The 72,089-nt window shown below is 45.3% G+C and overlaps 1 protein-coding gene and 2 pseudogenes across 1 annotated transcript; all 3 read right to left on the bottom strand.

The window, feature by feature from the left end:
• Window positions 1-15,824: 15,824 nt before the first annotated feature.
• On the bottom strand, window positions 15,825-17,061 carry LOC100595137 (annotated as a pseudogene).
• Window positions 17,062-36,624: 19,563 nt separating this feature from the next.
• LOC101179009 lies at window positions 36,625-55,055 on the bottom strand (annotated as a pseudogene).
• Window positions 55,056-57,246: 2,191 nt separating this feature from the next.
• On the bottom strand, window positions 57,247-64,578 carry LOC100580386 (phospholipid phosphatase 2-like). Its single transcript, XM_030808810.1, has 5 exons — window positions 64,427-64,578; window positions 63,924-64,201; window positions 58,942-58,999; window positions 58,520-58,696; window positions 57,247-57,733 (listed from the first exon to the last, which is right to left on the bottom strand). Exons 1-5 carry the CDS (start codon window positions 64,460-64,462, stop codon window positions 57,584-57,586), a joined length of 699 nt encoding a protein of 232 aa, XP_030664670.1. The 5' UTR covers window positions 64,463-64,578; the 3' UTR covers window positions 57,247-57,583.
• Between the last annotated feature and the right edge of the window lie 7,511 nt (window positions 64,579-72,089).

Raw genomic sequence — 72,089 nt, 5'->3', positions numbered from 1 at the left:
AAATAAATAAATAAATAAATAAATAAAAATAAAAAATTATAGCCATCATAGTATGAGGAAAAAATGTAATAATCCTTTTTAATTCTTGCCATTTTGTTAACCAGAGTCCTTACGCCCTAACTTCATTGGTATCCCTTTGAGATTAAACAGAACACTTAATTTAAAATTCTGATAAATAAATAATTACACCATTTACTTGAGGTACTCTTTCACCTTTCAAGAAATATTTTGAGAATTCATTAGCTCAATATTGCTATAATGCAGGCTAGTAATAAATGGAAATAACGAGTTCATTGTAAAGTTTAAACTAATGATGGTATGATCTGGAATTTTTGTTAACCTAGAATACATAATTAGCTCTAGAGGTGAAATGAAAGACAAAATCACTTCACATATTAGTAAAAAACAAATAATGTAACTTTATAAGCTACTGCTGTTCTTTTGCTCTTGAGAACCAGTGACATCTCTAATTAGGAAACATTATGGAAAGGTTAAAGATGAGAATACATGCAGTCTGTCTACAGGAAACCTCAACTGCTCAGGTTAATGAAATGTCTGCAGAAGTCATATTAATTAGCAGGTCCACAGGAAACTAACATTTATTGTATAAATTCCATGGTAAAATGTATTAGGGCTCCAGGCACACAACTGTGCGCCATCTACATTACCACACAGTGCCTACTTCTTTCCATCTTTATTCATTTCTCTCCTAATGGTCTGTATGTTATTGTTACATAGTTCTAAAAATCTTCCATGAGGCAGAAATTTCATTTAATGATATAGCTTTGAAAATAAAGAAAAACAGTAGAAACTTTCTATTTTCTTATAAAGCAGAATTGTTGAATTTTCAAAGTTTCATTTATGTAATGTCACAAGGTGACAAACGTATTTCTTTAATTCCCTCTTGTTGTTATTTTTGTCTAACATCAACCAAAGCCGTTTCTTTCATTTGAAGGTGAAAACTGCTCATCAAAATCAAGTTTAAGCTGAGAAACAAAGAACTAAATTTGCATGAGAGATTATACACTACATAAGTATAAAACAGGACCAGAAACAATGGTGGATTAGCTATTTTAAAAAAGATGAACGCAGGTTATCATCAAATCAACTGTTACCAACACACCAATTCCACCTCTAGGCCAGAAAATTAGCCACTTCCCACAGGAAAACAATAATTGAAGACAAAGTTCACCAGTGAAAGTTGGTTATTTTTTTTTCCATCCTTGCATCAACTAAAATGATATCTATAGTTCCTCTTAACACTTTTCTTACTTTCAAATATGTGGGCATGCTTAATTAGCTAAGGCCATGTTTCATACGCACATCTGGCTACAAGGGAAACTGGGAATTTGAGCCCCAATCCTAATGTTTGTAGAGTATTTAGAAATTTGAGAATTCTCTCCAAATAAAGAGTTTTTTAAAACACTGTTAGACAAAAAGTTTGAATTACAAAATGTGGTAGCAGCTCATGTCTAACTCAAATGCAGGGAAAAAAAACTATAAACTCTAAAAAAAATAAATACACATTTGATGGTAATAAGAAACAGAAAATAGGCAGAAATAGTAGAATATTTGACCACTGATGAAGTTTTTAACCATTGAATAAAGAAAAATTGCAATGATTTAAATTTGCATCAATGCAGCTTCACACCTGATGACACTCCCTGGTCTGTGCAAAATTGGATGTCTACGAGTAAAGCAGTGAGTTTTACTAGCTTGAGGAATAAGAGCACAGAGTTCCAGGCTGACAGAAAAGAAGAACTGGGAAATTTGAGTGACATGGGAGGAAATCTCACACATGTGGAAGTCACAGAGGAGAATGTCACAGAGGAAAAATCTAAAATCAGCACTTAAACCTCATTCAGATATATGACGGCTGCTACATTTCACATTGATAAAAAGAGACTCCATAGAATCCAGCAGAAAACAACACCTAAATTGCTAGTACAGAGCAGATATTTCAACCATTGCATATAGCTCAGGAGTAAAAGTTTGGTGTTTGACTACACAAAGAAGACTAATATTAGAAAAGAGTCACTCTTCAAAGGAAAATAAAAGAACATATCTCTACAAAATATCATCCACATAATCTAACATATAATTTAACCTGTCTAGACATAGAACCAGGAAAATATGACGCATAAGAAAAAAAGTAAACAATGGATTAAGACATTGAAATGGCCCACACGCTGGGATTAGAAGATAAGAAATTTAAAATAAGCTATTGTAAGCATATTCAAGGATTTAAGGAATAGATGGTCATAAGAGTGAACATATGGAGAATCTCATCAGAGAAGTAAAAACGATAAAGAAATAATGGGACAAATTTTAGAACTGAGGGACAGAATATCTTATATAAAAATGACATCATATGCACATACCAGTAAATTAAAGATGGCAGAAAAAACTATCAGTGCACTTAAAAACAGATCAAGAACAATTTCCCAATACAGTTAAGAATACAGAGGAAGAAAAATAATAAAAATAGGGCCAGTCTAGAACTAATATAATTGGAGTCCTAGAAAGAGTAGAGAAGGAGAAAATGAGACAGAAAAAGCTATTTGAAAAAGTAAAGACCAAAAGTTTTCCTAATTGTCAGCATATATCAACCTACAGGTTTAAGAAACTCAAAGAACAGAATAAAAATAAAGAACCAAATGCAGACATACCATAGTCAAACCACTGGGCAAAAAAAGAGTAAATCTTGAAAGTAGCTAAAGGGAGGGAGAAAAATAATGTACATACATGGAAACAAATAGACAGATGACCTGTCATCAGAAATGACAGTTTAAAAAGCAATGAAACCACATCTTCAAAATAAAAAAAAACCTGTCAACTCTAAATTCTATAACTAGAAAAAGTAATTCTTGAGAAAATAAAGATTTATTCAGATAAAAGAAAGCTTCGAACATCTGTCATTAGCAGACCTAAATACAAGAAATGCAAACGGAAATTTTTCAGGCTAAAGAAAGATAACAACAGATGGAAATTCTGAACTACAGGAAGCAAGGAGAAGCTCTAGGAATGGCAAGTGCATCAACATGAAAAACTAAGGCTTTTTTCTTTTAGTTTTATAACAAACAACTGATGGTTTAAATAAAAAATTAAGTGTACTGTTGATAATATATGTAAACTATTCTAAATTAATAGCTCTGACAGGAGACTAAACGCAACAATTTTGCTGCAACATTTCTTTATGTTACATGAAAACGTTGACTGTTAACAGTAAGTGGACTGCGATAAGCCCAGGGTGCTGATTATAATCCCTAGAGAACCACCACATCATATGAAGACATTCTTCTAAAATGCCAATAAAGGAATTAAAATGGAACGCTGAATATTGTTCAGTTAATATAAAAAGGCATGAAAGAAAGAACAGAGGAGCAAAAAATGATGGAACAAATAGAACATAAGAGCAAAATAGGCCGGGCGCGGTGGCTCACGCCTGTAATCCCAGCCCTTTGGGAGGCCGAGGCGGGCAGATCACGAGGTCAGGAGATTGAGACCATCCTGGCTAACACGGTGAAACCCCGTCTCTACTAAAAATACAAAAAATTAGCCGGGCGTGGTGGCGGCACCTGTAGTCGCAGCTACTCGGGAGGCTGAGGCAGGAGAATGGCGTGAACCCGGGAGGCGGAGCTTGCAGTGAGCTGAGATCGCGCCCCTGCACTCCAGCCTGGGCGACAGAGCGAGACTCCGTCTAAAAAAAAAAAAAAAAAAAAAGAAAAAAAAGCAAAATAGTAGGCTTAAATCCAACCTTATCAATAATTATTTCAAATGTAATTTAAATACTCCAAATAAAACACAGATTGTCCATCGGTATATTCTGTTGTATGAATATACCACATTATCTTTATTCATCTGCCAATAGACATTAATAAAAGTACCTATAAGAGATGCATGCCAAATATTATGGTATAGATAAGCTGAGAGTAAAATAATTTCCAAGTATACCATGGAAACAACAAGCATAAGAAATCTTATGTGGCTATATTAATAGAAGAAAAAGTAGACCTCCAAACAAGCAATATTACAACAGAAAGCTATTTCATAATGATAAAATATCAAGTACTTATGAAGACATAATGCTGTATTGCTAACTGATAGAATAACTAAAGAAAGTTAAGATAAAATAATTTTGACAACAGCTTGACCTAATCAATATTGACCAAGAAGATAGAATATATGTTCCATTATGCTACACGTGAAACATTTATCAATAGACTATAGACCACAACATATCCCTCAAGAAGTTTCAAAACACTGTAATCATAGAAAGTATGCTTTCTGACCATAATGAAAATGAGTTGAAATGGGTAAAAACAAGCTACCCAGGAAAGTCTACACTACTGGAAGATTTAAATACACCTTAAAATGCCCTTTAGCTCAAGGAAGAAATCATGAGAAACACCTTAAAATACATTGAACTGAATACAAATAAAAATATACTATATCGAAATGTGTGGGATAAAGTTAAGCAGACCCAGAGTAAAGTTTTTGTATAAATACTTATTCTAAAAAAGAGAAGTTCAAAACAAGTGAACTAATTTTCTACCTTAAAAAGAAAATCTAAAACAAGAGAGCAAATTAAGTCCAAAACAAGTAGAAGAAAGGAAATAGAACAGAAATTAGAAATCAATGAGACAGAAAACAGACACAGGAGAAAATTAACATGGCCAAAAGTTAGTTCTGTGAGAAAGAAAGAAAACGCAAATTATAAATATCAGGGATTAATGAGATTGTACAGTTGTAGACACAAGAGACATTAACAGGATAATGGAATATTGTGAAACATTTTATACCAATTTTCATTACTTGGATGAAAGGGTGAATTCCTTGAAAAAAAACATAAAAAAATTCACAAGATTAAATGGAACATATGAATTGACATTTATTAAAGTAATTGTCAAATACTTGCACATAAAAACATAAAACTAAAGAAAATAAAAAAATAAGCAAACTCCAGATCCAAAGAGTTTTGCTGGTGAATTCTTTCAAACATTTAAAAAAAATAAAATGTTTAAATTATTTCAGAAATAAAGAAGGGGGAAATTCCAAACTTGTTTTATGAGTCAGAATTCTGATACCAAAACTACAAAACCCAGGAATGCAAAACTGATTTCAGCTTAAAGAGCTATCACCATTCTAATCTGTGATTCTAATGAATTTGGCTATCTTAGATACTTTATACAAGTGGAATCACACAGTTTGTCCTTCTGTGACTGATTTCCTTTACTTAGCATTAATGTCCTCTAGGTTCATCCATGTTGCATATTGCAGGGCTTTCTGTTTTTAAAGCTGAATAATACTCCGTTGCATGAATATACCACATTTTCTTTATCTATTGATCTGCCAATACACATTAACCTTATTCCCACATTTTGATTAGTGTAAATAATGCTGCAATGAGCCTGAGAATCAGAGAATCATCCCAATTTCAATCCTTTCAGATAAATAACCTGAAGTGAGATTGCCAGATCATATAGTAGTTCTACTTTCTTAATTTTTTTGAGGAGCCACCGTACTGCTTTCCATAGAGGCTGCACAGTTTTACATTCCCAGAAACACTGTACAAGTGTTCCAATTTCTCCCCATTGTTAATACTCATTATCTTTTTCTTTCAATAAGACCATTCTAACAGGCTTGAGGCAATATCTCTGTGGTTTTCATTTGCATTTCCCTGATGATTAGTGATGCTGAGCATTTTTTTCATGTACCTGTTGGTCATTTCGATATTTCATTTGGAGAAATATCTATTGCTGATTAAAAAAAGAAAAAAACTCTCAGCAAGCTAGAAAAAGAAATTTTCTCGAAGTGATGGAAAGCATCCACAACAAAACATATAAACAATATTATATTTAATGGTGAAAGCGTAAATGTTTAAACCACATAGATTAGGACAAGAAAAGGATGTGTGTGTTCGTCACCTCTATTCAACATTGTACTGGTGATTCCAGATTTTGAGTATAAATATTCAGGGGACAACTGTTGTCACTGAAGCCCAAATCTTGGTCATCCTCAGAAAAAAAAAAAAAAAAAGTTGATTAGGTTGTATATAATCTAATTCTACTTGCTTTGGGCTTAATTTTAGAGAAATTCAATTAAGTTGCTTAATTTAAGCAACTTTTGCTTAAATTAAGCAACTTAATTGAATTTCTCTAAAATTACAGATTGTATCAACTCTAGAACTTATTGGGCACCTCCTAGGACATAAACACTGGAATTTGGTGAGAGACATCAGGTAGGAAAGAGCCTGGCTCTGATATAATTTCAACACACAGAGGGGGACACATGTTATGAGACTGACCTGCCTTCTCCATTTCATAAAAGGGGTTCTTGTTGCTGGTAACACAGTTTAAACTATTTCAATTACATTCAAGATAAAAGGATTAGCAATTGTATGTAAGATGAAAAAATCACCCCTCAGGAAGACAAAAGTCTCACAAAAGGATATTTAAACTAGCCAACACTTTGAAATTTAGGCAGAGATCACGCTTTCTGGGTGAACTAAAGTAGCAAGAACAAAGTAGAGGCTCCAATTCCAGGAAAAAGGGGCCCTAATAAGGTTTACGATCCAGAAACTCAAGAAATCCAGACAGAAGGATGCAGTCTCCACATTCAAGGCAGTAGCAATACCTGGATTACTAAGCCAATCCCCAAAGCAGGAACTCATAAACACAAATTGGATTGAGGAAGAAGCTTGCCCACCAGAAGATTTAGGTTATTACAAGGTAGAATGTGATAGAGAAAACGAGCATGGGACTGGAAACAAAAGGAGGAAGCCCCATGATTACAACTAGAATATAACTGTCAGAGATGGTGCGGAAACAAGACTGAAGAGAGAACTCCTTAAACCCCACGTGCCTTACGTCAGGACTGATCCTGGACACAGGCTGGAAAGCATAGCCTGCAAGTGCTGAGGGAGGAGGCGTGGGCTCAGCTGTGAGAAGGAGAAGGACATACAGCTGAAAAGCAGATACGGGTCTTGAAATCACGCAGAGGGTTTGGGCCTTTGTTGCTCTCTGCCAGCAGCTGCCAGTAGTTCTCACACTTTGGCTGGCATCAAAATCACCTGGGGCAGTGGTGGGGAGGGGGAGAGTGTTGTAAAACCACAAGTGACCAGGCAGAAAACACCTGTATGTTTTCCAATTCAGTAAGTACAGAAATCTTAATTGGAACAAGGTGGAGGTCAGACATTGATAGTGCTGTGGACTGCTCCAGGGACATAAGCGTGATCTTTAGAGAAGTGGCTCTAACCAGTTGAGGGCAACCACTGGACAGAGAGAGGTCCAGACCAACCGTACACAGAGACATCATGCAATTACACTTTAGCAACCTCTCCAAATAACATGTCTCTTAGTGAAACTTGGGAGGTTGAAAATTAAAAACATAAAATCCAGTGGTATGTATCCTAGGCACTTACTTTTGTCTGGTTCTTCCACCTTGCCTTTGCTTGGTTAGAATTTTGGGTAGATAAGAGGTGGATTTACATGTGCTGGTGTGAGAACTTTGATACACTCATTTAGACATTGACCTACTATCTTGATGTTTGAAAGCTACAACCCAAAGAAATTTGTCTTTTTACATAAAACAAATTCAGCCCTTGCCTTCCTTATAGATTACATCTTCCACTAGCAGTAATAAAAAAGTAACAATATGCATAAGTCAAAGTATCTTCTTAGATCCTCTGTAGTGTTTTATTATTTAGTTGTGTGAATTAAAGTAACTCTCAAAATTTCAAGGATGCCTGAGAAGCAATTCATGTTCAAAGGCTGCCCTCTTGTGACAATGCGTTGTATGTTTTACTGTAAAAGTAATCTTATTTCACCTTATAACCTCTACAATCCAATTCATAACAGCATAAAAAGGAAATAAAACCTTACATAATTTTGAATTTTAGAAAGTACCTTGTTTATATGGCTCCTTTAGAGAATGAATAGTCAATTTAGTAAATATTCCAGTGAGTTGAAGGTTTGAATCCATCTCACTTAACTAGCTTGATGGATGTATTTCTAAACCTATACAACCCACTCCTCTGCTTTTAAAAAATTAAAGTTAGCTGTAGATTGAGATGTCAGTGACACAGTTTATAGAACATAACTTAGATTGTCATCTACATTACTGTAACTACAAATACCACCCTCAGATTGAAGAATCAGTTTTATCAGTAAACATCTCTAATTGAACTACAAATGGTGTATGTCTTCTGGCTTTTACAAGCTCTTGGTCTAACGCAGGGGATATATGATGTAAAAATTACAAAACAAGGCCACGCGCGGTGGCTCACGCCTGTAATCCCAGCACCTTGGGAGGCCGAGGCGGGTGGATCACAAGATCAGGAGATCGAGACCATCCTGGCTAACACGGTGAAACCCATCTCTACTAAAAATACAAAAATTAGCTGGGTGTGGTGGCGGCGCCTATAGTCCCAGCTACTCAGAAGGCTGAGGCAGGAGAATCGCTTGAACTCAAGACGCGGAGTTTGCAGTCAGCTGAGATTGCACCACTGCACTCCAGCCTGGTGGCAGAACAAGATTCCATCTCAAAAATAAATAAATAAATAAATAAATAAATAAATAAATAAAAAATAACAGTGACTATAATGTTTTGTGATGTTAAACTTTGAGAGCTTTTTTTTTCTTTCTTTTCCCAAGTCCCTTTCCCAGTTCCAGGAGCAGTTATTCTAAGCTCATTGACGTAAAGGAATAGAAAGAAAAGGTTTGGTGGAAAAAATAATAACCTGCTATCATTTCTGTCTTTTGTTTTTTAAAAGCTTGAGCATTTGGGAGAATTTGGAAAGATTGTGGAGTAAGTGCAAAGAAGGAATTCGCTAACAAAAATTATATAGGGTAAAATGAGTTTTTTCCAGGTTAGAAAATACTCACTCCCTACACTCCTACCTTCCTTTCCCATAGTTAAGAAGAGGAAAAAGCAAAGGCCTCTTGGTAGCAGTGGTGACTTAGGCAGTTTCTTAGAAATATTCTAGAAGGCATAGTCATCTTTAAAAAAAAAGCTACAAGGATATGTCTAAGCAGAAGGGAACATGGGCCAAATTACGAGTAGATTTTTGCATTCCAGATATGGTAAAGAAGAAGCAGGAAGCCAGTGGGCCTAAACAGGCCACACAGAAATGGACAAGGAATAGGCCAGCAGCAGCTTGTCGGGACAAGATGTCAAGCCCCAAATGTTAAACCCACCATCCATCCTCCAAATTCTGGCTCTGTTTAACAAGGCTGTGGTCTGGCACTAGGTGCCACCTCAGTGACTAAAGCATAATTCCCCGTCTCCTGGGAGTGTTGACAGCTGACTCCTGGCAACAACACTCACAGCACAGTAAAGTTCCTTCATCCAAGTTCATGTCCCTTCTCAAGGCATCCCACATCCGAGAACTGCTTGGTACACAAATATAATGGCCTGGCTTGCTTGCTCCAATTTGAGCTCATTAGGTAAACTCACCAAGATCCCTGCAGAGCGGGCTGCGGCCATGATAGTGATTGCATTCCAGCCAGCTTCCTGCTCTGCCCAATCCTATTGCTTTCACTCTTCGCAGGTGTTGGGAATATCCATTTCAACTTCCTTGCATGCAAATCTCCAACTCCGAGTCAGTTTCCTAGGACACCTGACTGGTGACATCTCTATCACTATCACAGTACTTAGAGGGGAGCATCTTAAAATGATTTAAGGCTAACTGCCCTAAGAGCACAGACAGATGGTGGCTTAAAATAGAATTTAAGTGGGTTTAAAGAAAACATGAAAAAAGTTGACATTGCACGCTCATATGAGCTTATGGATCAAACCATGCATATGATTTCTAAGATCCCTTGTGCAGTATATATTTGCACTGTTTATAAATGACATCCCCTTGAATTGTATTCAGTGCAATTCAAAACAGTAATTTGTGGGAATAATTAGGTATGCAGATAGCCTAGACTCTACAGAGGCTCACATCATTTGGAGAATAATAGTGAACTGGCTGGTCTATGAGGGAAGAAAACAGTGAATATAGACTACTAGTGAACAAGGATATTTTCCCATCTATATTCAAATTAAGGTGAATTTCTTTACAGAATTATGCCTCAGAAAAAGTATTTCCCTATATATGAATCCTCACAAGTTTTCCTATGATGAGTGCTTTTGTGATTATTTTGAATAACGAAGTAATATTTAAGGAAACTCTCTTGCCCTGAATGTACTTTATGTCAATTGATGTTGCATATAGAGATCATCAGAGTCAAGCTACAAGAAAAGGAGGAACATTACTTAGCAAAGACTTAGAGAATTAGTCCTAATAGTGTGAAATCAAAATTTCAAGTGAGGGAATAAATGCAGCTTTTATGATTACTTAAATGAAGTTTAACTGTAGCAGGATCTACAAGAAATTGGCAACCTTTGGCTCCGGTAACAGAAACTCAGGATATACGCCTTTCAGGGCTTTTGGATTCTGCATCATATTGAGAGAGACTCCTTTAAACAAGCAATAGGAAACTTCCTGTGACAACATAATAAATTCAAAAAGTTCTGTAACTCAGACAATGTAGATAGAAGTGAGGACTTTGGCCTAGACAGCCCTGTTCACTCTAAAGATGGATTAAACAATGAAAAAGATATTGATATCAAAAATTCAATCGGGAATTTGATTAAAGCATTTCATTAAATGTGATAATTTCTTAGTATATTATCTCACATATGCAATATTCATCTGTAACAAATTAAATACAAGTAAACATTTGACTATATTATCTGCAGCATAATTTACATATCAATTTACATATTCAGTTTTGCTCACGTGAAAACTTGGATCTTCTCAAGAAGAAAATTTGTGAAATCTTTAATTCCTCATCCCCAGAAATGTAAATAAGTCAATATCAATACTGTAAGTCAGTGATTTGTTCCTAGGAAGACAGTAAAAATTTTACAAAAATGCTTTAGAGCCCTTCTCATTGTAAACCTAGAAAACAGAGAAAGGCTCTCTGATGGAAAAAGACACACCTTAGGGAGGAGGACATTGCAATGGGAACATGCCTGACAAAAGAAACTATGTAGATTCAAATGGTGAAGGAAGACAAGGTCTTTAAAAGAAAAACGATCAACCTGGAAGCATGGGGGAGTAGAAACAAAGGAAAAATGAAGAGGCTTATGTAATTGTTTCGATATAGTTATCTTCAACTATACAGATCAACAACAAGGTCGATGTCAGTTGAAGGTTGGGCAGGTGGTTGCTGGATAGATGTCCTCACAGAAGTGTATTTTGTGTAAGGTTGCTATGGCCTTTGTGCAAGGTTGTGGTTTTTGTGGTATTTTGTGATAGTTTTTGTTATCAGGCCTAGAAGCATGAGAACCCTCTCTTCAAGGTCTTCTCTGAATCTATTTGTCCAGGTTTTTTCTTTTCCTTTTAAACATTAGTGACAGTTTTGATTCTGATAACTTTCATATCATGATCCCTAATTTCAAAAAAAAATTAAACATGTAATTTGTTAGTGATGTATTTGATAGGCTTGGATTTGTGAGTCACCTCTACTATCTATAGTGGTAGATATATCTGAGCCTGCTTACACCAGACTTCCATCAGATTTTCTCTTCAGTGGAATTGGAAGAGGGGGTTTTGGAGAAGGGGATGAAGGAATTGTGCTGCATCAGAGGTCTCCATCTAACACCACAGGGACTTTTCCTGTGCTCTTGCCAGGCCGTTGTATTAGGCTGATGCAAAAGCAATTTTGGTTTCGTCATCGAAAGTAATGAGACCATCTGACTTACAATGTCTGTGCCATGACCAGCTTCTAATAGCCTCCGAGGACCCCTCTGCCCTGACACATACTGTCCTGGAACCACGTCTGCCTTGTAACTCCTGAGGTAGCTGCCACCATGACCAATGCCTTCTCATCTTTACTCTACATGCAGGTAACAGTTACAATTACATCTCTGTGTATTCACAGAACAATTAGTACATCTAGGACTTCGACAAAATTTCCCTAGCTGATTTTGGTGTTCTGGTGTCCTGGCAGCTCTAGCCATGAAGGGATGATGCTTTATGAGCATTTCTGTTGAGTTTTTTGCTTTTCCTCAGAAACTGATTCCAATTTTCCCACATATGTTTGTCAATTTGTTTGAACTCATTTATTCTAAACCCATTATTTTTTGTCTATTATTTAATAGGGAGGGGGGCGAGGGATAAAAGATTACAAATAGGGTGCATACAGCAGGAGGTGTACAGCCACCCTGGGACATGATTCCGAACATCCAAGGAGAGGAGAGGCTGCTATTACTCCCAATATCGCAGGGGGTGTACATCCATTCTGTGACATTGTTCTTAATATTCCAAGGCAGAGAGGTTGATATTACTCCCAAAACCACAGAAAGTGTACAAACCCGTGTGATATTGTTCCTACTATCCAAAAGAAGACAAGATGATATTACCCCCCATATCGCAGGAGGTGGACACCCACTCTGTGATATTTTTCGTAATATGCGGGGCGGGAGAGGCAGGGGGGCGAGGCGCCCCCCGCGAGGCGGGGACTGAGAGCCAGCCCCTCTGCCCCCCTGGCTCTTAGGACCCGCGGTGGACTCACAGCCTGTTTACCATATTGTGAGTAATATCATCTCCCCCTCTGGAAATTATCAACTATTGCACAGACGGGTGTACACCGGCTTTGTACAGAGGACGTACACCCGTCTGTATTCGAGTAATGTCATCCTCTTCCTCCCTGAAGATTAAGAACAGTATCACAAGGGCGTTTCTACTGCCTGCGATATTGGGTGTCACGTCCTCCGCTCCCACGTTGCAATTAGAAGCGATTTCAGTGGGGGCGTGTCCACCTTCTGTGATATTTAAAGTTATATCAGGCCCTTCCGTCCAGGATCATGGGAACCATATCCCTGGGGGGTGTACACTTTCTGCGATACATGTAGTCATATCACCCCCTCCGCCTTGGAATATTATTAAGGACCATCTCACACGGGCTTGTACACTTCCTGCGATATTGGGGGTAATATCAACCTCTCGGCCTCTGAATATTAGGAGGAATATCACAGGGTGGATGTACACCTCCTGCCCTATTATGGGGAATAATATCTATCTATTATGGGGAGTAACATCATCCTCTCCCTTTCAGGATATTAATAACAATATCACAGAGTGGGTGAACACAGCCTGCAATGCTGGAATTATTATCATCCTCTCCCCCTCGGGATACTAGGAACAATATCACAGAAGGGGTGGACACTCCCTGCGATATTGGGAGTAAAGTCATATGCTTCTTCCGTGAATGTTAGGAGCAATATCACCGGGTGGCTGTACATTCATTGCTATGTTGCAGTCATGTCATACTCTACCCATTGGATATTAGGATCAGTGTCACAGGGTGAGTGTACACCTACTGCGATATTAAAACTAATATCATGCTCTCCATCCCTGGATATTAGGAACAATATCACAGGCAGGTGTACACCTCCTGCGGTATTAGGAGTCATAATATTGTGAATTATTAAACATCAGTCTCAATAATTATCAATGGTAATATTAATTCATAGTATATAACGTTATTAATCATTAATGATTATTTTAAAGAGGATTATGGGTGTTTAAAATCAATTACTGTTAATGTCATTTTTAATATTAGTTATTAATATTAATATTTATCATTGTTTTATTACCAACATCACTTATGATTGATTTCGGTAACATTCATTACTGATATCATTATTTTATAATTAATAGTGATATTGCTATTAATTAATAGTAATCATTAATATTTTTAATCCATATTAAGCTTTACTCTCTCTACTGTAATTATTAATATCGATGATTACTATTAATTGTTATTATATTTATTAATATTAGTAATTAATAAAACTGTTCCCGATATCCTTGGGGGAGAGGATATGACTCCCAGTATCGCAGACAGTGTACACCCCTCTATGATGTGACTCCTAGTAGCCAGGGGGTAGAGGGTGACATTATTGAAAATATCGCAGTGGGATATCCATCCCTACGGTCATCTTGTTTCTAATATCCTGGTTGGGAGCGGATGATAGGACTCCCAATATCGCAAGGGGCGGAGACCTCCCCCGTGATACTGTCCCTAACATCCAAAGGTGGAGAGGACGATATTTCATCCAATTTCGTCGGGGGTGCCCACCACCCCTGTGATATTGATCCTAATATCCAGGGGGCGAGGGGATGATATTAGTCTGAATATTGCAAGAGGTGTACATTCCCTAGGGATATTGTTCCTAATATCCAGGGACCGAGAGGATGCTATCACTCCCAGTATAGCAGGGGGTGTACACCCCTTCTGTGACATTGTTCCTAATAGGCAGCAGAGGAGAGGAAGATAATACCCCGAATATCGCAGGGGGTGTACACCCGCTTGTGACATTGTTCCTTCTATCCTGGGAGGGAGAGGAAGATAGTGGCGGCAATGTCGCAGGGGCTGTCCACACCCACTCTGATATTGTTCCCAATATCTCTAAGGGGAGAAAATGATGTTACTTCCAATATCACGGGGAGTGTACATCCTCCTGTGATATTGTTTCTTCTATTCAGGGGGAGAGGATGATATCACTCCCAAGATCGCAGGGGCTGTAGACACCTCCTGCGATACGGCGAGTAAGAGCCAGCCCCCTCCCTCCTGGCTGTTAGTACCGGGGGGCGACCTCGCCCCCCTGCGATGTGGCTCGTAATATCCAGGGGGGGAAAGGGGGGTGATATTTCTCCCCCCATCGCGGGCGTCGCCCTGTTAATCCTTTACTCCTGGGATGTTTTCTCTACTGCCACACTTGGTTGACACCCTGGGACATGATTTTCCGTATTCTGGGAAGATGCCACTACTAAAGTCACAGGGGGTACACACCCTGCTATATCCGTAATGTAGGGGAATGTTCATCTTCATGTCATAGGACGCTGCACGCTGTGATATTATTCACAATATCCTAGCGGGACAACAATAAGAATATCATAATGTGTGTACACCGTGGGGTGTTATTCTCAGTCTCCTAAGGGGAAGTTACTTTGATTGCCACACGGGCTATGTTCCCTTTAATATTATTCATCGTATGCTAGGGGGATGTCACTCCTTATGTCACAGGGTTTCTACACCTTGTGAAATTCCTCGTATTTTCCTTAGAAGATGTCACTCCTCATATCACAGAGGGTGTACACTCTGTGATATTATCGTCAAATTCTAGGGAAATATTACTTTTAATGTCACAGAGGGTGTACACCTTGTGAAATATTTCGTTATAGTTTTGTGGGAGGTTACTCCTAATGTCACACGGGGTGTACGCACGTGATACTACGTGTAATATTTTCTGGAAATGTTAGTCGTAAGACACAGTTCCTGTACACCCTTTAATATTCTTAATAATATTCTGGGAAAACGTCACTACTAATGTCACAGGGCGTGTAGACCCTGTCATAAAATTCGTAATATCCTTGCAGGAGTTCACTACTAATTTCACAATGTGTGTACACCGCCTGTGTCATTCTTCGTAATATCCTAGGGGGATGTTTCTTTCAATGTCACAAAGGGTGTACAAAATGTCACAGAAGGTGTTCACCTTGTGACGTTATCTGTAATACCCTAGGAGGATGTTACTCCTAATATGTCACAGGAGTGTGCACCCTTTGATATTATTTGTAATGTCATAGAGATATGACTTCAAATATCACAGTGGATGTACACACAGAGTGTATGCCCTGTGATACGATTCATAATATCCTAGGGAGATACAACTCCTGATATCACAGTGCGTGTACCCCATGTGTGTTAGTCGTAATACACAGGGTAAAAGATTACTCCTAAGATCACACAGTGTGCACACCCTGTGATATTTTTCTTCATATTATAGGGAGATATTGCTTCTAATATCACAGTGGGTGTACCCCTTGTGTGTATACTCTGTGACAGTGTTTTTTATATCCTAAGGAGGTATTACTCCTAATGTCACAGTGGGTGTTCACCCTGTGTTATCATTCTTATTTGACCTGACTGCCTTTTTTAACCCACACTACAAAAGGAATGGAACAGATAAAAAGATATGGAGATTGGACCGTGCTGCCGTGTGGCCGCTGCAGGACACCTTTAATATCCCTGTTTCTCAGGCTGTCGACGAAGGGGTTCAGCATGGGGGTGACCACCGTGTACATCACTGAGGCCACTGCAACCTTTCTGGGGGAAGAGGACACATCTGAACTGAGGTACCCTCCAACGCCTCTTCCATAAACTCAGCAAACAACTGACAGGTGAGACCCACAGGTGGAGAAGGCTTTATACTTCCCACCTGACGATGAAAGCCTCAGAATGGAGGAAACCATTTTATAGTAAGACGAAAGGGTCCCCGAGATGGGAAGGAACCCAAATACGGCAGCAGGAAAATACATGATTATGTTATTGGTGAAGGTGTCACAACATGGAAGATGGGGGAGTTGAGAAGGGTCACAGAAGAAATTAGGAATTTCTGCACCCTTGAAGCAGGTCGTTAGCAAGGCAATCAAGTTGTGCAGCTGGGAGTCTAAGAGAAGAAAAAAAAAAAAAAAGACAACCAAACTAGGAAGCCACAGAAACACGGGTTCATGATGGCCGAATGATACAGAGGGTGACAGAGGGCTACAAACCGGTCATAGGCCATCACACTCAGGAGCGTGTCTCTCTTCCATGCCTCGAAAAATGGCAAACAGAGACATCTGAGTCAGGCAGCCTGCCTAGGAGATGACTCTGCTGTGAGATTGGATGTCCACAATCATCTTGGGGACCGTGGTGGAGGTGAAACCCATGTCAGGCGAGGACAGGTTGGAGAGGAAGAAGTACATGGGGGTGTGGAGGTGGGAGTCAGCCTGATGGCCAGGATGATGAGCAGGTTCCCCAGGACCGTGACCAGGCACATGGACAGGAACAGCCCGGCGAGGATCGGCTGCAGTTCTGGATCCCTTGAGAGTTCTAGGAGGAGGAATCTAGAGACATTGGTTAGATTCTGTGGGTCTGCATGGTTTGGACACCTTTTGCCTAGAAAAGAGGGTTGAAAAATGGGAAACAAGTAAACCAACACCCGGCATTGTGTCTGCATTTTGGATAGAAGCAATTCACAAGTAATGTTTTCAGATTTCAGAGCAATCCACGCTCAGCAATATTTTGCAGTTCTGACAAACTCAGTTGTCTTCTAATGCTTTCATCATTGATTTCTGTGTTCCTCACTTCTTGCTGTACACGCCTGCCTTAGAGACACTAGATTCAAGAATGTTTCAAGAACCAGATCATCATATATAACAAATGCGTAACTCCTAGAAAATACAGCCTATCTTGTCCGAAGAAAAATACGTAACAAAACCGTTCTCTTCACTTGAAAAAAAAGGTTATCCTAATTAAAGGAAATTAAGAACTCAAATACTTTATTTTATTATACTAGATTGATACAAATTCCCTTGATTTAGAACATTTATAAACACTGTATAACAGCTGAGACCGGGCGGGGCACGGTGGCTCATGCCTGTAATCCCAGCACTTTGGGAGGCTCAGGCGGGCGGATCACCTGAGGTCAGGAGTTTAAGACCAGCCTCGGCATGGGGAAACCCCGTCTCTACTAAGAATACAAAATTAGCCGGGCGTAGTGGTGCATGCCTGTAATCTCAGCTACTCGGAAGGCTGAGGCAGGAGAATTGCTTGTACCTGGGAGGCGGAGGTTGCGGTGAGCCGAGATCGAGCCATTGCACTCCAGCCTGGGCAACAAGAGCTGAGACCATGTCAGCTGGAAACGAAATGAAAGTTGATAGTTCATGAGCAGAAAATAGTTCCACATGCCGGTTAGGTCCTAGTGATTTCATCGTTCCGTTTTCTGACTTTTCACCTTCAGCAGGAGAGTAATTGCTTCCTCAAATCGGTGGGTCTTCTTTGAAAATTCACGTCAGCTACAACTCCTGTCCTTAGCTTAGGTGGACTTAGAGTTTTCATCAGAAAGTTTGGCCAGATGCGGTGGCTCACGCCTGTAATCCCAGCACTTTGGGGGGCCGAGGAGGGCGGATCACGGGGTCAGGAGATCAAGACCATCCTGGCCAACATGGTGAAACCCCGCCTCTACTAAAAATACAAAAACTTCTCCCGGTATGGCGGCGGGCGCCTGTAGCCCCAACTACTCGGGAGGCTGAGGCAGGAGAATGGCTTGAACCTGGGAGGCAGAGGCTACGGTGAGCCGAGATCACAACACTGCACTCCAGCCTGGGCAACGGGAGCAAAACTCCATCTCAAAACACAAAAAACAAAAAGAATCAAGTAAGTCGAAGTCACACTGATGACAGCCAATTGTTGTGAACCAAGGAAGGGTCAATTCAAGAATTAACATAGATTTTGACTTTTGCTACCTCTTCTGTGCCAAGCAAGATACAGGCTCTGGGGAATCAGAAACAAAAGAGACTCACTTGTTCCTCTCACAATACTCAGTACTTACTGAGATAAGGACAAAAGAAAATGTCCTGTCTGGGCCGGGCACGGTGGCTCACGCTTGTAATCCCAGCACTTTGGGAGGTCAAGGCGGGAGGATCATGAGGTCAGGAGATCGAGACCATCCTGGCTAACACAGTGAAACCCCGTCTCTACTAAAAATACAAAAAATTAGCCGGGCATGGTGGCGGGCGCCTGTAGTCCCAGCTATTCGGAGAGGCTGAAGCAGGAGAATGGCGTGAACCAGGGAAGCGGAGCTTGCTGTGAGCCGAGATTGCGCCACTGCACTCCAGCCTGGGCGACAGAGCGAGACTCTGTCTCAAAAAAAAAAAAAAAAAAAAAATGTCCTGTCTGGAATGCAAGGAAACCGGAACTTCAGGTCAGGGGATATTTCCATTGAACTGTATGGAGTTGAAGCTTAAAATAGTAACGAATGTATGGAAGATTCACTTTGCCTTGACTTTCCGCATCCATCACAGAGAGATCATACAGCGGGCACCCACGATTGGTTTCATCATTGCTCGCTTCCATTAGATCACCTAGAAATCAGCTCAGATGAGAATGCTGAGTCTCAAGAGGATGGACATCTCACCGCCTGCCATACAGAGAAGTAGAAAGGGTGGTATTCCAAATTCATGGCCAGACTCTAAGTCCCGGGTACTCTACTTCATGGTCTTCCAACTCTCAAAAAGTTGTGGCTTGGGTTTTGTTTTTGTTTTTGCTTTTTTGAGATGGAGTCTCGTTCTGTGGCCCAGGCTGGAGTGCAGTGGAGTGATCTCGGCTCACTGCAACCTCCGCATCCCAGGTTCAAGCTATTCTCCTGCCTCAGCCTGCCGAGCAGCTGAGAGGACAGGCGCCCGCCACTATGCCCGGCTCCTTTTTTTCTATTTTTAGTAGAGACGGGGTTTCCCCGCATTGTCCAGGCTGGTCTCGAACACCTGACCTTGTGATTCGCCTGCCTCAGCCTCCCAAAGTGCTGGGATTACAGGCGTGAGCCACCGCGCCCAGCTTCCAAAAGTTGTAAGCAGAACTCAGAGGTCTTAACCACGGGCACGTCTGAGGAGCATTTTTTGAAATGCTTTCCAGCTTCCTCAGTAGGAATGGAAGCCAAACTCCGAATCGATGACTCCTTTGAGGCAGTCGGGAGCTGTAAGGAGAGCCAGGAACAGGGGCAAGGGAGGGATGCGTCCTGAATGATCCTGTGCCCATTCTTTCTGGAACCTTTGATGTGATCTCAGCTGCTCTTTCTCTACTTGAGACAGTGACTGTGGCACCCACTGGTCTAGCTGTGGTCTACAAGGAACCCCCAAAGGGAAGGGCACAGTGAGCAGGGGCATCGGCCTGAGTGACAAGGATTTGAGATGGCAGGTTGGATGCAGGGAGAGGATTGGCCAAATGCCATGTGTCCGGACTTAGACTGCCTGGTTCAAATTGGACTTCACCCTTTTTGACTTCATGATCTGGTACAAGTCCTATGAAAATGCGTTGCTCCTTCTCTAGTCCGTAAAATCATCATGAAATGTGCACTCATAACTGGGAAACTACGCAGATGAAATGAAACAAGCTGCATAGAGCACAGAGCTCAGAGCCTGGCCTTTAGGAAGCCCTCAGTAAGGGTTCATGATGCCCTGGTATCTGTCTTCATCCTCTTTATCCTCATCATCACCTTCATCATCTTTGTTGTTCTTAGGGAATAGTTTAGAGGGACTCATTCCCTGCTATCTTGGGTGAGGTGTCTATGAAAAGGACAACTAGTGGGGGAGGAAGGCAAAAGTTTGAATAAGATTTCTGAGACCCCCCCCCACCACAAGCAAGAACAGAAACTCCACAGTCTGCTGAGCTGACAGGTTGCACCTCGGTCTCCTCCCATCTGCCCACCACACTGTCCTGTTTGTCCTGAGGAGGAGGAAACAAAGCAAGGCTCCCGAACATCCCTCAGCTGAACTGCCCTTCCCCTCTGCCAGGCCATGACTGCGGAGAACAGGTCCACGGTCCTCCCTGCGTGGTGCAGGATGGAGGCTCAGACTCCGTCCTCAAGGCTGGCAAGAAGACAGGGTGAGACATGAGCGTCCTGATACAGGTGACGGGTGTGGATCCCCCAGGACTGGAACCTCAGACTGCAGGGCTGGAGGCACAGACTGAGTATTGACTATTCTATGGCCTGGGGGGCTCAAGGCACAGAGCTCCTCATTAGCCAAAGTCGCCCAAGCTCCCCAATCTCTAAAGATTTCCTCATAAGAATGCAGGAAGAAGAGAAAAGGGAGTGTCCATAGAAGCTTAGGGGCTCTTCCTGTAATCAGGAGGAAGCTTGTGTGTATTCTTTGCTTCTTTCTCTTCTTTCTAAAGATCCAACTGCTTTCATTTTCATCTTTTATTATGGGAAAATATACCACGTATCAATACTAAAAATTGTAAATATATATGATTTCATCTAGAATGGCCAGTATAAACATTGACAATTTCCACTATTTTTCAGTTGACAGTTGAATGACATTAAGTACCTTCACATTGTTTAGCAACCATCACCGCCGTCATCTCCAGAACAGTTTTATCTTTCAAAATGGAAATGGCACCCATTCACCAAACTCTCCATTCCTCTCTCTCGCCCACCCCGGGGGCCACCATTCTGATTTGCAACTCTATGAGTTTAACTACTCTAGGCACTTGATAGAAGGGTAATCATACCGTGTTGAATTTCTTTTTCTGTTGGTTTTTTTTTTTTTTTTTTTTTTTTGGAGACAGAGTCTTTCTCTGTCGCCCAGGCTGGAGTGCAGTGGCGTGATCTCGGCTCACTGCAACCTCCACATCGTGGGTTCAAGCGATTCTTGTGTCCCAGTCTCCCGAGTAGCTGGGATTACAAGCATGCGCACCCACGCCCAGCTAATTTTTGTATTTTTAACAGAGATGAGCTTTCAGCATATTGGCCAGGCTGCTCTCGAACACCTGACCTTAGGGGATCCTCCTGCCTCAGCCTCCCAAGGCGCTGGGGTTACAGGTGTGAGCCACTGAGCCTGGTCATGTTTATCCTTTTGGGATTTCTTTATTTCACTGACGATAATGTCTTCAAGGTTCATCCATGTTGCAGCCTGTGTCAGAAGTGCCTGTCTGGTTTTGTTTTTTGGTTTTGTTTCATTTTGTTTTGTTTTGTGTTTACATGGAGTCTCATTGTCGCACAGGCTGGAGTGCAGTGGCACAATCTGGGCTCACTGCAACCTCCGCTTCCCGGGTTCAAGCGATTCTTGTGCCTCAGCCTCCCGAGTAGCTGGGACTATAGGCACACGCCACCACGCTGGGCTAATTTTTTGCATTGTCTTTTTTTTTTTTTTTTGAGACGGAGTCTTGCTCTGTTGCCCAGGCTGGAGTGGAGTGGCACGATCTTGGCTCACTGCAAGCTCCGCCTCCCAGGTTCACACCGTTCTCCTGCCTCAGCCTGCCAAGTAGCTGGGACTACAGGCGCCCGCCACCACGCCCGGCTAATTTTTTGTATTTTTAGTAGAGACGGGGTTTCACTGTGTTAGCCAGGATGGTCTCGATCTCCTAACCTCGTGATCCGCCAGCCTCAGCCTCCAAAAGTGCTGGGATGACAGGCTTGAGCCACCGTGCCCGGCTAATTTTTTGCATTTTCAGTAGAGACAGGGTTTCACCAAGATGGCCAGGCTGGTCTTGAACTCCTGACCTCAGGTGATCCGCCCACCTCGGTCTTCCAAGATGCTGGGATTACAGGCGTGAGCCACCGCACCGGCCAGAAGTGCCTGCCTTTTGAAGGCTGAATAGTCTTCCATTGTATGAATGAACTGCAGTGTGCTTTTTCATTCATCTGTCCACGAACCCTTGGGGTGCTTCCACATTTTGGCTGTTGTGAATAATGCTGCTATGAATATGGGTGCACAAATCTCTCTTCCATTCCTTGCTTCTAATTCTTTTTGGTAGATACCCACAAATGCAACTGCGGGAACATCTGATCATTCTGTTTTTGATTTTTCCCATACACGCCATACTATTTTCCCTGTTCCTTCACGGTTTTACATTCCCTCCAATCATATTCAAGCATTCCTACTTCCCTCTAGTCTCACCAATGCTTGATTGTTTATCATATCCATCCTAATGTGTGGTGTCACATTCTTGATTTGATTTGCGCTTCCCTACGATTAGTGATTTTGAACATCATTTTAGATGCTTATTGGCCATTGCTGTATCTCCTTTAGGGACACGTCTACTCGAGTCTTCTGACCATTGTTAATGGGATGCTTTGGGTTTCTCATTGTTTAGTTCTAGCTGTTCTTGATATACGACGGATATCAGCCTCTTTTCAGAGATATGATTTGCAAATATTTTTCCTAATCCATGGGTTATCTTTTTACTCAGTTCACAGTGTTTTTTGCTGCACAAAAGTGTCTGTCATTTAGATGGAATCCAAGGAATGTAATTTTCTTTTGTTGCCTATGCTTTTGGTGTCATATCCCAGAAAGCGTTGCCCAATCTGACGTCATGAAAGTGTGGCCAATGTTTTCTTTTAGGCATATGATACTTTTAGCACTTGGGGTCAGGTCTTTGGTCCAGTTTGTGTTAAGTTTTGCACCTGGTGTGACATAGGGTCCACCTTCATTCTTCTGCATGTGGAAATCAAGTTTCTCCAACACCATTTCTTGAAAAGGCTGCCTTTCCACCAATGAGCTTTCTTAGCACTCATGTGAAAAATCATTTGAACATAGAGGTGAGAAGTTATTTCTGGGCTCAAAAACAAACAAACAAGCGACAACAGATAAGGATACAGCACGGGCCAGGCGCAGTCACTCGCGCCTGTAATCCCAGCACTTTGGGAGGCCGAGGCGGGTGGGTCACCTGAGGTCAGGAGTTCAAGACCAGCCTGACCGACAGGGAGAAACCCCCGTCTCTACAACAAATACAACATTAGCTGGGCATGCTGGTGCATGCCTGTAATCCCACCTACTCAGGAGGTGGAGGCAGGAGAATCACTTGAACCCAGGAGGCAGAGGTTGCAGTGAGCCAAGATTGCACCATTACGCTCCAGCCTGGGCAACAAGAGCGAAACTCCATCTCAAAACAAAAAACAAAAAACCAGCATGATTTCAGGAGCAGAAGGAGAAGAGCTTCAAAACCAGCATAATGAGAAAGTTAGGAAGCTTCTTACCAAAGCATCTGGAAATAGACAAGAAATTCTTGTGAACTCAAATTTTCATACTGTACTGTCAAACACTAGAACTCACCGATTCCATCTTTCTGTATTTTGGGACCCGATTATCCACTTCTCTTCATTTCCCATCCCACCCCTTTTCTTCCCAGCGTCTGCTAACCCCCTTTGTACTCTCCACCTTCCTGAGATTCCCTTTGTGTGTAGGTGTGTGATGGAGTCTCTTTCTGTTGCCCAGGTTGGAGTAAACAGGCACAATCCGGGCTCACTGCAACCTCCACCTCCCGAGTTCAGGCGCTTCTTGGGCCTCAGCCTTCCGAGTAGCTGAGAATACAGGCACGCGTCGCCACGCTGGGCTAAATGTTTGTGTTCTCAGTAGAGACGGGGTTTCACCATGCTGGCCAGGCGGGTCTCCAACTCCTGGCCTCAAGTGATCCGTGCGACTCGGCCTCCCAAAGTGCTGGGATTACAGACCGGAGCCACCACATCTGGCCAAGATTTTCTTTTTTGTTCCCACATCTAAGTGAGGACATGTAATATTTGTCATTCCGTGCCCACCGTACTTCACTTAACATACAGACCCTGCAGTCTCATCCATTTTTTCTGCAATGGAGAGGATTTTATGCCTTTTTAGGCTGGATAATACCACATAGTGTGTGTATACCACAGTTTCTTCATTGAAACAAAATTCTAAAAAGCAAATATTTTTAAAATGTCTCGGAATGTGAAACTTTAGGGATACTGTGCCCATTTTATTCTTTTCTATTTCCCATTGTATTTATATGTAAGTGTAGAATAAAGCAGCAATCAATGTGTGTAGAGATCTGTGACTTCAACAAATGTAAAATGAAAATGCTAAGTGGTGGATGGGCACCGTCGCTCACACCTGTAATCCCAGCACTTTAGGAGGCTGAAGCGGGCGGATCACCTGAGGTCGGGAGTTCAAGACCAGCCTGACCAGTATGGAGAAACAATGTCTCTACTAAAAATACAAAAAAAAAAAAAAAAAAAAAAAGAAAACTGAATGGGGCGTGGTAGCACATGCCTGTAATCCCACCTACTCGGAAGGCTGAGACAGGAGAATCACCTGAATACGGGAGGCAGAGGTTGCAGTGAGCCGAGATCGTGCCATCGCACTCCAGCCTGGGCAACAAGAGTGAAACTCTGTCTCAAAAAAAAGAAAAGAAAGAAAGAAAAAGAAAAAGAAAAGAAGAAAAAAAAGAAAATATTACTCCCATTATCGCAGGGGGTGTTCAGCCCTGATGATATTGTTTTCTAATATCCAGGGAAGGAGAGTATGATATTACTCCCAGTATGGCAGGAGGTGTACACCTTTTTGTGATATTGTGTCTAATATCCAAGGAAACAGAGGATGACATTACTCCCAATATCGCAGAGGGTGGACACCCCCCTGGGATATGGTTCCGAATATCCCAACGGGGAGAGGATGATATTACTCCCCATATCAACCCTGGAGGGTTATCTTCCGCCCCTACTCTTGGCCACCGCTTACCCGGAGCTGGTCTTCTCTCTTGGCCCGGCTCAGTGAAGTCTCCATTCCTCCTCTCGGGGGACCGTAAGGGTCATAATGACTCCCGTTCCGGGTAGCTTTAGCAGCAAAGAGCCGTGCTCTGTCAAAGAGACAGTGGCTCTCAGCTTGTTAAGCAAGTCCCTCCCCAAAAAGGGCAAGGGACAGTCAGGCATGGACAAAAACTGATGAGTCACTGTATGTCCTCCTACAGTGCAAGTCCCAGGCAAGCAGAAAGCTTGCTTTGCTGAAACCCCCGTGGCTCCGATGATGTCAACAGTCTTTCTGGAGAAGGGGGCAACCAGGGCGGTTACTAGCGAATGTTCAGCACTGGTATCTACGAGAAAATCAACGCCTCTACCCCCGACTGTCATTCTGACCATAGACTCTTTGGGGACACTTGAGCCCGCTCTCCCTCAGTCCAAGAACTCTTCTGCCAGGTTGAGCAGGGCCCCTTCCTCCTTGTCCGGGGCCTCCTGCTCTGAGTCACCTTGTTTTCTTTTAAGCTGAGGGCATTTCTTCTTCCAATGTCCTATTTCTTTACAATAAGCACACTGGTTACACTACCAACTCTGACAGCCAAGCTGAGTTTCTTTCCCAGGGCCCCCCTTCCCTTGCCTCTTTGGGGGGACCCCTCTGATTCCTGCAGCTAACAGGCAGGTCGGCGTATCGCCGGGCCTGATGTTCATTCTCTGTGCAGTGTTCCTTACGGCTTACTGCATCCCTGTTTACAAACACCAGCTTAGCTCTTTCTAATAATTGTGATGTATTCGTCCCTGCAAGACCAGCCTGTTTCTGCAGTTTTCTTCTCATGTCTTCTGCGCTTTGACGGACTCAAGCCATGTGAAGCATGTGCTGATTTTCAGGGCTATCGGGATCAAAGGGAGTATACATACGATAGGCCTCACAGAATCTCTCATAGAATTGTGCTGGACTTGGCCGGGCGCGGTGGCTCAAGCCTGTAATCCCAGCACTTTGGGAAGCCGAGGTGGGTGGATCAAAAGGTCAGGAGATCGAGACCATCCTGGCTAACATGGTGAAACCCCGTCTCTACTAAAAATACAAAAAAAAATTAGCCGGACGTGTTGGCGGGCACCTGTAGTCCCAGCTACTTGGCAGGCTGAGGCAGGAGAATGGTGTGAACCCGGGAGGTGGAGCTTGCAGTGAGCCAAGATCGCGCCACTGCACTCCAGCCTGGGGGACAGAGAAAGACTCCGTCTCAAAAAAAAAAAAAAAAAATTGTGCTGGACTTTCTTCTTTTCCCCGAATGACCTCAGAGACCTTGTTAACGTTTGTGGCCTTCTGAGCTCCCCTCTTGAATGCTTCCAAGAGAGATTCCCTGTCTCAGTTTAGCCTTTGCATATCCTCTCTTTCATTTGGGTCCCACTGGGGGCCGGTTCCTGGTAACTGGGTCCTTCCATACTCTTGGGGGTTTTGATAATCAGCTGGTGCATGTTCCTCTAGCCACTTAGTTGCTGCTAGGAGCACTCTCCGCCTTTCATCTCTGTGAAAGAGGAACATGAGCAACCGGCGGCAATCAGCCCAGGTGGGGTTGTGGGTCTGGATAATAGTTTGGAGCAAATCAATTCGAGCTTGTGGCTTTTCGGTATAGAACAGGGTATGGTTTTTCCAGTTGAGAAGGTGGGCACAGGTGAAGGGCTGGTAGAGAAAAACACGCCTCTCCACCACGTGACCATCCTCATCTATCCCAGTATACCGCTGCTCTGTCAGGGGCATTTGTATCCCCGTTTTGGGTCGTCAACAAGCTGCCAAGGGAGGGGTTTCTCCCGAGGCCTCACCTCCTCTCTTGTCTACTCTGGGTGGCCTAGGGATACGCTTGTCTTGTGGAGGCGCAAGCACTGTGGGCTCAAGAGTGGGGAGCCTCTTTCCCTGGTAAGGGGAGGGCACCACTGGGATCACTGGTGCCATCTCCTGCAATGGATCTTCTGACGTTGGGTCGAACAGAACTTGAGGAGTTGATTTCCCTGGGTGGGTGGAGCAGGATCCTTCCTTAGCTGTCTGTCCCTTTGCTACTAGTATTGCTGCTGCCTGCCCGCTTAGCCACTGTGGGGGGTCTAGCACCAGCTGTCACCAAGTGTCTATGTATGGGAAGCGGTCTAGGTATCCTTTCCCAGTTACCTTGTGCCACACTTGAGAAACAAGGGACCTGTCCAGGCTTACTTCTGACGGCCAACCCCCTTCTAATGTTGGGCAATCTATTTCCCACAAAGTTTGAAGTTCCCAGGTGGTCTGGTGGTTAGGAGTCGGCGCTCTCACCGCCGCGGCCCAGGTTCGATTCCCAGTCATGTGAACCAAAAAGTGGAGCAGGACGAGCCGCGGACACAAACCCCTCAGATGCCAGATTCAAGAAGGAAGAGGTTCCTTTTAATCGGCCAGGGGCGTCGGCAGACTCGCATCTTAAGAGCCGAGCACCCCGAAGGAAGACAGACTTCTTAGGCCTTTTCTCAGGGCTTACAACTCTAAGAGGTTCCACGTGAAAGGGTCCTGATGGATTCAGAGCACATGTGCTTAGAGTGGGGGAGGGGGGGGTTCATCTTTTCACCTCAGGCCGGCTCATCAGTGGCAGCGGCTGGTCTTGCCACTGACTTCAATCCTCTTGGTTTTCAACTTTTACTTCCTCCTCCTCTTCAGAGACAGGAGACAGAAAGAGAAATGCCTTCTCTCCTCAGGGCCACAGGATGATATGACTCCCAATAATACTGTGAGGAAGGTCGCAATATTACTTATCACAATTAATAATATCAATTATTAATATTAATAATTATCAATATTAATAACTGATCATATAATTTTTAAAATCAATACTGATAATAATGATAATTAATATTCAAGAATCATACTGAAGATAACAATAAATTATTAATATTAACTATTACTAACACCTGATATTAACAACTAGGACTGATCATATTAGGTAGAACACAGTAATATTAGCTCCTAATAATTAATATTAATAACCTGAAAACCTTTAATTAGCAATTATTTCTTAACATTAATATTGGTAATTCATATTAATGTGAATCGTAAATGAATAACAAGTAATACTAATATGACTCCTAATACCGCAGTGGGTGTACCCCCACCTGCAATAGTGTTCCTAATGTCCAGGGAAGGAGAGAGCATGGTATTACTTTCAATATCGCAATAGGTGTACACCCACCGGACGATATTGATCCGAATAGAATCTCCAGGGGGTGGAGGACCCCCATCGCAGGGGGGCGAGGCGCCCCCCGCGAGGCGGGGCATAAGAGGCAGCCCCTCTGCCCCCCGGGCTCTTAGGACCCCCATCGCAGGGGGGCGAGCTGCAAGAGCCAGCCCCTCTGCCCCCCTGGCTCTTAGGATCCCCATCACTGGGGGGCGAGGCGCCCCCCCGCGAGGTGGGTCCTAAGAGCCAGCCCCTCTGCCCCCCTGGCTCTTAGGAACCACGGTGGACTCACAGCCTGTTTACCATATTGTGAGTAATATCACCTCCCCCTCTGGAAATTGTCAACTATTGCACAGACGGGTGTACACCAGCTTTGTACAGAGGACGTACACCCGTCTGTATTCAAGTAATATCCTCTTCCTCCTTGAAGATTAAGAACAGTATCACAAGGGTATTTCCACTCTCTGCGATATTGGGTGTCACGTCCTCCTCTCCCACGTTGCAATTAGAACCCTAGCCCTAACCCTACCCTAAACCTAACCCTTAACCCCAAACCCAACCCCAACCCTTAACCCTAACCCTAACCCCTAACCCCAACCCCAACCCAAACCCCAACCCTACCCTAACCCTAACTCTAACCCTAACCCTAACCCTACCCTAACCCTAACCCCACCCACTAACCCTAACCCCTAACCCTAACCCTAACCCAACCCTAACCCGAACCATAACCCCTAAGCCCTAACCCCAACCCCAACCCCTAACCCTAACCCTAATCCCTAGCCCTAACCCTAAGTCCTAACCCCTAACCTTAACTCTAACGCTAACCCCTAACCCAACCCTAACCCTAACCCCTAACCCTAACCCCTAACCCTAACCCCAACCCCAACCCTAACCCCAACCCTAACCCTAACCTGGGCCCTGACGACAACTCTAATCCTAACCCTAGGTTCCTTACTAAGTTTGTATGTACTTTGTTAATGTGGATTATTACGATTACTGTGTGAGGACTGCACAGCGGCATGGGGATTGCCAATCTTAATTAATTTTTTTTATTGAGGCAGTGCATTAGCAATACAGGTGCTTGTGACATGAGTAATGTGGGTATCATATTTTTGGTGTCATGTCTACATTAGCAGTGCTGCATTTGTGTTTCGAAGCTGCAGTGTGGACCTGGCACTGTGGCCCCTTGCCTTCGCTTGGGAGAACTTTGGTGGGCAAGATTCAGAGGGGCTTTTGGTTTCCCATTTTGCACACTGAACCCTTCTAATTGGTCTCTGAACTTGATTATTCAGGGCTGCAAACAGGAAGGATTTTACTCACCGTCGATGCTGCCCCGAGTTGTCCCAAAGCGAGGCAGCGCCCCCAACGTCTGTGCTGAGGAGAATGGTGCTCCGCCTTTGCGGTGTCCCCCAGGTCTGTGCTGAGCAGAACGCCGCTCCGCCCTCGCGGTGCCCCTGGCCCGCACGCCCAGGTCTGTGCTGAGAACGCTGCTCCGCCTTCACAGTACCCCGGAGTCTGTGCAGAAGAGAATGCAGCTCCGCCATCGCGATGCCCTCTGGGTCTGTGCTGTGGCGAACGCAGCTCCGTCCTCGCAAAGGCACCGCGCCCGCGCAGGCGCGGAGAGGCGCACCGCGCCCGCGCAGGCGCGGAGAGGCGCGGCGGGCCGTCGCTCTGCGGCGCAGGCGCGGAGAGGCGCGGCGGGCCGTCGCGCTGCGGCGCAGGCGCGGAGAGGCGCGGCGGGCCGTCGCTCTGCGGCGCAGGCGCGGAGATGCGCGGCAGCGCGGCCCCCGTGGGGAGGCGCGGCGCAGGGCAGAGATGCACAGTGGCGCGTCGCCGGTGGGGCGGGTGCGGCGCAGGCGCCGACATGCACACCGCCAGGCCAGGGGTTGGGGGGGGCGTGGTGCAGGCGCACAGGTGCACAGTCGCACGCCGCCGGGCGGGGGGCGGGGGTGGACGCGGTGCAGGCAGAGAGACGCACGTCGCCGGGGGTGCGGCGCAGAGACGGGTGGAACCTCAGTAATCTGAAAAGCCGGGCACTACAGGACCTGCTTGCTCACGTTGCTGTGCCATTGCGCCTCCTGCTGGCGCCTAGGGCAACTGCAGCGCCCTCTTGCTTACACTGGTGGCCAGCGCCCCCTGCTGGCGCCGGGGCACGCAGGGCCCTTTTGCTCACAGTATAGTGGCAGCACGCCGCCTGCTGGCAGCTACAGACGTTGCAGGGCCCTCTTGCTCACAGTGTAGTGGAAACATGCTCGCCTGCTGGCAGCTGTGGACGCTGCTGGGCCCTCCTGCTCCAAGTGTAGTGGTGGCTGGCTCCCCTGCTGGCAGCTGGGGACACTGCTGGGCCCTCTTGCTTTTAGTGTAGTGGGGGCACGCCCTCTTCTGGCCCCTGCGGGCACTACAAGATCCTCTTGCTCCCAGTGTAGTGGCAGCACGCCCCCTGCTGGCAACCAGGGCACTGCAGGGTCCTCTTGCTCATGTTGTGGTGCCCGTGCGCCACCTGCTGGCAGCTAAGGACACTGCAGGGCCCTCTTGCTCACTGTGTAGTCGTCGTATACCCCTGCTGGCAGCTGGGGACTCTGCCAGGCCCTCTTGCTGGCAGTGTCGTGGCAGCACGCCACCTGCAGGCAGATGGGGCCTATGCAGGGCCCTCTTGCTCCCGGTGTGACGGCTGGGGTCCGCTACTGGCCACCTCCTGCACCACTTAAAGTCAGAGCGCCAGTTATTAAGCCCTATGTGTTCTGTAAATTCAAACTGAAATGGAGCTATTACTGGGGAGAGCTGATGTCCCAGTTCTTGTCTAACTTGGAAGAAAGATTTTCACCAAGAGGCAGTACAAAGATGGCAGATAACTTCATTCAAAAGAAATACAGTGTAAAGAGCTTATTATAGAAAAATAGGGAGGAGTGGACTGATCGTGCATGAAAACAGCCTAAGAGTCCTGCGCAGGGAATTTTATTTTAGACTTCTTCACATTCCTGCCTCTGTCTCAAGTCTCTGCCTGTTTTCTTTGTCTGGTTTTCCTGCTACTGCCTTAGGTCCCCAACTTGCCCCACTTAGGCATGTGGGACCTCCTCGCTGTTGGTTGAGGTACATGTGCGGTGATCAATCCGAATCCACTCTGGCACCAGCCTCTTTCCCGCCATCACAGGCCGGCTGACAGCGGTCACGTTTGTACCTACTGCACCTGCCCATCTCTTTTGAATGTCCTTCTCTGCCCTAATCTGTACTTATGGTGCCAGGTTTCTCTTAAGAATGTCCCCTTTGTTGTTCTTATCAGCATGTACCTAGCAATATTCTGACATTTTTATTGCAGAACGAATGATGGTTGGGGCATCTTAAGAGGAGTTCTAGGGTGTTTCTTTCTGCATAGGTACCTCTTCTCCCTCCTACCCACAATTGACAAGTGCCCATCCACTCCAGCACTAGAGATGCTACTAACGTGAATTTTTGGTGGTCCCTCCAGGAGAGCCTTCCCAGGCTTTCTCTTTTTCAGGAGCTCCCCCTCCTGTTCATGTCTAGCTATCTATTCTAACAGAGCCCACTATCCTGTGTCCTTCCCAAAAATAGTGAGGGAATGGTTAATTGGAAGCCATAAGAAACGATATCCGTGTAGATGAAAACTTTACAACTTACACAAATAATCACTCAAAATCATCCTTACACTAAAAATCTAAAACTATACCATTTCTAGAAGAAACTATAGAAGAAGAGCTATGTGCCTTTGGGTTTGGTAATGAATTTTAACAACTGACAGAAAAGGTTGATATACACAGAAGAAATGACAATGTGGATTTCTTAATATTCAAAGTTTATACTCTGGAAGAGACCTTGTTAAGAGAACTAAAAGAAAAGCCACATATTGAAGAAAATATTTGCAAAATACAGATCTCAGAATTTGTATTCAAAATATATAAAAATTGTTAAAACTAAACAATAAGTTAAACAGCCCAATTAAAAATGCACACAGATCTGAACAGACACCTCACCAAAGAAGATCTACAGATGCCAAGTAAACATACAAAAAGATACTCAACATAATAGAGAACTGAAAACCACAATGAGATAGCACAGCTGGTCTATATGTCTTAGAACTGCTAAACTCTTTAAAAAATGACAAATTGCTGGAGAAAAAACAAGAACTCTTTTCATTGCTGGTGGAACAGTGTGTAAGACCAAAATATGCCACCCCAAAATATAATGGTAGGAAACCAGAATATGCAACCCCAATATATGTCCCTTCGGCTTAAGAATTATTCCAAGCTGATTATTTTGAAAAAAAAAATTCTAACAAAGGAAGTTCGAAAACAAAGTAGAAGTTACACTCGTGTAAGGAAAATTTACATCTATCAAGGAAATCCCCATTTAAAAGCTACCTCTCTTGACACCAAGAAGAGAAGGATAACTAAATCACTAAAGAGTCTTATCAATGGAGAACGCATGGACTTAACTCTGTATAACAAACCTGACCCTTGTCTACTGTGCTTTTGCTGGTTAACTCCCCACTACTGCACCTCAAATCTTCTTTCTTTAAGTTAAAGATAGTATTTATGCTTGAATTGAAAGTCACCTGTGGGAGATTTACTCATTTTTCTGTGAGTATCTCCCATGTATCCATAAGGTATACATGTTTTTAAACTTTTCTGTTTTTCTCATTTTAATCTGTCAGTTTTTACAGAGGGTCCCATCTAAGAATTCCAAAAACATAGAAAATTTTTTTCCTCCCCATTACAAGTTGGGCAGTTTTTTCTAAAGCTAAACAAGTCTCACCTTACAATCCAAAAATCACATTCCTAAGTATTTTGACAACTACTTTGATGTTATTTCCAAACAAAAGCTACCACGCAATTACTTACAGAAGCCCTATTCATAATGACCAAAGGCAAAAAAAGGAATCAGAAAGTCTTACAATAGATGACTGTGTGGGAATCCACTCAGACATCAAAAGCTGTTATAAAGATTATGTAAATGAAAACATTTGAGATACCGAAGATAAAGGAAGAAATCTTACCAGAACTTACTTTATCCAATTAAAGCAGAGCTCCCAGAAAAATACAACTGCCATTAACCCCATCCAAGGAGTTTCTTGCAAATTCAGCTGCCATGGAGACAGCATACTCTTTCCCATTAGCACTGACAAATGAAAATGAAATCCTAAGCTCCCAACTGACTGAACAGACCCACTCTTGGCTGAGGGGACCCCAGAGTAACTTTCAAAACTGAGTTCTCAGCTTTGCTAGGATGGGATGATGGGGGTCAGTTACACATCATTATACCCCCTCCTTTGCTAACCATGATGAGGCTTTCTTCCCTAAGGATTTAACAGAAACCAGCCCTTTCAAAGGCTCCACCACTGATGTCAGCCTCTCCTTTCTTGCCTGATAAGAGACCACCCATGACAGAGAGGTTCTGGCCAGTGTACAGAGGATGCACAGAGCGAGTTTTCATGTCCTCTGCTTCACCTTTTAATGTCAGAGGGCTGAAAATTCCACCCTGGGATCATGCTAACACTGCCATTTTTTGTACATGGGACCCATGAAGAAGCAAGAAACTCAATTGCGCATGCATGCATTTCTCCTTCCATAAATATTCATGACTCCTCCTAGAGGTTATTAAATAAATGTATTTGGCCATTCCACTCAGCATAAATTACTATTTCCTTTACCTCCTCCTTGAAGCATCTGTTTCTGGCTTCTGGCTGGAGGCTATGCTTCCCAGCCTGTCAGAAGGACAACCTGCAGGCTGCAACCCTTTATAGGAAATACATCTCTCACTGGGTGCGGTGGCTCATGCCTGTAATCCCAGCACTTTGGGAGGCCAAGGCAGGTGGATCACCTGAGGTCAGGAGTTTCAGACCAGCCTGTCCAACATGATGAAACCCTGTCTCTACTAAAAATACAAAAAATATCTGTCTCAAAAAAAAAAAAAAACAAAAAATGAAGAAATGTTCCTTTCCAAATTTATGAACCTCATCATTCTTCTTGAGGCATTAAAAGGTTCAAAAAGACCTTTCCATACTCTCCCACAGAAGCCCTAGAATGTCTTTTGTTAATCATTTTGGATGCTGAGAACTTGTATCCAAGAGTAAAATGTTGGTACCCATTTGGCTGTCAACCTGCTAGTTCTCAGGAGTTTGTATAATCAAATTCTTGAAAGTGATTTTCATCCTTAGGACCTTGTTCTTTTTGTTGCCTTTGCCCACTGCTTGGCACAGGGGTTTCTTTCTCTGCTATTTTGGATATGGGGGCTCACTTCTGTGCACTTAGGGAAGCTTTTGCATGCATGGCTATCATTAAAAGCCTAGAGTTTCATAACATTTGAGTGAGTACTCTCTGAAGCTGGGTTGGAATCTCAGGCTTCTTTGGAAGGTAACTCTTGGGCTACAAGTTTCTTATCCTAGCTTTGGTTTTGAAGCCTCTCTGTTCTCTTGGGTTGGAAGTTATTCCTGGCTTTTTGTTTCAAAGTGTCTCTGTGATCTTAATCTTGCTCCTTTCATGGGAACTTCTCAGTTGACTAAATTCTCTGTACTCAAACCTCTGCTGACTATGTGTTCCACCAATATGGAACTAATCTACTTCCTTTCCTGTTTACATGACTTTACTAAGAATTATTTAGAACTTTAATGGCTCCTTTGAGAAAATTTTTATCTTCCAAATTGCCTCCTTTTAGACCTTTCCTTTCCCAATTGAGTCTCTCAACTCCCTGTAATCACTGAAACCTTAGGCACCCTGCTCCATGGCTTGGAGACTCTCAATGTGCTGAAGGATCTGCAAAAGCAAACACCTGGGACTGAAAAATAAAATAGAAAAAAATTTATTTCTCAGCCTCCATAAGATTGTATGTCAAAAAAAAAAAAAATCTTAAAAATCTCCAAAAATGTTGGTGAGAGAAAAGCTTTAGCCCTCATATGAAGAAGAAAAAAACTTGTTCCATTTTCCAGATACAGAGTTATAATACAAATATAAAATGGGGCAAAGACAAAAACCAATTCTTCTATATAAACTAGTGAATTTTGTATTATTGTAATCACATTAGTCAGGGTTCTCCAGAAAGGCAGAATCAATAGGATATATGTAGATAGACAGATGAGAGAGGATTCATTAGGGGAATTCGTTCACATAATTATGGAGGCTGAGAAGTTCCACAATAGCCTGTCTCCGAGTTGGAGAACCAGGAAAGCTGGTAGCATGGCTCACTCCAGACACAAAGGACTCAGAATCAGGGAAGCCAGTGGTGTAACTCTGATTCTGAGGCCAAAGGTCTGAGACCCTGAAGTTCTGATGTCAAGGGCAGGAGAAGAAAGATGTTTCCATTTCAGAAGGAGATAATTCACCTTTCCTTTTCCTTGTTGTTCTATCTGGGCTCTCAACCAATTGGATGGTGGCTGTATTCATCCATTTTTATACAGCTATGAAGAAATACCTGAGTCTGAGCAATCGATAAAGAACAAAGAGGTTTAATGGGCTGACAGTTCCACATGGCTGCAGGGGCCTCACAATCATGGCAGAAGGGAAGCAAAGCCGTCCTTCTTCACATGGCAGCAACAAGGAGAAGTGCTGAGCCAAAGGGGAAAAACCCCTTATGAAACCATCAGATCATGAGAACTCACTCACTGTCATGGGAACAGCATGGCAGTAACCACCACCGTGATTCAATCACCTCCCACTGGGTCCCTCCCACGACATGTAGGGATTATAGGAACTACAATTCAAGATGAGATCTGGGTGGGGACACAGCCAAACCATATCAGTGCCCATCCACATTGGGTCATGGTTATCTCAGTGTCTTCCAGAAACACCCTCACAGATATGCCCAGAAATTGTGTTTTACCAGCTATGTGTGTATCTTAATCCAATCAAGTAGATGTCTAAAATTAACCATCAGAATATTTATGCCAGATTCATGGCTGAAATTTCAGGATGAAAGCTATGAAATCTCTATTTGTGTTTGTATGTCTATTAATGTATGTTATGTATATCTGATATTTTCTTAACTCCGGATAGCATTGCAAAATTCATTTATAAAATCCTCTAAAAGTGCTCTATTCTAACTTGGCTTGGAAAAAAATAAGCATTTATAAATAAATATTCGGCCGGGCGCCGTGGCTCACGCCTGTAATCCCACCACTTTGGGAGGCCGAGGTGGGCGGATCACGAGGTCAGGAGATCGAGACCACCCTGGCTAACACGGTGAAACCCCGTCTCTACTAAAAATATAAAAAATTAGCCAGGCGCGGTGGCGGGTGCCTGTAGTCCCAGCTACTTGGGGGGCTGAGGCAGGAGAATGGCGTGAACCTGGGAGGTGGAGCTTGCAGTGAGCTGAGATCGCACCACTGCACTCTGGAATATTCACCAAACCCTAGAAATATAGGAAATGATCAAATGTGTTTTAAGTTAACACGATTTGGATAAAACTTAGTTAAATAAGATTAATATAATATTTTTGGTGTAATAAAACAACTATGTCTTCAAAGGTATCACTATTGAATATAAAACAAACATAAATTCCTATTCTGCTTGAGTTCTAGTCAAATAAGCTAATATTATACTTACTAGAAATGTAAAATCTTAAAGCTTATAGATTTGATTCTAATTAATTTGTCATTCTTATGAAAAACATTATTTCTATTTTTATGGTGAAAAGATACACATATATTTAGAGTTAGCCAGCTGGACTCAGTTTAGATGATCCCAATTTTGTTGCAACATCCAAAACATCATAATCAGGAGCCAGTCGAACATATGCCTTCTTCTCTTTATCAGGACAAATGAGGGTGGTGACCTTGGCCACATCACTGTCATAGCGCTTCTTCTTCACAGCCTGTTTGATCTGGCGCTTCTGGCTTTAACATCCACAATGAACACAAGCGTGTTGTTTTCTTCTATCTTCTTCTGGCTGACTCAGCGGTCAGCGGAAACTTGATGATAGCATAGTGGTCAAGCTTGTTTCTCCTGGGGGTGCTCTTCCGAGGATATCTGGGCTGCCTCTGGAGTCGCAGTGTCTTGGGCTTCCTGAAGGTGAGTGACATGCGGATCTTCTTTTTTGCGTGTGGCTGTGGACACCTTTCAACACTGCCTTCGTGGCCTTTAAAGCCTTCGCTTTGGCTTCGGCTTTAGGAGGGGCAGGAGCTTCCTTCGCTTTCGGTGCCATCTTGCGAAAAGCGAAAAGCATTATTTCAAAAATAATCTGTTTACAGTAAATCTGCCTAACAGTAGTTTCCAAAGTACTTTTGGTAATTTTTAACCTTAAAGTTAAGCTAAGTAAAAGATTTGCCTTAAATATCTAGACCATTTATAAATAAGATACAATACTAAAACGTTAATTACTGAACATAAATAATTCAAGTTTATATACTTTTGGCTTCCTATTTTTACAGAGAGACTAAAGATATTTTGGCCCATTAATAAACATCTTTTTTTCTGCCACACTGAGAAATTGTATTATGAGGAAACACATCCCTCTAGATGTTGGGAGATGGTATATTCCTACATTTTCTAACCTACTATAGAATGCTAATATAGACAGTTTATAACTGTCTACTTCCTAGTTTTCTCTGGAAAATAAGAGATTACTAAGTATTAAAATTATAATCAATATATGTAAATAAAACTACTAGAATAATAGAATAACTAGAAACAACTCTATGCAAATATGCAAGAAAAGTAGGGCATGTTTCACAGGTAAAGTAGGTGTATTTTTTATAAGGAAAATATACATAAGATACAAATAAAAAGAGATACCTAACCTCCCTGTGTTATATTTGTATGGGTAAAATGTTATGTTTTCAAAATTATATAAAATTCCTGGAAATGTGTCAATGTCCTCCTTATCCATGCTATGTGCCAGTATAGAGTAATGAGTCATAATTCCATTATTATTTTAAATTTTGTGCCAGGTGCAGTGGCTCATGCCTGTAATCCCAGCACTTTGGGAGGCTGAAGCGGGTGGATCACAAGGTCAGGAGATCCAGACCATCCTGGCTAACCCGGTGAATCCCCGTCTCTATTAAAAATACAAAAATTAGCCAGGCGTGGTGGCGGGCGCCTGTAGTCCCAGCTACTTGGGAGGCTGAGGCAGGAGAATGGCATGAACCCGGGAGACGAGCTTGCAGTGAGCCAAGATCGCGCCACTGCACTCCAGCCTGGGTGACAGAGCAAGACTCTGTCTCTAAATAAATAAATAAATGTTGTATGCCACAGAAAAAATCGAATATCCTTGTCAGTTGTGGTATAATGAACTCTCATCAGATCTTTCATCACAGCCATTTCATACTCTATGTTATTTAGATATTATTCCCCCTGATGCTTTTCTGAAAGCTCCTGCAATCAGCTACAGTCAGAATTTCATCTCCAACACAGGACTCCCTCTGAGACTCACGGAAAAGACATGACAGGTACTCTGGTTATAGGCTTCTGAAGATATGCTTAAATAACTTTAAGACCATACACTTGACTCAGTGAAGATCTCCAGAATCTGGTTGAGAAATTGATGGGTTCATGACACTGCTAACCCAAGATCCACAAGACTGGAATTGATTACATGGCACTGAATGAACTGATGAAAATTGATTATAATTTTATAGCTTTTTGGAGCATTGCTGGTTCTTTAATGTTCTAGTTTCTGGATTTAAGAAATCTCTTTCTCTTAATCTAACTGTAACTTACAACAGTTTAGTAGATTATACTTTTGTAAATAGAAATGAAGCATTTATCTTTTTCCCTGCCTGATTTTTCCAGAATTTTGAAATCTTACTGAATACTCTTATTTTCACGATGATATAGTTGTTAGCAAAAGTCCAGTAAGAATCTATTCGCCTTATAACAGGCATAATTGGAAATTTTGGTTATTTTACTGGAATATCATATTTAGGAAGTGTACCTAAGATCAGTTATGACCAGCAATTTTAAGGAAGTAAGGTTGACTTTTATGGAGACAATGCTTACAAAGCACTGTGAAAATGGGAAAGTTCTTCCTCAAAGATTATAAAGTCACAGCTATCCACTATTTTTTGTGTGTGTGTGTGTGTGTGTGGTGTGTGTGTGTGTGTTCCAAACCAGTTGTCCTAGCTTGCTCCAGCAGGCCTGGACAGAACTAGACAAGCCCCAGCCCATAGTGCAGCCATTCCTTATTTGGAGATGCTCCTTAACTATCCCTGGGCAACTTCCTTTTCTTTCTTTGTTCTATTCCCCTTACCTAATTAAGAAAGTTTTAAACTAATAGCCAATCGGTAAAGTGTAAAATGTGAGGTCCTATTCCAGCCAATGGAAACTGGACACAGCAGTAGGGTAGACACATCAGGTTATAAGTAACTCTGTTCCCTTTGTCGGTGTGCTCTTGTGGCTGGACAGCTATTGAGTAGCACACTTTATGCAGAAAGTAAAGCTCGCCTTGCTAAGAGATCATTTGTTCCCGTGTTAATTCTTTTTTTTTTTTTTTTTTTGGAACACCAAAAACTTCATTCCCAACAGCACTCTGAGAAAAGCCAGCCTGATACCTAGATTACAGGGTTCACAGCCTTACAGGTTAGTAAGAAGGTCATTTCCTGGTAGGCCCAGGAATTAGGGATATTTTGGGGGCCTCAAGAAGAGAGGAATCCACACAAAGCTATAAGGACTGCAGCTGAAATCTGATAGTATGTTCTTAGCTTGGCTTTTAGCCTGAATAAGACCTTTAAAAGTCAAATGTGAGATTCTGTATGAAAACTTCCAGCAAGAAACTTGAAAGCACCTATGTGTCATCTCCTGTTCTTGCTGCACTTACGTAAATAATCAAGCAAAATCTAACAAAACTAGACTATTTTTAAAATAAGAATAGTCTTACTTTGATATGATCAAAAATGATGGTTACTACAGAGAGAAATTTATGTTTCAATGGAAAACTATAACTTGGCCGGACATGGGCACACGCCTATAATTCCAGCACTTTGGGAGGCCAGAAGTTCAAGACCAGCCTGGGTAACATGGTGAAACCCCTCTCTACCAAAATACAAAATTAGATGGGCATGATGGCATGTGCCTGTAGTCCCAGCTAATCAGGAGGCTGAGGAGGGCGGATGCTTGCACCCAGGAGGTAGAGGTTGCAGTGAGCTGAGATTGCACCTTTGCACTCCAGCCTGGGTGACAGAGCCAGACCCTGTCTCAAAAAAATTTTTTTAAAGGAAAACTATAGCCATTGTGAACTATCAGATTCTAGCTTGTTTCTTGTCTCTGGGGCTATTTTTACCTCTTTATAAACTGATCCTGCCATCTGATGAATTTTGTCCCACAATGATACTTGGGAACAAGAAGCCAAGTATTGTCTCTCCTACTAATGTATCTATTGTCAGTTAATTTGAAGGTCTCCAACCCTGGAACAAAGTTAGGAGAGGAAGCTTTTGCTCCCCAATTGGGAAAGAGCTCCCAATGGCCAAAGCAGAAACAAATTCAGCAACAAAACACTGCAATATTGAATAATAACCAAAGCTTAAAGTAACTATCTATGTGTCCACATTTATACAAATAAGTGCATAAGCAAATTAAGTTGAATAGAATTCTCCTTTACAAAAGAATTGCAAATAATTGATATAGACACTCAGCCATCAATGAGTTGGAGCTAACATCCCACGCCTTAAATGGGGGCTGTGCATAGTGACTTCCTCCAGAAGAATACATACAATATGGACAAGTAACTTCACAGTAGAGAAACTGGACAAACACTAGTTCAGCCGGGTGATCACAGTTAATACCAATGGTGATAATTCACCCCGACACCATGAAGTGTCAAGAATAGCACTTCACCTCTGTGATCTGCTTCCCCCAAACCCATAACCCCAGTCAACTTATCAGAAAAGCTCCAGGTAAATAACAATGGGAGACATTCTACAAAACACCTGACCAGTCCTCCTTAACACCGTCAAGGTCATTGGAAGAAGGAAAGGCTGAGAAACCGTGACAGCCAAGAAGAGCCTAAGGAGTCGTGACAACGAATGTTATGTGGGATCCCAGGTGCCACCCTGGAGTAGGGAAAGATAGAACTAAGTGTAAACAGTAAAGTAGAGGTTCCTCTTCAAAGACTTTCCTCCCCATCTAATTAGGAATAAATAGTAACTTCTCTTAGATGTAAAAATCATTCAAAGACCTGTGCTAACATTCTTAAATATCTGCTGGCCATAATAAAGAAATCAATGTACTTTATGTTCTTAGCGTCCACAATTTAGCCTACATATTTGCCCTGGCATGCTTATACTGGTCCAAGCAAGCATTAGGTCATAGCCTGTTCGTCTTCCTTATTTGAAGGTGTTTTTACCTTTCACAGCATTCCACAAGTTACTTCCTCCTTCCTTTGTTGTCCTCTGCCTTTGCCTCTTTTAAAAATTTCTAAGTTGCTAGCCGATCAGAACAAATACAGAATGTGAGGTCCTGTTCCAGCTAATGGAAACTGGACACAGCAGTAGGGAGGACACGTCAGGTTATAAATGATCCTGTCTCCTTTGTTCGGTGTACTCTCGTGATAAAACTGCTGGCAAATGTACCCTTTATGCAGGAAGTAAAAAAATGGCCTTGCCGAGGAAATTAAATTTCTGTTCAAGTGCTATTTCTTTACGGCACCGGGGAACAAGCATTTCAAACATAAGGAACTCCAAATAAAGTATGGGCTTCAGTTAATAATAGCATATCAACATTTGTTCATTCACTGTGACAAATGACGTGAGACATACTGACAGAAGAGGTTAATAAGAGAGGAAACTGGGTTGAAGCTACATGGGAAATCCGTGTTTTCTTTGCTATTTCTGTATAAATCTAAAATGACTCTAAAATAAAATTTAATTTAAAAGTTGTATTTTTTCAAACACCTGCTTAATTATTTGTACTAGTAATTACTAGTAATTTACCCTGTTAACTATTCCTGTCTTTTAATAAGAGCATTTATGACACGAAAATTAAAGCATACGGATTAACATCTAATTCCAAATAAATGCCTATTTACATGTTTTATGTTAAAGTAATAACATAGGTGTATAAACTTACTTAACATAATTTTTTCTGGTACTGTGGCTGTGCCTTGGGTTCAGTGTCTAAAAAGGTGGTCGGTCGCCTTTTAGACAACCAGGAAAAAAATTCATTTTAGAGACTCTATTTCAATTCATGGTTGAACATTGTCAAAAGAATGTTTAAAAAAGTTCCTTAGTATCCAAGATTGAAAAAAAAATTTTCAATGGCAAATCGATTCATCGTGACTGGATCACTTACTCGAAAATATCCCTGTCTTTGTTTTCCATGCAGGTTTTTTAGCAATAATACAATAGAACGCAATATTGGCCACTGGGGAAAAATATTCAAAGATACAATGTGAATAGAATTTGTAACCATGATAATTTAAGTTTCATTGTGATATTTTCTAAAACAGAAGAGTTTAAGAATATTCAAAGTCAATTTCCTCAATGATACTTTGCAGAAAGTGATGAAACTAGAGAAACAAAAATGGCAGGATATTCTGAGTGATTTCAGATGTTGCCAGGTTTTATGGGAAAAAAATAATTTACCTGTTAGAGGATCACAAATAATTATTGGAAGCCCAAACTCTGAAATGTTTCCAAATTTAGTTGAACTTGTAAGTAATTATAATGTCAATATACCTAGTCATAAAGTTAATGATAAAAGAGGACCCATGCCTTATTTACGTAATAAAATATACAATGAATCATTAGTGCTCCTAGGAAAATACGCTGGACTTGAAATACAACTGAGAGTGTCAGAATCTGCCGGGCGCGGTGGCTCACGCCTGTAATCCCAGCACTTTGGGAGGCCGAGGCGGGCGGATCACGAGGTCAGGAGATCGAGACCATCCTGGCTAACACGGTGAAACCCCGTGTCTACTAAAAATACAAAAATTAGCCGGGCGCGGTGGCGGGCGCCTGTAATCCCAGCTACTCGGAGAGGCTGAGGCAAGAGACTGGCGTGAACCCGGGAGGCGGAGCTTGCAGTGAGCCAAGATGGCGCCACTGCAGTCCAGCCTGGGCGACAGAGCGAGACTCCGTCTCAAAAAAAAAAAAAAAAAAAAGAGTGTCAGAATCAAAAGATATTTGATTGTGTAACAGAAGTAGCCCATCATGAACAAATGTACCATCTCACAAAGTATGCTTACGTTAAACATACTGTCAAAACAATGGAAGAAAGCTGCTTTGCCTCTGTTGAAAGAAAAGAATAATGGAGACAGTCCAGCTTAGGGAATTATTATGTTGGAAACATACAACGCTGGCATAAGAACGTCCTAGGCCGGGCGCGGTGGCTCAAGCCTGTAATCCAGCACTTTGGGAGGCCGAGGCGGGCGGATCACAAGGTCAGGAGATCGAGACATCCTGGCTAACACAGTGAAACCCCGTCTCTACTAAAAATACAAAAAATTGGCCGGGCGTGTTGGCGGGCGCCTGTAGTCCCAGCTACTCGGGAGGCTGAGGCAGGAGAATGGCGTGAACCCAGGAGGCGGAGCTTGCAGTGAGCCAAGATCGCGCCACTGCACTCCAGTCTGGGGGAAAGAGCAAGACTCCGTCTCAAAAAACAAAAACAAAAAAAAAAGAACGTCCTGGCCAGGGATGTAACAGTGAACAACTCTGGCAAGTGTAGGAAAGGGTCGCAGCCATCATATCCCGTCCCCAAACGCTCAAACTACATTTGCATATATCTATGTATTAGTATTTGGTACATGTTATTTCGTGTGGGGAGGTATAAACAATGCATTTAAACTTTACGTTTCTAGTTATAACATGCCTGTTGTTAAATATTTCTATACCGTTTCAACTACTTCAATGCTGTGAGACAAATGAGCTATTAAAACACGAATGAAAGCGCCAGGGACCCCGCAGCGCCGGCCGGTCCCCAGCCACCACCCGCGCCGTCCGGATGGCGCCTCTCAGCGTTGCTCCTTTCTCCGCGCCAGGATCTCTCCCCAGAAACGCGCAGATCCGGAAGCCACGCTGTGCTGCGCTGTCAGGACGCGCAGCTCCCGCCTCGCTGAAGGGACACCGTTTGACAACCAGCCACGTAGACCATGACAGGGAAGTAAGGCCCACGGCAGCGCTCCCTCCTCAGCACTCGCAGCCGCGGACAGGACGCCTTTTCCTCCTCCTCTCACCTGGTGACCGGGTGTCCCGAACCGCGGCCTCCCGGGTGGGTCCTGAAGAGAACGCGGCTGCGCCTTCCCGGTCGACGCCCCGGGGCGACGAGTGCCGATCCGCCGCGGTTACCGCGCGTGCTCCAGGTTGGTCGGGAGCCGGGCGCCCCCTCGCGGCAGTCCTGGGGAATCTCAGAAAATCAGCGTTCGGGTGATTCCAGGCCGCGATTTTGGAAATGTCCACTGAAATCAAGGCCACCATCCCGTGCCTCGATCGGAACGGAGGGAGATTTTAAAAACTAAAAAAGATGGCCCAGGCGCGGTGGCTCATGCGTGTAATGCCAGCACTTTGGGAGGCCGAGGCGGGCGGATCACCTGAGGTCGGGAGTTTGAGACCAGCCTGACCAACGTGGAGAAACCCTGTCTCTACTAAAAACACAAAATTAGCCGGGCGTGGTGGCGCATGCCTGTAATCCCAGCTACTCGGGAGGCTGAGGCAGGAGAATCACTTCAACCCAGGAGGCGGAGGTTTCGGTGAGCCGCACCACTGTACTCCAGCCTGGGCAACAAGAGTGAAACTCGGTCTCAAAAAAAATGAAATAAATAAAATAAAAACTAAAAAAGATGTCCAGTAGGCAAAAGTCAGTTGAGTTTCTTCGTATCAGCAGTAATTGATGGAAATAATTGGAACTGGAAATATTAAAATACCATTTACAACAGCACCCCTAAAGCCGAATCCATTACGTATCAACATAACAAAAGATGTGCAAATATGCATTCAGAAAACCATGAATCACAGTTGACAGAAACCAAAAGAGGTATAACTAAATGCAGAGATGTTCCTTATTTAGGAGAAGTACACTCATTATTGTGAAGGTGACAATTCTTTCCAAATTGATCTATAGATTCAGCCAAATCCCAGTCAAATTCCAGGCAAAGATATTGACAAACTGTTCCTAAACCCAGAATGGATGAAATAAGACTGAAGGAGAGCAAAGTTAAAGACCTCACACATCTGGATCTGAACACTCACCCTAAAGCCACAGTAATGAAGAGAGTGTGGCAGTGGTGAAGGGCTTAGACACATAGATAAGTTGGACAGAACAGAGAGCCCCCAAACAGACTCAAGCCAACTGACTTGTCAAAGGGACAAAGGCAACTCAATGGAGAAAGAGAAGTCTGTTCCACAAAAGATAACAGAACAATTGGAAACCACAAGGGAAAAAATGAATGGAGACAAAATCCTTGTATTTTATCCAAAGATTCACTCAAAATAGTCCATAGACTTAAATTTTCAAGTGCAAACTTGTGAAAGTTATAGAAGAAAGCCTAGAAAAATATCTACATGGCCTTGGTTTGGGTGATGAGTTTTTAGATGCAATACCAAAAGCCAAACCACGAAAGAAAACAAAGCAATAACCGGGACTTTATTAAAATTTAAAATGGCTGCTCTGGTTAAGAGAACCAAAAAACCGTTCACAGACTGATAGAAAATATTTGGGGAACAGCCAGGCAAGGTGGCTCATACCCATAATCGCAGCAGCACTTTGGGAGGCCAAAGTGGGTGGATAATTTGAGGTCAGGAGTTCGAGACTAGCCTGGCCAACATGGTGAAACCCTGTCTCTGCTAAAAATACAAAACAAAATTTAAAAAATTAGCTGGATGTGGTGGCACACGCCTGTAATCTCAGTTACTAGGGAGGCTGAGGCAGTAGAATTGCTTGAACCCAGGAGGCAGAGGTTGCAGTAACCTGAGATCGCACCACTGCACTCCAGCCTGGGTGATGGAGTAAGACCCTGTCTCAACAACAAAAAAAAAGAAAATATTTTGGAAACACATCTGAAAAAGCACTTGTCTGCAAAAATATTTTTTAAAAAAACCTCTAAAACTCAAAAAGAATTAGATGAACAACCCAATTGAAAATATGTGAAGACCTGAAAAGACACCTCAGCAAAGAAGATGCACAGATGCCAAATAAGCATCCAAATTAATTAATTAATACTCAACAAACTTGTCATGAGGGAAAAGCAGATTAAATGAGATAGTACTGTACATCTATTAAAATGGCTAAAATCTAAAGAACAGTAGCAGTTGCAATAGGAGGTCTCATTCATTGCTGGGGGAAGGCATAAGGGTACAGTCACTTCAGCAGTTTTTTCAAAAACTAAACAAGTCTCACCATATGATCCGACAATCTCCTTCTTAGGTATTTAGACAACTGCCTTGAAAAATTATGTCCAAGTAAAAACCAGCACACACATGTATAGAAGCACTATTCATAGTAGCCAAAAATTAAAGGAATCATGACACTCTTCAGTAGGTGAATGCATAACCAAACTGAAGTACGCGGTGCAATGGAATACTATTCAGCAAAAGAAAGGCATGACCAATCCACCCATGCTACCTGGATGGACCTCACAGGCACACTGCTTCATGACAGAGAAAGAAAGTCATGACCAATCCACCCATGCTATCTGGATGGACCTCACAGGCACACTGCTTCATGGGAGAGCCAGGATTCAGAGGCTGTATGTCCCCACTTATATGACATACTAGAAAGGCAAAACAACAGAGATAGAAAACTGATCAGTGGTGACACGGGGTTCATGGGGGCAGGGATTTGAAGTACTCCATCTGATACTTTAATTGTGGATACCTGTCCCTGTCCACTTGTGAAAAGTCATAGAATTTTAAAGCCCAGAGTAAATCATAATGTATGCAAGTGGAATTACATTATTTAATATGAGGGAATATCCCTGGATGGAACACAGAATGTGACCAAGAATCTAACTGTATCACAAAAGATGAAAACAAAATCCCTGCAGGGCAAAATGTACTGACCTGAAAGGTCTCTTTAGAATTTAGTGGAATCTGGGGGACGGGCGCGGTGGCTCAAGCCTGTAACCCCAGCACTCTGGAAGGCCGAGGCAGGCAGATCACGAGGTCAGGAGATCGAGACCATCCTGGCTAACACGGTGAAACCCCATCTCTACTAAAAACACAAAAAATTAGCCGGGCGTGGTGGCGGGCAGCTGTAGTCCCAACTACTCAGGAGGCTGAGGCAGAAGAATGGCCTGAACCCAGGAGTTGGAGCCTGCAGTGAGCCGAGATGGCGCCACTGCACTCCAGCCTGGGCGACAGAGCAAGACTCCATCTGAAAAAAAAAAAAAAAAAAAGAATTTATTGGAATCTGTAGAGTAAAGAAAAAGGAGCAATGCATAAAGCATCCTCTTTATCTTATAAAGTTCTTTCCCAGAGGGGTAATTCACAATTCTTGAGGGCCAGGCGCGGTAGCTCATGCCTATAATCCCAGCACTTTGGGAGGCCGAGGTGGGTGGATCACGAGGTCAAGAGATCGAGACAATCCTACCAACATGGTGAAACCCTGTCTCTACTAAAAATATAAAAATTAGCTGAGCGTGGTGGCTTGTGCCTGTAATCCCAGCTACTTGCGAGGCTGAGGCAGGAGAATCACTCGAACCTGGGAGGCAGATGTTGCAGTGAGCCGAGATCGTGCCACTGCACTCCAGCCTGGCGACAGAGAGAGACTCCGTCTCAAAACAAAAACAAAACAAAAACAATTATTGAACCATTGTATCTCCATCTAGAATGGAGCAGTGACTTACGTAAGTGGCAGATGGTGGGAAGCAGGTCTCTCACTGCTGAGGTGGGAGGTTACAGATTACCAAAGGGAGGTTACAATGATCCATGTGATAATAAACCAGAGGGGCAACATCAGCATCAACTCATACTTAGCCTAATCCACACACCGACAGCTCCACATAGAAATCTTGACGATGAGGTGGTCCACACAGGCTGGGTACACACAGGTATTTCCTGGCATGTCAGCTGTAACACCTAAAGGCATTGAGGCCGCAGGAGCAATGAGTGCATTAAGCTCCTATATATAGTTTTTCAGGCGATTCTACAATAAAAGGAACCAGGGCTCTTTGAAGAAATGGCTTCACTAAAACTAAGGCAGTAAAAACATAAGCCTGGATGATCCTGAAGTATCAAAAAGTCAGGAGCTGCTCAGAACACACACACACACACACACCCCACACACATACACACAAGCACACACACACACAGATTATGACAAAGAAAAACCAGAGCCAACAAGAAAGAGCTCCCAATGATACAAATGGGAATGAATAAAGCAACAACATCCTGTAGTACTGAATTGTAACCAAACTTGAAATAACTCTCCAGGTGTCCACACTGGCATAAATCAGTGATTACACAGGTAAAAAAAAGTGGGTGAGAGAAATCTATGCAGAAAAATCCCAAATAATTGTGCTGGACACTCAGCCATTAAGGAAGTGGCATTAACTCCCTACTCAAGCATGACCCTGTGCCTGGTGTGCAGTGAGCCGAGATGGCGCCACTGCACTCCAGCCTGGGCGACAGAGTAAGACGCCGTCTCAAAAAAAAAAAAAGAGAGAAGCAGTAAGCACTGATGTAGAAACTGCAGGCAAGTTATCCAGATCCAGCTAAGACGGTTGATGAAAGTGGCTACACTAAACAACATATTTTCTTTTCTTTTTTTCTTCTTTGAGATGGAGTGTCACTGGTGAAGAAGCTGTGAACATTGTTGAAATGACAACGAACGACTTACATTATTACATAACCTGGCCGGGCGCAGTGGCTCACACCTGTAATCTCGGCATTTTGGGACGCCCAGGCGGGAGGACCGCTGGAGCCCAGGAGTTCAAAATCAACCTGGGCAACATAGGGAGACCCTGTCTCTACAGAAAAGTTTTTTAAAGATTATCTGGGTGTGGTGGCTTGCACAGGTAGTTCCAGCTACTTGAGAGCCTGAGGCAGGAGGATGGCTTGAGCCAGGGAGGTCAAGGCTGCAGTGAGCTATGATCACACCACTGCACTCCAGCATGGGCAACAGAGCAAGAACCTGTCTCAAAAAAAAAAAAAAAGAAGAAGAATATTACATAAACTTAGCTGATAAGCAGCAGCAAGATTTGACAGGACAGACTTCAATTTTGAAAGAAGTTCTCCTGTGTGTAAAATGCCGTCAAACAGTATCTCACGCTATAGAGAAATATTTTCTGGAAGTAAGAGTCAATCGGTATGGCAAACTTCAAACTCCAGTGGGGACACTGCTGATTTCACATCCGTTGGAAAGACTCCTTTTTTTGTTTATTTTTTTGAGACAGAGTCTCACTGTGTCAGCCAGGCTGGAGTGCAGCGGTACCCACTGCAGCTCATTGCAGCCCCAAACTCCTGGCTCAAGCGATCCTCCTGCCTCAGCCTCCCAAAGCGCTGGGTTTACAGGCATGAGCCACCACACCTAGGAAGACTTCTTGCTTTTTTTTTTTTTTTTTTTTGAGATGGAGTCTCGCTCCAGGCTGGAGTGCAGTGGCGTGATCTCGGCTCACGGCAACCTCTGTCTCCTGGGTTCTAGTGATTCTCCTGTGGGGAAAAGAAAGAGACATCAGATTGTTACTGTGTCTGTGTAGAAAGAAGTAGACATAGGAGACTCCATTTTGTTCTGTACTAAGAGAAATTCTTCCGCCTTGAGATGCTGTTAATCTGTAACCTTACCCCCAACCCCGTGCTCTCTGAAACATGTGCTGTGTCAAATTCAGGGTTAAATGGATTAAGGGCTGTGCTAGATGTGCTTTGTTAAACAGATGCTTGAAGGCAGCATGCTCAAGAGTCATTACCACTCCCTAACCTCAAGTACCCAGGGACACAAACACTGCGGAAGGCCGCAGGGACCTCTGCCTAGAAAAGCCAGGTATTGTCCAAGGTTTCTCCCCATCTGATAGTCTGAAATATGGTCTCGTGGGAAGGGAAAGACCTGATCATCCCCCAGCCTGACACCGTAAAAGTCTGTGCTGAGGAGGATTAGTATAAGAGGAAGGAACGCCTCTTTGCAGTTGAGACAAGAGGAAGGCATCTGTCTCCTGCCTGTCCCTGGGCAATGGGATGTCTCAGTGTAAAACCCGATTGTATGTTCCATCTACTGAGATAGGGGAAAACCGCCTTAGGGCTGGAGGTGGGACATGCGGGCAGCAATACTGCTCTGTAAGGCATTCAGATGTTTATGTGTATGCGTATCTAAAGCACAGCACTTGATTCTTTACCTTGTCTATGATGCAGAGAGCTTTGTTCATGTGTTCATCTGCTGACCTTCTCCCCACTATCATCCTATGACCCTGCCACATCCCCCTCTCCGACAAAGACCCAAGAATGATCAATAAATACTAAGGGAACTCAGAAACCGGCAGGATCCTCCATATGCTGAATGCTGGTCCCCTGGGCCCCCTTGTTTCTTTCTCTATACTTTGTCTCTGTGTCTTTTTCTTTTCCAAGTCTCTCGTTCCACCTAACGAGAAACACCCAGAGGTGTGGAGGGGCAACCCACCCCTTCGTTCTCCTGCCTCAGCTTCCTGAGTAGCTGGAATTACAGGCACCCACCACCATGCCTTGCTAATTTTTGCATTTTTAGTAGAGACAGGGTTTTACTATGTTGGCCAGGCTGGTCTTGAACTCCTGACCTCAGGTGATCCACCCGCCTTGGCCTTCCAAAGTATTCTGATTACTGGTGTGAGCCACTGCACCTGGCCAAGATCTCTTTCTGGACACTCTCCATGGACATTTGCTTTTTCACTTCAGAGATGTGGAATTTCTTGTTCCAACAGTATCTAGTCAGTAAACCCTGTGATTATCCCAGGCATGCCATGGCCAACCCCTTCCATGAAACGCTTCTCATGAAAATAGATCTGGGATCTGGGGGCCGCTTCTCTTCCCACAGGTAACTCTTCTGGATGACCCCAGCTCCAATGCTGCCTCTTGTCCTCAGAATCTGTAATTTATTGGCCTTACTGATTACAACCATATCATCTTTACAAGGCCCACAAGAGCCCGGGTGGCAGGCACTGGTGTCCTTCTCTAGGGTTAAAGGTACATCTGCATGTGTCTCCTTGTGGATCAAGGCCTCCATTTCAACTAGTAGATGTGAGACATTTGCTCCAATGGAAGACAGGGCTCCAGGTCACCTCCTCCCTGCACATGGGCACTCGGGGCTAGCCCAGCCTCCTTTCCCAGTGGGCTACTTTCCAGTCTCACTCACAATCGCTCTGAGTGACTCTGGAAAGAAGACAGTTATGGAACCTCTCCCTGTCCAAGTCATTCTGCTGATAGATCTGCATAACTCACCTCACTGAAGCATGGACCACCTTGGGAAGAATACCTCTGCCTCGGTAATTCGGACAAAAAATATGAGGCGCAGAGGCTGTGACCAAGCAGGTGACCCAGCCCTGTCTGCAGTAGCTGGGAGTGAAGCTAAGTTCTCACATTCACAGGGTGCCATGAGGGCCTCCTGATCTCAAGATCCAAAGTGTGGCTGCAATTCCATTAACATTGACATATATATATATGTATGAGTATTTTGATGTGTAAAATTTTGCCAAGTGTCTCACATATTATGTTTTATCATAGTCACAGAATTCTGTCTTCCTCAATATAAACACTTGTCTTTTCAGAGTTGAAAGTTGGGGGTGCACGTGATTTTCCACAGAGCTAGCAGCTAAAAGATTCCAAATGTGTTTTTCACCATGGTTGTTTCATCGTTGGAATTCATGTTCCATTACGTGGCAATGCATCTCTCTCAGCTGCACTCCCACCTGAGCGGCAGCCAGGCTAACAATACTGCCAGGAGCATGTCTCCTCGAAGGGGAAGAAAACACCTGGCAGGACGCGACACTCTGAACTGTGAGGACTTTTCAGGGGGACCAAACTTTCTGAAGGTGGCAGTTTGTGTCTCAGTCTCCATGGGGTCCAGAATTGGCCACAGAGCAGAAGGCAACAGGGAGCCACTGGATTCACGGGGTAGCTTTAACGTTTAAGCTCCGACATAAGAAGTCATTCCCTCCCTGCGTTTCAATGTCCACAAATATCATAAACCACCTGCATAACTGTCTAGGAGTTTCAACTCATCGTCCAACGTCTAGAGGAAGGTGCCTGCAAATATTTATAATAGATAGGCCGGGATGTGGACTAGGATGTTTTATCAATTTATTAATTGATTGATTACAAAATGTAAGTCTTTTAATCTGAAATAGGGCTGGGGAATTTAGCAACGTATTATCAATTCCACATGAGCCTTCGAAGACCAGTTGTGCCATCTGCCTCTCAGTAAGCATTGGCATTTGACGTTTCTTTACTAACATGGAGTTTAATTTCATTTAGCTACTGTTCCATCCATTCATAATTTGAAAATCATTTTGTCTTTAGAAAAACCATACTACTGGCCAGGTGCAGTGGCTCATACTTGTAATTCCAGCACTCTGGGAGGCTGGCAGGGGGATTGCTTCAGAGTAGGAATTCGAGACCAGCCTGGGCAACACTGCAGAACCCCAGTCTCTATCAAAAAAATATAAAAATTAGCCGGGCGTGGTGGTGTACATCTGTACTTCCAGCTACTCGGGAGTCTGAGGCAGGGGGATCGCTTGAGCCTGGGAGGTTGAGGCTGCAGTGAGCAGTGATTGTACCACTGCAGTCCTGCCTGGGTGACAGAGCCAGACCCTGTCTCAAAAAAGAAGAACCACCCGCCCCCCTCCAAAAGCATACTATTACCTTTTCTATTAGATAACTCAACTGCTGTACATATTGCTCAAAGTTAAGACAAAAATCTCTCATGTTGTGTTGTGGATTCCCTGAGGTGCAGCCTGCGGTGTGGCCCTGGACTCAGGAAACCCCTACAGGGAAGCTGCGTTGCTTGTTCACGTGGGGGGTTTCCAGCTAGACAGGTGAGTACCTGCAGCGACACCCTCCCGTCCACACCCACCCTGCCCTGACCCCAGGCGAGGGCCGTGGCATCACAGGTAAGTCTTTACTCAGTCATCATCTATTCATTCACTGAGCTAATTCATTCATGAATTCCATTGCTGGAATCTAATAATTCCAAATAACCTAAGCTTCCACCTGCTGTGCATTACCCTCACCACATGCCTTGCCTGGTCTGTTCATTCTTTCCGGAGATTTCCTGTCCTTGTAGTGCCATTAAAATGTCTAAACTAGGTTGCTTGCTTGTAAAACAGCAACTCAAAGTAAAAACAAACAAAACTAGGCTTAGATCCAACAAATCACAACTGTTCAAAACGAGGCTAACAAAATGCCGCACGCAGCTCGTCAAGTCTCAGAAATGGGAAGTCAACAGGCGAAGGAGGAGACCTAGGAGCTGTCCAGCTCCTGAAAATCCGCGCCGGGAGACTGAAGAACAAAGAATCCCTGCATTGCAGACAATGTGCCTCTTCCTGTTGTAGGAGGTGGTCAGCAGCTGAGAGCACTGGGGGCAGACATTCAGGCTTGGGGCTCCACAAGCCTCCGGGAAAATGCCCAGACCACACTGCTGAACCCCCCTGGGGGCTAGCAGACCCCAAATCCCCATCACCAACGCGGTCCAGAAGGCCACAGGCCCCACTGCTGAACCACCCCTGGGGGCTCGCAGACCCCAAATCCCCATCACCAACGCGGTCCAGAAGGCCGCAGGCCACACCACTGCCATGTGAAGTCAAGGAAACACTGCGTTCTTGCATCAGGTCCTAATAACTAATGTTAAAAGTTTAAATAATGTGGCCGGGCACAGTGGCTCATGTCTAAAGTCCCAGCACCTTGGGGGCCGAAGCGGGTGGATCACCTGAGGTCAGGAGTTCGAGACCAGCCTGGCCAACATGGTGAAACTCCATCTCTACTAAAAATACAAAAATTAGTTGGGTTTGGTGGCGCATGCCTGTAGTCCCAGCTACTCAAGAGGCTGAGACAGGAGAATTGCTTGAACCCAGGAGGCGGAGGTTGCAGTGAGCCAAGATCGTGCCACTGCACTCCAGCCTGGACAACAGAGAGAGACTCCTTCTCAAAAATAAATAAATAAACAAATATTGTCCCACTAAAAGCAAAAGTAATGACATTTTGAACTTAGGCCAATTTTCTCAGGCAGAGTTTTCCTTTTTTGACTTAAGATAAACTTTTTCAGGCCGCGCACAGTGGCTCATGCCTGTAATTCCAGCACTTTCGGAGGCCGAGGCGGGCGGATCACCTGAGGTCCAGAGTTCGAGACCAGCCTGACCAACATGGAGAAACCCCGTCTCTACTAAAAATACAAAATTAGCTGGGTGTGGTGGCGCATGCCTGTAATCCCAGCTACTCCGGAGGCTGAGGCAGGAGCCAATGGCTTGAACCTGGGAGTCGGAGGTTGCTGTGAGGCGAGATCGTGTCATTGCACTCCAGCCTGGGCAACATGAGCGAAAGCCCATCTCAAAAAAAAAAAAAATTTTTTTTCAAAGAGTAGCATAGTGATACCCACATACACAGCACATAGACTTAACAGCCACTAATATTTTGCCATGTTTGCTTCATGTTTTTGTGATGTGAAATATTAAGTTGCAGACATCACAAAATTTCACTCCTAATACTTCAATATGCACCTATAAGAAAAGTAACCATGAAAGTGGGTGTGGTGGTGGCGCCTGTAGTTGCAGCTACTCAGGAGGCTGAGGCGGGAGAATCACTTGAGCCTGGGAGGTCGAGGCTGCAGTGAGCAGTAACTACAGCACTGCACTCCAGCCTGGGCAACAGAATGAGACCCCGTGTCTAAAAAACAAAGTACATGGCCAGGCGCGGTGGCTCACACCTGTAATCCCAGCACTTTGGGAGGCTGAGGCAGGCGGATCACGAGGTCAGGAGATCGAGACCATCCTGGCAAACACGGTGAAACCCTGTCTCTACTAAAAATACAAAAAATTAGCCGGGCATCGTAGTGGGCGCCTGCAGTCCCAGCTACTCGGGAGGCTGAGGCAGGAGAATGGTGTGAACCCGGGAGGCAGAGCTTGTAGTGAGCCGAGATCACGCCACTGCACTCCAGCCTGGGCGACACAGCGAGACTCCGTCTCAAAAAAAAAAAAAAAAAAAAAAGTACGTATGATTTCCTACAAAACCACAATAACATATTGCAGCTAACAAGCTCAAAAAAATTTCTGCCTCTCATCAAATACTCAGGAGTTTTTAAAAAACCAATTAGCCTCGGAACGTGGGAGAAATGCCGGCCAGGAGTACAGCGCCATGGGAAATGATATTTACATGGCTAAGAATCTGAGTTTCCTGCGAGAAACAACAGAAAAAATGCCCTCCTTGTACAATGAGAGAAAATACTATTTTTTCCATAAAACCATAAGGGTGTGGGCAGCATAAACCTAAAATTATGCACGAGAGCTTCCCCATTGCTCCGTGTGGGTAGAGAAATGTGTCCTAACTCCCAGCGTGTCTGCTCTCGTGGTGCTGGGAATCCATGAGAATTCCTGAGCCCGACACACAGCGTCTCGGCTTTTCTCATCAGAGGCAGACAAGTGCACGCGTGGTCCAGCTGGGCAGCACAGAAACAGCGAGAGGCCACTGGCTCCCAAACCAAAGCTGGGCCCTTCTGGCTTTGGAGGACCCTCTGGGGATGGCTGTGGTCAGCACAGCTCTTTCTTCTCTGCTCTCACAGCTGTGGTGCCGGTGGTCTTTGTGAAGCACGGAGACTCCCCCAGTAAAGGCCAACAGCTGGACTCAGCTGCGTCATCTCTCTCACCCCAAGCTTCCTCTGCTCCTTACTCTTCACTGGCCATCCCAACACGGCCACCTGCGCCCCAGCAAACCACACGAGTCATGTGCACTGTAGCTGCGTCCACAGACTTGCCCTCAACCCTCACTGTGGTCCTGGCTTTCAAGGCCACTGCACCTGGGAGGAGACTGAGGTGTTGGCTGGTGTCAGGGCCTCTGCGTCTTTCCCATTTGCTCCTGATCCAAGTGACTCTGTCTGCTGGGTGTGGCTGGGAGCCTCTCCCCCATCCACTGCCAGAGGCTCACATTCTGAGCCCAGATACACCTGGTAGTCTGCGTCCTGGGATACCTGAGCTCCTTGGCCCTGGGAAGCTTCAGTGTGACCTGTCTGACACCTGCATGGAGCCAAGTCCCTGACGTTCAGGGACAGTTCTGCAGTGTCTGGGTCACCTTCCTTCCCATCCGCCAAGGGCAGGTCTCCTCCAATCTTGGCCCCTAGGGTGGGGCTCCCAGGCTGCATCTTGGCCCCTGCCCTCCCCACCCAGTGCTACACTACCCTCCCGGTAGGCTAAGCCCTGACAGGAACACCCTGCAGGGGCCGGGGAATAAGATACTTCAGTTACCCACTGTAAAAAAACAAATTACCCTTTACTCTCCGTTGAAAAACTAAGCTCTGTATGTTCTGTAATCACTTCAGGGAAACCAGCCCCTGAATTACCCGTTTCAGAAGTGTGGCCCCCAGGTGCACGGGGTTGACACGAGCAGAGGGGAGGGGTTCGGGCCAGAGGGACCAGCTTTGGGCCTAAAGGACACAGGGACTGGACGAACCTTCAGAAGGGGGCTGAAGCGTCAGCTCCAGGCTAAAATCCTGTGTGTGATCCTTCACGCCTGACAACAGGCTCTACCCGGCGGACCTCCCAGGGATGCTGCCCTCCCCACCCGGACTCAGACCCTGGGGGCGTCCAGCCACGTGCTCACTCACACCGTGCTCTTAGCCCAAGGGCCTCTGTTCGGAAGCCTCTACTAGGAACCTGGGGCAGAGGCCTCCCCGAGGGAGGCTGGTCCTTCAACCTGCAGCAGCCTTTTGTTTAGGCCCCTCTCAGCAGTGAAATGACCCTCGTGCATGCCGATCCACCTGACCCTTGACCCCAGCACTCTGTGGGAGAAACGCAAGGGGTGGGCTTGGCTTCTGGCTTCTACCATCACAGCAGGTGAGTCTGCTTGACACCTGAGCTGCGCTGAGCCCAGCAGGGGAGACCTCTGATGTGAGAAACACAGTCCGAGAGCGGCCATAAGGAACAGAGGCACTGAGCCCGCTTGTCAAACAGACGCCCTATTTTACTAAAAACCACACATACATTTTACAAAACAGCAACTATCTGATCTCTCGGTCCCTTCCTTAACCCCATAAAACGAGGGGATACTTGGGGACCGGCGGGAACAGGTTCCCCTCCAAATGCTGAGGGCGACCCAGGCATCTCCAGACCCCTGGTCCAGTGCAGGGCAGGGGGCCGCGGAGCCAGCTCACTGCTCCCATCAGCCCAGGGTTCCCGGAGCCCGTCCAGAGCCCTCAGTGCCTAACCAGGGCCAGAGGGAGCACCTGGGTGGGCCTCAGCTGGACTCACAGCCGCTCCCTGCCTGGGCGGGTCCAGCCTCAGGAGGAGGAGTGCGGGTATCCATAGTGGTTGTGGTCAGCCTCGCCCAGGGTCAACGTCAGTGACAGGCTGGGCTTCCGTTCCAGCTCCTCCTCCTTCGGACAGTGCTGCGGGGGTCGGGCTTTGAAGAAGTCTGAGATGCAGCGGACCTGGTAGAGTGGAGGAGGTGAGAATGGGCAAGGGGCCGGCCAGGTACCAGGGACATGGGCGGGAGCAGGAGGGGGATGAACAGGGTCCCAGGTGGGATCGAGGGGCCTGGGTGGGCAATGAGAGGAAAAGTGCCTGGGGTGGGAAGAGAGCGCTCTTAGTGGAGGACCAGGGGGGAGCACTGAGGAGCTGACAGGCCCAGGGAAGAACTACAGCAGGGCCAGGGGTCCAGAGAAGGACTGGGGTGCATGGAAAGGAGTCCTGTGCACTGGGGTGCAGGGGAGGAACGGGGGGATGGAGGGCGGTCCAGGGAAGGACTGGGGTTGGGGGAAGGGGTCCCAGGGGAGGACTTTGGGGGTAATGAAGAGGGTCCAGGTAAGGACTGGGACTGGGGGATGTGGTCCAGGGGAGGACTGGGGGAAGGAGGGGGTAAAGGGAAGGACTGGGGCTGGGGGGAAGGGGTCCCAGGGGAGAAATGGGGGGAAGGGAGGGTCCAGGGATGGACTGGGGTTTGGGGAAGGAGTCCCCGGGGAGAAATGGGGGGAAGGAGGGGGTAAAGGAAAGGACTGGGGTTTGGGGAAGGAGTCCCAGGGGAGAAATGGGGGAAGGAGGGGGTAAAGGGAAGGACTGGGGTTGGGGGGAAGGGGTCCCAGGGGAGGACCAGGGGTGGAAGGAGGGATCCCAGGGATGGACTGGGATTGGGGGAAGGGTGCCTAGGGCAGCACTGGGGTTGGCTGGGGAGTGGTCTCTGGACAACACGGGGGATGGAGTTAGGGTTAGAAGCTCACAGTGAGGCCAGCCACCAGTGCGCCCTGCAGGAGGCCAACAAGGACATCGCTCCAGTGGTGTTTGTAATCAGACACGCGGGTGTATCCCACATAGAGGGCAAAGCCCACCAGGAAGAACTGGACTGTGGGTCGCAGCAGCCGCGCCCACTTCCAACAGAGCCGTGCCTGCACATACAGCTGGAGTGGGGAGAGGACGTGCTAGCCTGTGCGCCTGCCGGGTGCTCCCCCTCCCACTGCACAAATGGCAGCACTGAGGCTGGAGGCAAACACTGATCAGCCCAGGGCCTCCCGTTTTTAGAAAAAAATCAGCCCCCCCACCACCACTACCCACCCATTTTACAGCTGGAAAAACTGAGGTCCAGGGAAGGGAGTGACTTAGCCACGGTTCCCCCGACAAGCAAGCCCCGGAGAAACAGACTCACCGCCAAGAACATCATGCAGTACATCCCAAAGGAAGAGTGTCCCGAGTAGAAAGACAACCTGGGGAAGGAGAAGGAGCAGGTGGCTCACTCAGCGTCTTCCAACCTCCCCCTTGTCCCCGCCCCGCCCACAGAAAGGAGGGTTTGACACGGAGGCTGCTGCTGTTAGATGCAGTCAAATCCCAGTAGCAGAAACTGTTCCCCTTTTCCGTTCCAGTTATCTGATAATGGAATAAGAGTCTCTGATTGGGGCTGTGGCATGAGATGCCTCATCCGTGAAGACTCAGAGGCCTGAACCCAAAACCCGGGCAGACAATCGTGTCTGGCAAGCAGGCAACACCACAGTTTCGTTTTCACCGTGTTTCTTTTCAGGATTTTCTCCCATCTGCGGAACTGAGGGAAGACTTATTTTTATATAAATTCAAGATTCAGTGAAGGACATCAAGAAAGACAGAAAATAGCAGAGCAAGAAACTTCAAAAGCAATTTTTAAAAATGGCAAAAAAGTCACAATTAACCTTTTCGGAACTAATCAAAAGCTTGCAGCCACCAGAAGACTTGAGCAAGATAAACTAGCTAAGTCTCAGAAAAAATGGCCTTGTGGCATTTTAACTCATCCTGTCCCTCTCCCACTGCCTAGACTGTGGTGGCCTGAGGATTCCAAGAACAGATTTTATTTGCAACTGTGGACGGGAGTATGGCTCAAGGGCTGGCCTTGATCTCACCTGACTGGACGTTCTCCCAGTGCTGAGGGGCTACCCGGGGGACATTTGTAGGAAACATTCACAACACATTTATTATTCTCTGCTGCCTGTAGCCATAGACAGCAGATGACGCAAACAACAGACTAACCAAACAGAGCGGGGGTTGGGGGGGAAAGGCCAGGGAATAAAATGCTCTGGGCGATGAGGGCTTGGACCGCAGACAGAGCAGTGCAGGAGTTCAGGAGAGGCCTGCAGTGCCCGAAGCTAAGCGCTCACGTCTGGCCGCCTTCAGGCTCCACACACACAGTAAGCAAAAGCTAAGGCAGAGTTGAAAACGTGCTTAACCGTGGAAGGGCTGACCCCACATGCACACAGACCCTTCTACAAACTCTGGGAGGGTTTTATGGGTGTTTTTGATTCCAGATGTTTAAGGAAATCTCTGAACTATCACTCACCACTGGGCTAAAAGAACAGGAAGAAACGGCCACACGTGACAAAAAATACAGACTTTACAACCAGAAAAGTCATTAAACAAATAACTAGTGCAACAAACAGCAAGGACAAACCCGGGGGAGGGCGTGGGATCGTATTTCCAGAGTTGCTACATTATAATATTCTAAGCACCCAGTTTAAAACAAAACAAAACAGGCCGGGGGTGTGGTGGTTCACGCCTGTAAACCCAGCACTTTGGGAAGCCGAGGCGGGCAGATCACGAGGTCAAGAGATCGAGACCATCCTGGCTAACATGGTGAAACCCCGTCTGTACCAAAAATACAAAAATTAGCTGGGTGTGGGGGTGCCTGCCTGTAATCCCAGCTACTCTGGAGGCTGAGACAGGAGATTTGCTTGAACCCGGGAGGCAGAGGTTGCAGTGAGCTGACATCGCACCACTGAACTCCAGCCTGGGTGACAGAGCAAGACTCCAACTCAAAAAAAAAAACAAAGAAAATAGGTCAATTAACAAAAAAAAAAAAAAGAAAGAAAGAAAACAGGTCAATTAAGATTATTTGGCCAGGCACGGTGGCTCAGCCTGTAATCCCAGCACTTTGGGAGGCCGAGGAGTGTGGATCACCTGAGGTCAGGAGTTCGAGACCAGCCTAGCCAACTTGGTGAAACCCCGTCTCTACTTAAAATACATAAAGTAGCTGGGCATGGTGGTATGCACTTGTAATCCCAGCTACTCGGAAGGCTGAGGCAGGAGAATCTCTTGAACCTGGGAGGCAGAGGTTGCAGTGAGCCAAGATCACACCACTGCACACTGCACTCCAGCCTGGGTGACAGAGCAAGATTCCGTCTCAAAAAATAAAATTAATAAAAATAAATGAAAATACAAAAATTAGCAGGACATGGTGGTGCACACCTGTAATCCCAGCTACTGGGGAGGCTGAAGTAGGAGAAGCACTTGAACCCAGGAGGTGGAGGTTGCAGTGAGCCGAGATTGCACCACTGCACTCCAGCCTGGGCCCAGACTCTGTCTCAAAAAAAAGAAAAAAAAAAAGATTATTTAGCCTGAACGGGCTTGGTGGCTCACACCTCTAATCCCAGCACTTTGGGAGGCTGAGGCGAGAGGATTGCTTGAGCCCAGGCATTCGAGACCAGCCTGGGCAATACGGTGAGACCCTATTTCTACAAAAAAAATTTAAAAACAAGCCGGATGTGGTGGTGTATGCCTGTAGTCCCAGCTACTTGGAAGGCAGAGGTGGGAGGATGGTTTGAGCCCAGGAGTTCAAGTCCTGGGCAAGACAGCAAGACCCCCATCTCTAAAAGAAAAAAAAAATTAAAAGCAAAACAAACAAACAAAAAGACAGTAATGAGGAACTGAAAAAAGAAGATATAACCTAAGCAAACCTAAACAAAATGACAGAGGTCCTTCCTTATCAGTAATTACATTGAATATAAATAAACACTCCAATTAAAAGTCAAAGTTTCATTAAATGCCTTGATTCAATAAAAAGATTAATATATAATGAAAAAACACACAAAAAAAATAAAAGTCAGAGATCTGGCTGGGTGTGGTGGCACACACCTGTAATCCCAGCACTTTAGGAGGCCAAAGTGGGTGGATCGCTTCAGCTCAGGAGTTCAAGACCAGCCTGGGCAACATGGCAAAACCCTGTTTCTACCAAAAAACAAAAAATAAACAGTAGCTGGATGTGGTGGCACCTGCCTGTAGTCCTAGCTACTCGGGACGCTCAGGTGGGAACACGGCTTGAGCCTGGGAGTCCGAGGCTGCAGTGAGCTCAGATCATTGCACTCCAGCCTGGGTGACAGAGTGAGCCTCTGTCTCAAAGAAAATCAGAGATTGGACAATACATTAAAGAACATGGCCCAATTTTATGCAAGGTATAAGACACTTACTTTAGAGTCAGAGAAATAAACAGCTTGAAAGTTCAAGAATGGAAAAAAAAATATTCCATGCAAACAGTAACAAAAAGAGAACCAGAATAGCTATATTAATATCAGACAAAATAGACATCAAGACAAAAATTGTTGAGACAAAACTCATATATCTCATTCTATGATGATGAAATGGTCAATCTTTCAAAAATATGTAACAAAGGTAAATGTACTAAACAACAGAACCCCAAAATACTTAAAGCAAAAACTGACAGAATGTTACAACATGGATGAACTTCAAAAACATACAAGAATGCACTAACTTATACAACAATTAGCTGGGCGTGGTGGCGCACACCTGTAGTCTCAGCTACTCAGGAGGCTGAGGCAGGAGAATGGCATGAACCCGGGAGGCGGAGGTTGCAGTGAGCGAAGATCGCACTCCAGCCTGGGCAACAGAGCGAGACTCTGTCTCAAAAAAAAAGAAAAAAAAAAAAAAAAAAAAAAGAGAAGGCAGACACAGAAGACCACATACTGTATGATTCCATTTATATGAAACATTAAGAACAGACAAATCCGCAGACAGAAAATAGGACAGTGGTGGTTGCCTGGGGCTGGGGGAGGAGCGACAGCTGACAGATACAAGGGTTCTTTTTTTTTTTTTTGAGACGGAGTCTCACTCTGTCACCCAGGCTGGAGTGCAGTGGCACGATCTCTGCTCACTTGCAAGCTCTGCCTCCCGGGTTCACACCATTCTCCTGCCTCAGCCTCCCGAGTAGCTGGGACTACAGGTGCCCGCAACCATGCCCAGCTAATTTTTTGTATTTTTAATAGAGACGGGGTTTCACCGTGTTAGCCAGGATGGTCTCGATCTCCTGACCTCGTGATCTGCCCACCTCAGCCTCCTAAAGTGCTGGGATTACAGGCGTGAGCCACTGCGCCCGGCCACAAGGGTTCTTTTTCTTTTCTTTTCTCTTTCTTTTTTTTTTGGAGACAGGGTCTCGCTGTGTCGCCCAGGCTGGAATACAGTGGCACCATCTTGGCTCACTGCAACCTCTGCCTCCCGAGTTCAGGGGATCCTCCTGCCTCAGCCTCCACAGTAGCTGGGAATGCAGGTGTACCCCATCGTGGCTGCTGGGAGTGAAGGTGCACCATCATCGTGGCTGCTAACATTTTGATTTGTTGTAGAGACAGGGTTTTGCCATGTTCCCCAGGCTGAGGGGTTTCTTTCTGATGTGATGAAAATATTCTGGAACTAGGTCAAGGAGATGGCTGCACAACATTGTGAATGTACTAAAAATGAACTGGACACATTAAAATGGAAAAAAATGTGACTTTTATCTTACATAAATTTTATTTCAATTTTTTAAAAAGGTCAACAATTAGGTGAAAAGTTTAAGGACTTATCAGTAGAGATGGTAAGAAGATAGTGCAGAAGGCCGGGCACCGTGGCTCACACCTGTAATCCCAGCACTTTGTGAGGCCGAGGTGGGTGGATCACCTGAGGTCAGGAGTTCGGGACCGGCCTGGCCAACATGGCGAAACCCCGTCTCTACTAACAATACAAAAATTAGCCGAGTGTGGTGGAAGTCGCCTGTAATCCCAGCTACTCGGGGAGCTGAGGCAGGAGGATCTCTTGAACCTGGGAGGCAGAGGTTGCAGTGAGCCAAGATCATGCCACTGCACTCCAGCCTGGGCAACAGAGTGAGACTCTGTCTCAAAAAAAAAAAAAAAAAAGATAGTGCAGAAGAAGGCAGGGTGTGAAATTTAGGGGAGACAGAGACAGGGCATGCTCCCCTCGGCTGCCCAGTGTCTGCAGGGCCCACGGAACCCTGAGGTCTGGCTCCTGCCTGGCCAGCTGCCTGCTGGCTCTTCATGATTTGGCTCCTGGGCCTTCTTCAGCTCCCATTCCCCCCAAGAGTGAAGGCTGCTAGTCCACACCCACCTGGCCTCGGTGACGTCCGCAGGGTTTCCCCTGCACACTTTCTCCAGCTGCACATAGACCGAGCAGTTGATCCGGCTCCAGTTAGGGTCGCAGACGGCTAGGAAGTTGGGCCTCAGACGCCTGATCATGTACTTGGCCAGGTCTGTCAGAGACTGGCTCACGGCCGCCCCGAACAGGAAGGTCCCCAGCACCTTGTATACAGCAGCCACGTAGCTGTTGAAGTCAGAGCGAGAATAGAGCCGGTCTGTGTACACCAGGTAGGCTTCCCCGGCAGAGACCTGCAAATGGGGCAGCCGCAGGAACCAGTGGGGGTCTCGGTCAGCCCAGGGGCCTCACTCCTCCCCACGGGCCTCCCCAAGGCTGCTGGAGAGCTGGGGACTCTAAAGGGGGCCCTATTACCCACAGGTACCACTCAGGGCAAGGCTGTGTCCCCCAGCCCCACGCGGACCTCCAGGGCAGGGCTGTGCCCCACCCCATCCCCTCGTGAGCCCCTCCTGCCTTACGAGGACGATGGTGGCCGTGATGGTGACTCCAGCCATGAGCCCGTGCGTGACGGTGTCTGGACGGTAGGGGTACCGGATGGAGTCATCCCCGCAGTAAAATCCTCGCTTTTACGGGGCGTTCACCAGCGTCAGGATAGCGAAGGGCAGGGAGGCTGGTGGGGAAGGACAGCCTGGGAGCTGTGAGGTTCTCTCACCAGCTGGGCCTTGGGGCCCCACACACCTGCCTTGGGGCCCCACACACCTGCCTTGGCCTGGAGGCCTCCCACCTCTACTCCCACCAGACAGCAAGGAAGAGCTTTTTTTCCCAGCCCAAGTAACACTCCCTTTCCCATCCCCCTCAGACACACACAAACTCCCAGGCCCTCTGCCCCTCACACCCTTGCAGCCTCCTTTCTGCTCCTTGAACAAACTCAGCAAACACCCACTTTTGCACAGCCACTTCTCTCTGCCCAAAATATCTTTTTTTTTTTTTTTTAATTTTTAAAAGTAGAGACAGGAGTCTCATGTTGACCAGGCTGGTCACAAACTCCTGGGCTGGAGCGATCCTCCAGCATCAGCCTCCCAAAGTGCTGAGATTACAGGTGTGAGCCAACGTGCCAGGCCCCAAAGTATCTCTAACTTATGTGCTGGGACCTAAAGTAGCTCTGAGTAACTTCTACTCTCATCTCCCCATCCTGACTGTCCATGCCAGCATCCTTCTCACAGAAGGAAAGGTCTGTTCTGTTTCCCTCTTCCACATGCAAATCCCATGTGGAATTAGGCAGTCACGTGTGGGACACTGGAACTAATTTCCCCCATCCACCCACCGGCACCAGGAGGGGCCTACCGTGTTCAGGGCAGAGTCCTTGGAGCCTGCTCAGGGCCTGGCCAGGGCAGATGTTTAATAAACATCTGTTAAAATAAGGCAGGACTTATTTTAACCTAAGAGCTGGCCAGAGAAGTCAGGAAGAAACCAAGGAAGGGCACAGCTGAGACGCCTTCGTTCACGCACTTGCCCCTTCAGCGACCCTCATGCCAGGCCACGCGCCAGCCACGTGGTAACCAGGACAGACTCAGCGCTGGCATCAGGGATCTAAGACACAATCAGGAGCCACTTATGGAAGGTGTTGCCATGGCACTGGGGCTCCTGGGGCCCTGCTGAGCTGAGGGTGGCCAGGGAAGCAGGAGTCATCTACGGAGGATGGGGCAGAGGGCAGGTGCACAACAAAAGCCCGGGTCGGCTAGCCCAGAGACAAACCAAGGCAGGGCATCCTTTGGCCCAGCAGGGCAGGTACAAAAGGGTGTGGCTTTTCTAAGTTCTGAATGTCAGCGGAGGGGCAGGGAGCCCCACACTCCTCCAGACATGCTAACTTCAAGGGCCCTAGGACACCGGACACCTCCCATGCTGGCTAAGTCTGGGGAAATAATCCAGTGAAGAAAACAGAGGTCTGCCTCACAGAGCAAGGAAGGTGGAGGGAATGCAGAATAGAATGGGCAGGCCCGGCACGGTGGCTCACGCCTGTAATACCAGCACTTTGGGAGGCCAAGGCAGGCGGATCACGAGGTCAAGAGATTGAGACCCTTCTGGCCAACATGGTGAAACACCGTCTGGTCAAGAGATTGAGACCCTTCTGGCCAACATGGTGAAACACCGTCTCTACTAAAAATACAAAAATTATCTGGGTGTGGTGGCGTCCCAGCTCCTCGGGAGGCTGAGGCAGGAGAATCATTTGAACTCAGGAGGCGGAGGTTGCAGTGAGCCGAGATCGCACCACTGCACTCCAGCCTGGCCACAGGGCGAGACTCTGTCTCAAGAAAAAAAAAAAACAGGCAGCGCCAGGGCCTGGAGGCATGGCAGGACTGCGGAGAGGGTGGGATGTAAGCACCTGCCTTCTGCTCCCACACAGCAGGAGGGGTTGGAGCCGCTGTGAGTGAGGGGAGAGGCCTGGGAGGAGGCGAAAGTCAGGGCAGGGAGTCCAGCCCTACCCACAGCTCTCCACCGGCAGAGGCTCACACAGGTTGGCCTCCGTGTCCCACCTCCCTGCCCCAGCAACTCCAACTAGAGACTCAGGCACCCCCATGACGACAGGCGCCGGGCTTCCCTCGCCCGGAAAGCTCTCCCTGGGGTCCCCAAAACAGACACCTTCTCTTCTTTTTGCCCCCGGGAGCCTTCCCGCCCTCACACTGCCCTCAAGCCAGCATCTGGAACCTATGTGCTCAAGCTTCCAGCATGGAGGTGCACTCGGCCTGGCCGCCACCCCCGGCACACAGCAGCAACAGCCAACCCCATCTCGGCTGCACCTCCCACTGCTGTGTGACCTCCGGCAGGTGACTCAGTGCCTCCCTCACAGGCTGCTGTAAGGGAAATGTTTGTTATTTGCATGTTGCTCAGTGGCTGGCATACAGAAAGTGCCACCTAAATGTTTAAATAAATAACACCATAGGTGCTCAGGAAATGGTACCCAGGGCTGGCAGACACCCGCGGGGACTTCTTGCTGTCACCTGGCCCACCCTAAAAAAGGGTCTCCTTCGGGAGGTAAGAGGACTTGGCTTCTGCTGTGAGATGGCAGAGAAGCAGGAAACACGCTGGGGAGGAGGGCACCCCCCAGAGATAGAACTCCGGGGCCATTGTCTGTTCAGCCACAGAGCAAACACTCGGCCTTTGTTCCCGGCACCCTGCGGGAGGGGGCCTCGGGATGCCCCTTCCCCCAGTCTGGCCCGCAAACCCGACGGACAGGTTTGGTTCTCCTGGCCTCCCGGCCCCTCACCACCCCGTTCACCCGAAGCCTGGGACCCAGCCTTTATCTCCAGTGTCTCCCCCGCCCGAGCCAGGAAGGCGGCTGTACCTGCCCGCACGTGCAGGTGTTCGAATCCCCCCGACACACTGGGTGCCAGGACCGAGGATCAACCCTCTCCGCGCGCACCGGGAGCGCCCACCCCAGGGGCGGAGGCGCGGACGTCCTGCCGGGGTAACCGCGGCCGCCCCACCTCCTGGGCCCGCCCGGGCCGCCGCCCGCGTGAATCACCTTCCACCTCCCGTTCCATTCCATTCCACTCCATTCCGTTCCATTCCGTTCCGTTCCATTCCGTTCCACACTAACCTATTCTTTTCCTTTCTTTCAACAAGTTCTCAATCTGTCACCCTGGCTGGATTGCAGTAGCACAATGTCAGCTCACATTTTATTTCACTGTTCCATTCCATTCCATCCATTCCATTCCATTCCATTCCATTCATTTCATTCCATTCCATTCCACTGCACTCCATTCCATTCCACACTATTCTATTCTATTCCTTTCTTTCAACAAGTTCTCAATCTGGCACCCTGGCTGGATTGCAGTGGCACAATGTCAGCTCACATTTTATTTCACTGTTCCATTCCATTCCATTCCATTTCATTCAATTCCATTCCACTCCATTCCATTCCATTTCATTCCATTCCGTTATATTCCGTTCCATTGATCCCCATTCCATTCCGTTCCATTCCATTCCATCCCAAACCATCCCATACCATCCCTTTCCATTCCAATCCAATCCATTCCATTCCATTCAATTCCATTTTATTCCATTCCGTTCAATTGCACTCCATTCCGTTTCGTGCCATTCCTTGCCATTCCATTCCATTCCATTAGATTCCATTCCACATTCCATTGCATTCCATTCCACACTATTCTATTCTATTCCTTTCTTTCAACAAGTTCTCAATATGTCACCCTGGCTGGATTGCAGTGGCACAAAGTCAGCTCACATTTTATTTCACTGTTCCGTTCCATTCCATTCCATTCCGTTCCATTTCATTCCATTCCGTTCCATTCTGTTCCACTGCACTCCATTCCATTCCATTCCATTCCACACTATTCTATTCTATTCCTTTCTTTCAACAAGTTCTCAATCTGTCACCGTGGCTGGATTGCAGTGGCACAATGTCAGCTCACATTTTATTTCACCATTCCATTCCATTCCATTCCATTTCACTCCATTCCATTCCATTCCATTCCATTTCACTCCATTCCATTCCATTCCATTCCATTCCATTCCATTCCGTTCCATTCCATTCCATTTCACTCCATTCCATTCCATTCCATTCCATTCCATTTCACTCCATTCCGTTCCATTTCACTCCATTCCATTCGATTCCGTTCCGTTCCATTCCATTCCATTCTGTTCCACTCCACACTATTCTATTCTATTCCTTTCTTTCAAAAAGTTCTCAATCTGTCACCCTGGCTGGATTGCAGTGGCACAATGTCAGCTCACATTTTATTTCACCGTTCCATTCCATTCCATTCCATTCCACACTATTCTATTCTATTCTTTTCTTTCATCAAGTTCTCAATCTGTCACCCTGGCTGGATTGCAGTGGCACAATGTCAGCTCATATTTTATTTCACCGTTCCATTAAATTCCATTCCATTCCATTCCATTCCATTACGTTCCTTTCTGCTCCATGGCACTCCATTCCATTCCATTTGATTCCTTTCCATTCCATTCCATACTATTCTATTCTATTCCGTTCTTTCAACAAGTTCTCAATCTGTCACCTTGGCTGGATTGCCGTGGCACAATGTCAGCTCAGATTTCATGTCACCGTTCCATTCCATTCCATTCCATAACATTCCATTCCATTCCGTTCCATTCCATTCCATTGCAATCCATTCCATTGCGATCCATTCCATACCGTTCCGTTCCATTCCATTCCATTTCGTTCCATTCGTTTCCATTCCATTCCATTGCACTCCATTCCATTCCATTCCTTTCCATTCCATTCCAATCCGTTCCATTCCGCTCCATTGCACTCCATTCCATTCCATTACACACTATTCTATCCTATTCCTTTCTTTCAACAAGTTCTCAATCTGTCACCCTGGCTGGATTGCAGTGGCACAATGTCAGCTCACATTTTATTTCACTGTTCCACTCCCATTCCATTCCATTCCATTCCATTCCATTGCACTCCATTCCATTCCATTCCATTCCATTCCACTCCATTTCATTCCATTCCATTCCTTCCCACTGCACTCCATTCCATTCCGTGCCATTCCGTTCCGTTCTGTTCCGTTCACTTCCATTCCATTCCATTTCGTTCCATTCCGTTTCGTTCCGTTCCTTTGCACTCCATTCCATTCCATTCCATTCCATGCTATTCTATTCTATTCCTTTCTTTCAACAAGTTCTCAATCTGTCACCTTGGCTGGATTGCCGTGGCACAATGTCAGCTCCCAGCTTGACTTAATGGAATGTGTTTTTATTCACCCATTGGAAAAGCCTTTGCTACATATTAATACAAACTTGTCACTAATAAACCCTTCTTTTTTTTTTGAGACGGAGTCTCGCTCTGTCGCTCAGGCACGATCTTGACTCACTGCAACCTCTGCCTCCCAGGGTCAAGCAATTCTCCCGTCTCAGCCTCCTGAGTACCTGGGATTACAGGTCCACGCCACCACGCCCAGCCACTAATAAATCCTTCTTTAAGAAAATAATATAACATGAGCATAACTTTGCATGAATTTTAATGTCCTGGAGGCTTGTTGCTTTGTATAAAGTGCAGGTCAATAAAAATTAAAATGAGGTAATGTGGTATAATAGGCTTAACCCAGTAAGGGTACAATAAAGGATGGCTATTATTATTATTTTATTGTTATTATTATTTTGAGATGGAGTTTTGCTCAGTCGCCCAGGCTGGAGTGCAACGGCATGATCTCAGCTCACTGCTACCTCCGCCTCTGGGTTCAAGCGATTCTCCCACCTCAGCCTCCTGAGTAGCTGGGATTACAGGCACCTGCCATCATGCCCGGCTAATTTTTGTATTTTTAGTAGAGACAGGGTTTCATCATGTTGGCCAGGCTGGTCTTGAACTCCTGACCTCAGGTGATCCACCCACCTAGGCCTCCAAAAGTGCTGGGATTACAGGTGTGAGCCACCGCGCCTGGTCAAGGATGGCTATTATTTCACATGAATTCAACTGAAATCACGATAGGGCAACACCAATAACAATGTTTCCTATATAGCTTAAAAACTGTTCTTAGGCCGGGCGCAGTGGCTCACGCTTGTAATCCTAGCACTTTGGGAGGCCGAGGCGGGCAGATCACGAGGTCAGGAGATCGAGACCACGGTGAAACCCCGTCTCTACTAAAAATACAACAATTTAGCTGGGCATGGTGGCAGGCGCCTGTAGTCCCAGCTACTCGGAGAGGCTGAGGCAGGAGAATGGCGTGAACCCGGGAGGCGGAGCTTGCAGTGAGCCGAGACTGCGCCACTGCACTCCAGCCTGGGTGACAGAGCGAGACTCCGTCTCAAAAAAAAAAAAAAAACAACTGTTCTTTGTCATCCCCTCATCTACCCAATAGGAATTAGAACTAGCCTGTTAGGCTGCTTGACAGGACCACTGAATGCTAGGAATCAACCATACTCTATCCTCTCATTTAACAGATGGGGAAGCAGAGGTCCAAGGAGTTTGGGAAACTTGTCCACAAGGGACAACTACTTTGGGGCTGAACTATGTCTACGATCAGGGTTCTCTTTATCAACATGAGTATCTCTTTCCTTTATCTGCCCCTTCATGTTTACAAGGCACCTCCTCTGCTCCATGATTTTGTTTATTACGCTACATCACTCAGCTCATGAAAACCGCTTTTTTTCCTCTTTTCTTGTCTTTGGAAGATTTTTTGCATTCTTGTAGCAGCTGATTCCATACTAACCTTTAAATTGAAAAAATATATATACACACAGACACATATGTGAATATGTGGGAGAAACAGCACTAGGTCTCCCTGGACAACCCAGTGCAGGCCACACCTTGGCAGTCACAAAGTACAAATAAGAAATGGTCTTCCCATGTGAGTTGCTTTCGACACTTCGATGCTAAAGAGCGCAGAAGTGCTTACACTTTGAAAGAAGCCTGAAAACATTTGTAGGCTACCCTTTAATGTGTCTCATTTGGAGACAGAAAAAGTGAGCAGGTTGACCAGCTGCTCCTCATGTACTTCTTGCAGTAAATCCTTCAAAGAATGAAGACTGAAGACAATTCATTTTTCCTCCTGGAATTTTTCCTTCTTCTTATTTTGCTTTTTTAAAGGCTGTTATATTCAGGTATAGGCATAAGACATTATAAAAGACAAGGGATATAATGTGAGGGAAGAAATCAGACAATCCAAAAAATCTTCCATAGAAATTAAAAATCAGAACTTGGGGGCAAGGTAGGAGGCAAGAAAGAGCTGTGACACATAGCCCAACTGTCCTCAAAAGCAGGAATGAAAATAGATAAACAACAGCAACAAAAAAAACAGACCTCAGCTGCATAATGAAGCTGGGGTCTTGGCCTGATAGCTTTTAATGTCCTTAAAACAGGGCTGGGCATCAAGCATCTTTTCCGGAATAGGCCAAGGAAGACAAGTCCAGTTTGGTTTTTAAGGCTTTAGTGAGCTCTGTGGCCAGCAGCTCATGGAGGGACACGCCGTCGTGGGAGTACACCCAGTTTTTCCCAGTCCAGTCATAACGCTTAGGTCCACTGGAAGAGAAAACAAATACATAGTAATTCCAGAGCACAGCCCTTCACATGAACCACTGATTCCACAAATGCTGCCCCCAAGAAATTGACTGGAGTAAAGCTCTAGAAAATAACACAAAATGAGCCATAGTGTATATCTGCCTTCTTATCTTAGCATCTAAGAAGAGTTATACAATATA

The sequence above is a fragment of the Nomascus leucogenys genome, unplaced genomic scaffold (genome assembly GCF_006542625.1).
Source record: "Nomascus leucogenys isolate Asia unplaced genomic scaffold, Asia_NLE_v1 000869F_77683_qpd_obj, whole genome shotgun sequence".
NCBI lineage: Eukaryota > Metazoa > Chordata > Mammalia > Primates > Hylobatidae > Nomascus > Nomascus leucogenys.
This window is presented reverse-complemented; position numbering and strand designations above follow the sequence as displayed.

Excerpts from the sequence above, each read along its gene's own strand:
- LOC100580386 (XM_030808810.1), bottom strand. The coding sequence starts at position 64,462 with ATGGCTGGAGTCACCATCACGGCCACCATCGTCCTC. Across the intron at positions 59,000-63,923 it reads GCGGACGTCACCGAGGCCAG|GTTGTCTTTCTACTCGGGAC; the intron begins GTGGGTGTGGAC and ends CTCCTTCCCCAG. Across the intron at positions 58,697-58,941 it reads ACTGCATGATGTTCTTGGCG|CTGTATGTGCAGGCACGGCT; the intron begins GTGAGTCTGTTT and ends TCCCCACTCCAG.